The following is a 68,696-nucleotide window of genomic DNA, read 5'->3' as shown; positions in this document are numbered from 1 at the left end:
TACTTCCTAGTTCACTTTGCTGGAGCTCATGTAAATGAGAGGAAACACCATTTTCGGGTATGTTTGTAGAGGCTGAACCAAGGCATCTAACAATAAACCAAAAGAGTTAGAAACAAAATAAAAACAAATATACAAAGCAGATAGGGACTAAATCCTGAAGTATATGTACAACAGAATATAACCACACGTCACCTCTATCTATTATGTGTGTATAAGTAAAGAAAATTGTGTACCAATAATTATATTATGGGACGGAGGGAGTAGTACATATGATTACTTTCAGGTTATAATTTTTCTTCACCTACAGTCTACTCCTATATTTAGGGAACCTTAGTCAGGTATCACTAGTGAGCACAGAACAAAACAAAACAAAATAAAGGTGTTGGCTATATAAGTGAAGACTATTCACGGCTTTTTAGAACGTACAATAAACCAACAAGGACATACAAGTTGCAAATAATCAAAACTTAGTAGCCACTGAACCTTGCAAAACACATATTGTGGCATAGTTCATCGAAAAGAAAGATGATCGCAATAACAATTAACAAGATTGTGGTGGCCAGAAGACCACCACCACAGATGCATCTTAACAAGATTGTGATCGCAATAACAATAACAATTAACAAGATTGTGATGTACGCTATCAGGGAAGAGGGGGAGGGAGATGGAGGAGCTACCTGCCGCGGTCGCAATGGAAGCAGAGGAGCAGACCCCTCCTACCCCTCCCCCACGAGCAGGACAGGGCTGTTGGCTGGGCACGCCCCTACTCCTCCACCTCCTTGATCAGGAGACCCCCTTCCCCTACCGCTGCTTGGCGCGCCGCATCACTAGTCACCTCCTCATGCAAGAAGTACTCAATAAATAGACAGACGGTCAGTGAGGTACATTTTCACAGCAATAGAAGCTTAAAATTAACAGAAATACACACATCAAATGAAGTCACTAAGATACTTAAGTGCACCACATGGTGTAGAATTATGTGGTATATAATTGCAACACATGAACCAAAAGAGGAATAACATCATCACCAAGAATTTCTGATGATAAGCATAGCTCCCTACAAAAAAAGAACTAAGGGCACAATGACTAAAGCATGCAGACCACAATATTCAAAGCAGAAGCAAGCGGGAAGTATGAGCTACCTACTGGCAAAGTATAAAACCTGAATCATATAGTATAAATGAATAAAGAAAACAAGAGAAACCCTGAACCTGAAAGCTCAGGCTGTTGCTTATTTTGTTACTGTGTGGTAAGTACTACTAAGATCAAAATGCATTCAAGGGAGCATAAAAGCCATCCCCATTTGAAGCATGTACAGTCTACAGAGATACTAATAGGTGAACAGACAGCCCCTAGAAATTGGCTAACTACTTCTACTTTATAATATGCAGTCTACAGAGATACTAACTACTTCTAGTGTATAATCACAGTCTGCAGTCACTAAATCAATCAAAGGTGTATGATGGAAATACAGCAAAATAGTCCAGTTAACTTGTCGATTAAGAGACTAATGAAACCATTCACTCTAAGCATACTAGAGCTTCAAACCAGTTCATTTAGTTGACTAAAGAGGGTCACAGAATACCCTAAAGGGTGCCCATTTGCACTCCTACACTCGAACACACACACACACACACACACACACACACACACACACACACTATGGATACTTTTGAGATTCACATGCACATTCAGTAAATTCGGTGAAATTCAGTAAACATGGAGTACAGAAGAGAGGTTCGGACTTCAAACCAATTCATTTAGTTGAACTAAAGAGGGTCACAGAATACCCTAAAGGGTGCCCATTTGTCCATGTTTCAGACACATGCTACAGCAACACAATGAACCTAATACCGTCAGCACTCAGCAGGCAACACAAGTTAGTACATCAAATTACAGGGAGGACACGTATGTGGTGCCCAAGTTTAGCTATTCAAGGCTTCAAGAAATAATAGCAACATGAAGTATAGTCTGCAGTTTCAGACTTGCTGCAGTCCAGTCACATGTGTGACACTATCTCGACCCTAAATATCCCCTGAACAAGCAAGCGGGGTCTAATACACACACGACAAGTCTCACAACTCCATAAATAGTGGCACGGAACTAGATATCACAGAAGGTATATAGCTCAATTTAGTTTTTTTAAATCTTATGCATGCCACCGAAACAGACAACCGGAGAAGTTCGACCCAACAACTCACCATGGCCTCAGCGGGGGTGAACTTGGCGCGGATGACACCGGTGTTTCCATGGGAGAGGGAGACCTTGCCCCAGATGTAGTGGTAGTTGGTGTCGTTGCTTGGTCTTGGCCTTGTAGACGCAGGCCATCCTCTTATCGCCGTACCAGGCCACGTCCTCCCTGGTGTTCACTTGGATCTGCCTGGATCTGCGCGCCCAACCAAGACCAGGAATTCAGATACCCACGCAAGGGAGAAGGAGTAGAGCCGCGCCAACGGAGGGAGCTTCTCACCCCTTGTATCCGAGGATGGTGCCGCGAACGTAGAGCCTCACGCGCTGGCCGATGCGTCCCTTCACCATCTTGCTGCTGCGGCGCCGCCGGGGAGGGGAGTTGAGGTTCACCATCTTCCTGACAACCGCCGCCGCCTCCGTCCCCACAGACAAGGCGAACATGGCCCCGCCGTCTTGGATGGCCTGCACAAACCCGCACAAACGCAATGAGATTCGAGCAAGTTGAAGAAATCTAGAAGGAGGAGGAGAAGAAAGGGGGGGGAGCAATACCAGATCTCACCTGCACGCGCCGCCTGCGAGGTGGCCATAGCGTCGATCTAGGGTTTCGACATGGAGAGAAGGAGAGGGTGGAGTCGAAGGAGAGTGTGGAGTCGAAGGAGGAGGCGAACGGCGGGACGGACCGAGCGAGGCGGGGACGCGAGGTTGGTCGAGGACGAGGGAGACGAGGGGAGAGTGAGGGTGGCGGCGGAGGTGGGTGGCGGGGAGGTTCTGAGGGGTGGGTGGCGGCAACGAGGGGGGTCTGCATCGGGGGAGAGGAAGGAGGGAGAGAAAGAAAGAAAGAAAGGAGGCGGGGGGTGGATGGAAAACGGGGAAGAAGAGAGCTAGGGTTTCGCCTCACGTGGGGTTGGTGGGGAAGGCGAGGGGTGAGGGCTGCCGTTGGATCTGGGAGAATCCAACGGTGTTTCATGCATGATCCGCGTGTCTGGTCCATGGACCAATCAAAACGCAATACAACATTATGACCAACTAAATTGGTCGTGATAGATTTAAAAATAAGATGTTAAAATCATGTAAGCTATTTTATGATCACAGAAATTCAAAAAAATAAAAGACCTTCTCATTGTGTCACCAATTGTGGACTACCTTTCAGGAAAATAACAAACATGGAATGGCAAACAATGTTGCCTAAGAAAGTTTTCATTTTTTTTGCACGAAAAAATCATTTTTCATTTTCCGAGTGCCCAAAATGGGTTTTTTTATGAAGGACCTACCAAAAGTGTTGCAAAATTGGACCAAATCAATTTTCTAAAATACTAGGACATATTTAATGCACAATTGACAAAATGGTTGGGTGTAAAAGTCTTGATCCACCTCTCGTGAAAAAGACAAATTTTCGCCGATTCAGCTGGAAGCGGGTCAAATTTGAACTGCAGCTGCCTCATAGTTTGCTATTTATTTTTTCCAAAAATCATTTCTAGGTACATAAATATCTATTTAATCAGAGAAACACCAAAAAAATTCCAAGATTCAACCACTAGCTAGGAACGGTCATTCCCGCCGTTTTGACCGCATTTTGAAATGGCATAAAAAATTCAAAAAAATCAAAAAATTGGGAAACCTTCGCATTGTGTCATCATATGTGGCCAAGTTCCTAGGAAAAATAACAAACTTGTAATACGGCAATTATTTTAAAAAATTGTTCTCAGAAATGAGCTATCATCTGTGAAGATTCATGGCTTTCAAGCCAAATGATCAATCTAATGGCCACATTCGTGGCATAGTTTGTTAAAATGATCTCATATTGTGCACAAGGGTGCATATTGGAATGGCAAACAATGTTTCCTAAGGAAGTTTTCGTTTTCTTTGGATGAAAAAACCATTTTCCATCTTTCGATTGCCCCAAATGAGGTTTTTTTGTGAAGGACCTACCAAATAATTGTTGCAAAATTGGACCTAATCAATTTTATAAAATACTAGGACATATTTAATGCACAATTGACAAAATGGTTGGGTGTCAAAAGTTTTGATCCACCTATGGTGAAAAAGACAAATTTCCGCCGATTTAGTAGGAAGCGGGTCAAATTTGAACTGTAGCTACCTCGTAGTTTGCTCTTCATTTTTTCCAAAAATCATTTCTAGGTACATAAGTATCTATTTAATCATAGAAACACCAAAAAAATTCCAAGATTCAACCACTAGCTAGGGTCATTCCCGCTGTTTTGACCGCATTTTAAAACGAGCATAAAAAATTCAAAAAAATCAAATAATTGGGAAACCTTCGCATTGTGTCATTATATGTGGCCAAGTTCCGAGGAAAAATAAAAAACTTGCAATACGGCAATTATTTTAAAAAAGTGTTCTCAGAAACGAGCTATCACGTGTGAAGATTCATGGCTATCAAGCCAAATGATCAATCTTATGGCCACATTCTTGGCATAGTTTGTTCAAATGATCTCATATTGTGTAAAAGGGTGCATCTTGGAATGGCAAACAATGTTTCCTAAGGAAGTTTTCATTTTCTGTGCACGGAAAAACCATTTTCCATTTTTCGATTGCCCCAAATGAGGTTTTTTTGTGAAGGACCTACCAAATAATTGTTGCAAAATTGGACCAAATCATTTATCTAAAATACTAGGCCATATTTAATGCACAATTGACCAAATGGTTGGGTGTAAAAAGTTTTGATCCACCTTTCGTGAAAAAGACAAATTTCCGTCTATTCAGTTGGATGCGGGTCAAATTTGAACTGTAGATGCCTTGTAGTTTGCTATTTATTTTTCCAAAAATCATTTCTAGGTACATAAGTATCTATTTAATCATAGAAACACCAAAAAAATTCCAAGATTCAACCACTAGCTAGGAACGGTCAAGCCCACCGTTTTGACCGCATTTTGAAACGGGCATAAAAAATTCAAAAAAAATCAAAAAATTGGAAAACCTTCTCATTGTGTCATTATATGTGACCAAGTTTCCAGGAAAAATAATAAACTTGTAATACGGTAATTATTTTTAAAAAGTGTTCTCAGAAATGAGCTATCATGCGTGAAGATTCATGGCTTTCAAGCCAAATGATCAATCTTATGGCCACATTCATGGCATAGTTTGTTCAAATGATCTCATATTGTGCACAATGGTACATCTTGGAATTCCAAACAATGTTGCCTAAGGAAGTTTTCATTTTCTTTGCATGGAAAATTCATTTTTCATTTTCCGAGTGCCCAAAAGGAGGTTATTTTGTGAAGGACCTACCAAATAATTGTTGCAAAAATGGACCAAATCAATTTTATAAAATACTAGGACATATATAATGCACAATTGACAAAATGGTTGGGTGAAAAAAGTTTTGATCCACCTCTGTTGAAAAAGACAAATTGTCGTCGATTCAGGTGGAAACGTGTCAAATTTGAACTGCAGCTGCCTCATAGTTTGCTCTTTATTTTTTCCAAAAATCATTTCTAGGTAAATAAGTATCTATTTAATCAGAAATACATGGTTTGATGGCGAGACATCGAGGTTTGGATGGTGGCCGAGGGCCCCAACTCTAGAGCGCGTAAGCTCGCATGCCCGCCGCGTGGTCACCGCGTGACCGTGGTTTTGCCATGTGTTCTGGGCGGCCTAGGCATGTCTAGTGGGTTGGGCACTCCCCAGGTAGGTGCTAGGAAGAAAATCACAACATAAGATTCTCACGAGGAGACCGATCGATGCTCAAACATGAATAAGCAGCCAACTGTTTGATTTGTGGTACGGGAAATGCGCATGGCTAATGGGCGTGAGTTTTGGCTGAGGATGACCAGTTACTAAGAAAACCGTCTTCACAAATTTTCACCTCAAAAGGAGGAGCCTAGGTGATACTTGCTTTACAAAGTACCACACTGGACATAAATACGAATGTTGAAGCTGGGCTCAAAATAATGAATGGATTGAGCTGGCATTTGGTGGAGGATGGTTATTTGGGCATAGGAAAGCACTGTAGAAAATCGATACCATTTGGACATGCCAAAGTGATACTTCCTTCACAAAGTGCTGCTCTGAACAGAATAGGAAAATGAATATTTTCGAATTACTTTTGAACTAGGCAAGGAATGTTTTTGACATATTTTATGAAGATATGATCCAAAACATGTATGAGATTTTTTTGGGAATTTTTGGAATAACAGAAATATAGGTTGCTTCACAACCTAGGGCAAAAACTGCCACATGGACATGACACGTAGACAAAACTGATGAGATGGCGCCTAGTCATCACAACCCACCACAATCTACAAGGCTATGACCATCTATATTGGTCATTAACAACTAGAAATAAGGCAGCGGACTAGCACTGTTTGCTTTGTGACCATTTCGTGTAAGGAAATTACGACCTTTCTGACCAAAATGGTCACAATGGTTTAGGGTTTGGAGCCCCCCGAACAGCTTTTGACCAATTGGTCTGAAATGGCATAGATCTATGACCAATTCTTCCAGGGTCACTGACAAAAGGTCACTAGTTGACATATTTCTTGTAGTGCTCGGAAGCGGGAGGGTGCGAGGAGCAGCCTAAATAGCTGCCTCCACCCCCCACATCGAACTCCTCTATTACTACCCCACTGCCCTGTTGGACCCCAATGCTGGGTCCGTCCATCAGCTCGATCAGCCGCCCGAGTCGCCATTGCGCTTGATTTGGGTACGCCCTGTAAGCTAGTACGGACCCAGTAGTGGTGGTCGGGCATATTTTTTTCATAACTTTCTACACCACGAGGTGCAAATAACACAAAATTTTTTTTTGTAACTTTGTACACCACAACGTATAACTGACGGAAGCACACACATGCACGATTACCACATACACAAGATTATCATGTAGACTAAAAAAACGGCAAGATACCATGGATTATAGAAGGCAAAGAGGCAGCAACACCAATAACATCAGACCCAGACACCTCTGACCCGCAAAAAGATACATCTGTATATACAAAGTGAACCACATTGTTAAATAACGATAAACAACAGGGAAAATGAAAATTCATCGGGCCAAAAACACAAACCAAGGCCACAATCAACACGACGCTTGCCCAAACGGACCTCCTCCCTGCGAGAAGCATCAAAGGCACAACTACCTGCTTGCAACAACAAATCACAACATTTAGTCCACAATAGCAGCAAAAACCAAACGAACGAAAAAGAAAGGACACAAACCAGATGGTATATCAATATCAACCGAAGCAAAAGACGGCACAATATCCACCGAAGCAAAAGATGGCACAAAGCAAGCAGACAAAGAAGGCGACCCACGCGCCCGGCGACCAAGCCGAGAAGACGGACGATGATGAGCAAGCGCAGGCCTACCCGGGGAATCAGTAGAAGCACCACGCCGACCGAAACAACCACGACGCACAACCATAAGACCACGCGAGCCACGAGGCCGGCCAGGATGTCGCAAACCATCACGACAAGATGAAGGAGCAACCATCGAACACTAAGAAAGAAATGAAACCACACACAACGGCACAAGAGGAAAACCAGCATATTTATAGCCCCATATCACGCGGCAGAACTCCAGAAGACACGCAAAAATCAGAACCGACGGACAGGGACGCACACACTCTGGAAAGAATGACCAAAGCGGCAGCGGCAAGTTATACGGTGAAAACAACAGGTTGAACGGCGCGCGAGAAATCCGGGCGGCGCAAGCAAACCGTCTCACCCGATCGCCGCTATCCACTCATAACACCAACCCGCTGCATGGCTCCATCCCCATTCTCTTGTCGTTTTGCTCCTGGAAGCAAGTACACTTCTGCTAATCAGTTCTGATTGGCCGACCGCCTGCATGATGCCGCTCATGCATATTGTCGTGTTGCTTCTGGATGCAAATACAACACCCATGGTCAGCTCTAATTGGTCCACTCGCTCATTGGCCACTGACGACACCGATCCCATTGCATGATGAAACTGGTCCACCACGCGGCGGCACACAATTAGTGTGCATGCATGCAAGGCAAACACGTACGTATAACCCCTCCATACTACAACGGTGCAAACAACAAAAATCAAAATTTTTGTTTAGAGTAGAACAAGAGACAAAGCAAAATGATTCAAGTGTAATCTTTATTTATCATGTTTACGTATATATACAATCAGGAAGGATGCATCCAAGAGAAGCGTCCATTGCAAAAGGTGTCGATCGGGAGGAGACGAGCAACTGTTGGGCAGTTGCCAAAGTGGCAACCGCACGCATGGTGCGGGAATGTGGGGATTCCCCTAACTAACTGTTGGGGTTAATTAGTTTTAACACTCCCCCTAATCACCTCTTAACCGTGTGTTTGATCATCATCTTGATTAAGTCTCCTCAAAAACCCTGTGGGAAAAATGTGAGGAGTATAGTATTTGATATTTGCCAAAACTCCTTCAAACCCAGTTGGAAAAATAAGGAGAAAATTATGCAACATATAATGGTTATTGTCTCTTTCAACTCAATACGAGAAAACTCATAGAATCAAGAGGACAATAAATATGTCGTTTATACTTTCCTAAAAAACCCAGTGGGGGAAAACATAAAGTATGACATATGATCTCATGTTGATATTACCTCATTAAAAACCTTTATGACAATTTGTAAAGTAAACTCGTGAAGGGAAAAAGAGTATAATATGATGCTTTGAACATGAACAATTCAGGAAGATACTCCCCTTGATTCTTGCAAATTCCAAAGCCGTCAGATACCAATTCCATGAACATGTTTCTGGAATGTAAAAGTTGGTAGAGACTTGGTGAACAAATCAGTTGCATGATTTGACTTGCAAGATATGCAATATAAAGATATTGCTTATTAGTAACCTGTTTGCATCTGGACAACACAAGAAACATTATCATTGAGATAATGGTTGATGGATGTAGACATGAGGTCTGTTTCGAAGACTCTCCAGAGAGGGCTACCACACCTAGTAGGAACACTAAGCTTGTCTACGATCCGACATAGTGGGATCTGATCGATGTATCCAATGATATCGGAGTTCACATTCCTGTGAAACTGAAAAACCAGGACAAGATGTTTGATGCCTTGGAGATATCGAAAGATATTCTTGAGTACCAATCAATTGTGTTTGGTGGATCCAATGGCATTATGGAATATTGAGTCTCAATATCTCATTTCCATCATCTCTTGGTCTAAATAGATCTTTCTCTACATCTAGAGAATGAACTACCATGAGAGTTATGGATGGATAAGATTTGTCCATAATGAGTTTCTCCAATATGTTTTGGATATAGACAACATGGTGTACCATAATGTATGAATAAAGGTGCTCAAGTTGTAGTAACGAGCAGTCTTTTGGTTTACCCAGATCCTTCATTTTAAAATCCATCATTTAGATGATTACATGTGTCGTCATTGCAGACACACAAACATGGATAATCATCATCGTAGGAGTAATCCTTGTGGAAAGAAACTCACTAAGTCGGTTGTACCAAATGTACCGACAACAATAAGTCGTATGGTGACTTACTGATTTTACACAATGTATGTTGCATTTTGTATTTCGATTCAGAATTGAGATTCCATCGGGAATCAATCATATATGTCTGAATCTAGTGATGCACATGGATATGTAATCACTACATCTATCAACTACAGAGATAGATGATTTTGTACTGCCAATGATATAAGTTATCGAAAAGAGATTCCACCTCTGGAGAATAGTTGGGTATCTGCGTGAACTCTTATGCTACAATACTTGCTCTTTGTTTTCATCACCTCGTTGTTCTCAATTCTGTTCCCAGAAGAAAACTGGTGCAGGTATTGCCATTATTGAGAAAGATCATTTCTACCTAGATTATACCCTTTGCTTGAGCTCAGTCCGAGTGTTGTTCACACTTTGCCATGGCCATGGTCTTTGAATCTGAATCATTCGAAAGGTTTTTGCAATCTAGTTGAGAAATGTATGTCGACAATTTGTAGACTTCCGGTTATATGATTCTCCAGAATCTATATATCAATATATAGTTGATGGAAATATCATTACCCATGGTGACTGCTCGCGATTTCCCAATGCGATTGAGTCGAGTACTCCGATGTCCCGGTCATTGTGTGCACTATGACCTGGGTTGGTGGAGGTTTCCCGTCCATTGGGTGTATACTACCCATTAGGTGTCTCTCAACGTGAAGTTGACTTGCATTTACTGATTCACAGGCCTTGATATCCTTACTTGCGAGAAGCTGAATCCTGATATATTTCTGCCATACATCTCCCCCTGTTCCTTTGAACGGGGAGTGGAGTAGATTTTGCTGGTACCTCCACTCTTTCAGGCGTACTTTTACAAGATTGTAGGACTGTATAACACCTTTAGAGTCAGTAAATGAATCTGGCAGGTTATTTGCAATGTGTTGCAAATCTTCTGAACGCATGGTTCAGATCTTTGAGTATGTGGATTTGAGGCAGAAATGTGTTGAACATTTCACTAATTTCCCGGCATTCGTTAGGAGAAGGCCGATAAGATGACGGCGGGCGCCGGAGCGTGGCGCAGGCGGAGGAGTGGCGGGCGTCGGGGACGGCAGGCACGACGGCCGGCAGTGTCCGCGTCGACAACCACATCGCTGGCTTCAGCTTCCACAACCGCAGGGGTTGGAGACGGCAGCGCCGCGGTTTCGTCATCGTCGTCGATTATGACAACGTCGTCCGGCTGGATGGTGCTCAAGTCCCGGCGCAGCAGTCGATGGCGGCCATGGTGCGGCCGTAAAGCCTCTCCGCGAGCCTGCTCCAGCCCGCACTGGCGTCAACGTGTTCTGCGAACGCCACGGGCACGAAGCTAGGGGCCGCGGCTGAGCGCGGGAGCGCGGCGCGGCCGGGCAGCGGCCATGGGCAGGAGGGCGCGCAGCCGGGCAGCCGGGCGCGGGGGCGCTTCGCAGCGCGGAGGCCGTGGTCTGGGGCGCGGCGCGGAAGGCGCAAGTCCGGCAGTGCGGACGGGCGCGTGAGCGCGGCCGACGCGGTCAGACGACGATGGCGCAAGGCACGGCGTGGCCGGGCGGAGCCGGCCACGGCCTAGCGCGAGCGGCACGCGGAGGCCGGGGAGCGGCGCTGACGCGGCCAGGAACGGCCACGGCGCGGGAGAATGTGGCCACGGCCGGCGACGAGGGCGCGAGGTGCGGCCATGCAGCAAGTTTTGAGGCCTAGTGCTCTCGGTTACGAGCGTGCTGATAACGTGTTTAGAGTAGAACGAGAGACAAAGCAAAATGATTCAAGTGTAATCTTTATTGATCATGTTTACGTATATATACAATCGAGAAGGATGCATCCAAGAGAAACGTCCGTTGCAAAAAGCGTCGATCGGGAGGAGACGAGCAACCGTTGGGCAGTTGCCAAAGTGGCAACCGCACGCATGGTGCGGGAATGCGGGGATTCCCCTAACTAACTGCTGGGGTTAATTAGTTTTAACAATTTTAACACTCACGTCCAAACAACCGAAAGCGACTGGACGTTCAAAAACAGAGACACAAACTGATTGAGATGACCCATACAAGAAAAATAAGCACACCACCCTGCCACACACTGAATGAAAAAACGCTAAACCAACCAAACCGAACGCCACACCAGTTCAAAAAATTTGAAACGAAACCTTAAATCTACAAAGCAGTTGTACACCACCACCAGGTACCAAACAAATAGCACGTGTACATGCGGTATTCACCATACATCATTTTCACACAAGTGGCTAAACCTTCGAGCAAAATCTTTGCCTGAAATAGAGGCTTGGGTATTTGGAGAAATAATGAGCTTCATTTTGGGACTAGAATGACAGTAGCTACATGTCAATCGCCTGACTTCGAATTTGGGGTCAATCAATTTTTGGTTGAACGAAAAAACAACCGAGAGGGGAGGAAGAATCTCACTTGGCAGGCTACTCCATCATCTATCTTAGGGTGGGGGAGGCAGCAGGGCGATTGTGGGGGCGACAGCAATGCGGAGCCAAAGGTTTGCGAGAAAAAAAAATGGCGATGCCCAGGCCTAGAGGGATGGCGGGGACGACAACATCACAGCAATGGGAGGAGGTTTCGGGGAGGGCGGGGCAGCAAGGCAGCTCGGTAGCACCACCAGCCGCAGGCAGTGGTGGTCAGCAGTTCAACTAGTGGTCCATGGGCTGTTGGAAGAAGATGCATCGGGAGGTTGAAGACGACTTTGCAGCCATTAGATCAGAGATCAAGGGTGAAGAACAATCGCCTGACCGAAATTGGGAATTCAGCACCCAACCAGTCCCTATTATAAATGCTTGCAAAATTCAGAGCACCGAAGCTTCCAGTTCCACCTTGCATACCAATCTGTTCATATGAAATTTGATCACATAGATCATAGCTAATTTGTGAAAACCCATCTACAAAAGTAGGAGGTATGTATCTAAATCCATAGTATGTATTTAAAACCAAAGTACATTATAAGCCAAGACTGTACATCACATTTACAAAGAATCAAATACAAAACCAGCCTAAAAATTTACTGGAGTAAAATTCTCTGGTTTTTATACCACGACACAACAACTTCACATTGTTATTTGCTTTCAGACCACCCTCGTCCCATATGGCGAACCATCTAATGCCTGAAAAATACACACTTTAAAAACACAATGAATTAACATAAGTAGTCAGCAACAATGTTTGGTAGAGGTACAAAAGGATATCTCATCGAGCACACACAGCAACACAGGCAAAAAACACGACAGTGACAACTGCAAGAGCACCAATATTCGCTTGCTCAAGAAGATAACCAAAAAAAAACATAAATCACGCCCCAAAAGGACCAATGAACATCCAGCAATCAATTTTGCCAAAACAACACATAGAAATACAATAGGGAGTAAATCAACATAGCAGAAAGACCAATGACCATTCAGCAGCAGAGTTGCAAAAAAATGTTAAAGCATTGGCGGATGGCAAGTTGGAGCATTCTTTCAATCTGCAAGCCTTCATACTTCTTGCTTCAGCATATTTCTTCCCTGGAGTCCACTTAGCCAGCTCGGCAGAAGAGTTCAGAAAGATTTGAGAAGTACTCCCTCCGTAAAGAAATATAAGAGCCGATGGTGTTGGTGGTGAGTGGCAGTAGTGGTACAATGTACTCCCTCCGTCACGAAATACTTGTCATCGAAATGGATAAAAAGGGTAGTAGTTACCCAGCAGCAGGCAGAGCAAGCTAATAGTAGAGCCAATCCACCAGAGTGGCCAAGCAGACTTCCACAGGCTTGGCATTCTTAGTGCACACAATGGAAATCATCAGGCAGCTAGATCAGAATGCTCGAATGACAAAGCCAATATTTTCAACTGCAAATCTCAACATAAAACGAGAACATAGCAACTATTTCCAAGTTGTGTGTTTGAGATAAGTTGATAGTCCAAACAACTTCATCAACTAGGATTGTCACGGACCTGGGCATTCTGTGCATTTACCAGAGCCCGCCTAACAAGGCTGGTGTCTGATCTGAGATGTATGTACATATCAATATATGTATGTACAAGGCTGGTGTCTGATCTGAGATGTCTGATCTGAGATGTATGTACATGTCTGATCTGAGTTGCATGATCCAATTTATTCCTAAGAGAAAAATGCTTGGAAGTAGGATCCACCACAGCAGGCAAAGCCAAGCTAAGCTTCAACGGAGCAGCCTTAATTTTTTGTGCAAAGGTTAATCACCAGGCTGGCCATGCACATATTGTTCCTTGGGCTGGCCATAGTGGGACTAACTAAGATAGTAACATAACGCTCCCCAAGACAAGTTTGCTTATGTGGCAAGTAGTTAATGAGAGGTGTTTGTGGTAACATAATATGTCACCATAACATAACACACCCAAAGGCAAAATGAGTCATCTAAACAAATAAAGGCTTGCATGATACTACCCATAGTCTATGAAGGCAGTAACATAAACTAGTGTCATATGCATAACAGCAAGTTACTCCCCACTATGACTAACCTTATTAGATACACAAACACAGTACTATACAGATATTATTAACTTGATTCTCGTATCTGCTAATCCTGCTAATGTCCAAAGGAAAGTACTTTTAATACACACAGAAGTTATGTCTTAACTGTGAGAAGAGTTTGCAGCGACTACAGAAACCAACAAATATTTCCATGATGCTAAACAAATCTAGTGGGGGCATTAATCGATCTGCAAAGCCTTCATAACATTTGCTTCTACAGTCTACGCATCCATTCCCGGAGCCCATTTAGCCTGCCTTGTACGTATATGTGTGCATGTTGGGGTTTCAACTTACTCCTGAGAGAAACCCAGCGAAGAAACAATGGATGGGATGAATCAAAGCCAAGCAGGCTTCAACAGGAGAAATGGATTCAGATCTCCATTCTTAGGTTAATCGTCAGGCTGGCAGTTTACTGACCCCCGCCCCCTGATATATATAGAGAGAGTGTGTGCATACACGTTCCAAATTACTCCCTGAAAGCAAGTTGCTACATTATTTAGGAATGGAGGGAGTAGGATCCACCACGGCAGCCTAAGCTCCGCTGAGGTACAAAGGAGCTGAGAAAGCCTAGGTATTCTGGCCTTTATCAGGCTGGCCATTTAGCCCATTCTACACACACATTCTCAGAGCCCATTTGCTTTGTGCATATCCAATCTGCTACATTATTTAGGAATGGAGGGGGTAGGATCCACCACAGCAGCATGAGCTAGGTGTGCTTCGAAAGGCACTCAGATCTCCATTCTTTATGCATAGGTAATCATAAGGCTGGCCAAGGACAAACCCAAACATAAAATTCAGATCCAAACAAATCTTTCCATGATAACCACAGCAAAATACAGGCACTAAAGCATGCAAGGAGGGCAGCAACTGTTCAGAACCCAACAAATATCTCCATGATGATTTCTACAGCAAGACATCAAGCAATAAACCATGGAAGCAAAGCAGGCAGCCACAAACTAAGCTAAAATGCTCCTTAAACAAGCATAACATGAATCTAGTGGGGGCATTGAACGATCTGCCAAAACTTTTTGTGCGTACATGTGTGCATGCATGCATGTTGGGGTTTTTGCAATTTACTACTGAGAAACCCAGGCAAGAAACAAAGGATGGGATGAACCAAGCACGAGGCGAAGCGACAGAGACATGGATTCACATCTCCATTTTTAGGCTAATCATCAGGTTCGCAATTCATTTGACAACCCCCACCCAACAACACCCAACAACAAGTGCCTCAGACTAAGACCAGGCGGAGGAAACACACACGAAATCAGCAAATATGTCTGAGGTACAAGGAAATTTCAAGGTGCACAAACCAAAAAAGACAATACCAAACAGAAAAAGGAACAACATTCAGTTGCCAGAAAGATCGGAATAATAGAGCTTTGCAGAAACACCCTAATCCAAAAAACACCCTAATGACCAATTAAGCAAACAGAGTTGCAAAACGCTATAAAAACATACAGGAGCACTCTTTTGATCAGCCAAGCCTTCATTCGTACTTCTTGCATCAACATACTTATTCCCTGGAGTCCACTTAACCAGCTCGGTCAAAGGCAATTAAGAGTTTAGGAGGGTTGAGTAGTTCCAAGCATGCAAGGAACTGAAGTGATGGTAGTAGTATAGTAGTAGTAGAAGAAGCAGCAGCAGCAGCAGCAGCAGGTTAAGAGCAACTCCAACGGACCCCAAAAACCCCTTGGAATTGCCAATCCACCAAAGCGGCCAAGCGAGCTTCAACAGGGAAGTGCATTCAGATCTCCATTCTTAGTGGTAATCATCAGGCAGCTAGACCAGAATGCTCAAAGGACAAAGCAAATATATTAACTGCAAACATCAACACAAGACAAGAAAAGAAAAATCAAAGTGGTGCATTTGAGAAAACTAATACAGAGCCCAAACAACGTTCTCAACTAGAATAATACTATTACAGAACTGAGCATTCTGTGCATTTGCCAAAAGCCATCAAACTTTTTGTATCTCCAAACACCGTCACGGGAGCCCAGAGTGTGCATACATGTTCCAATTTACTCCTAAGAGCAAATTGCTACATTATTTACGAACAGAAGGAGTAGGATCCATCACCGCAGCGGCCTAAGCTACATGAGCTTCAACGGAACTGAGAAACAAATACTATCAGATATTCTGGCCTTGATTGTCATATCTGCTAATCTTGCTTGAGTCCAAGTACTACAATTCACACAGAAGTTACATTCTGATCCAGTCAAATCTTTCAATCATGATTTCTACAGCAGAACACCTGGCACTAAACCATGTAAGGGGGGCAGCCTCGAACTAATATGGTGGGGGGCATACCATGAATCTAGTGGGGGGCATTCATCCAATCTGCCAAAGCCTTTTAGCTTTTGCTACTACACATCCATTCCCAGAGCTCATTTAGCCTGCTTTTGCGTACATGTGTGTGTGTGTGTGTGTGTGTGTGGGGGGGGGGGGGGGGGGGGGGGGTTACTCCAAGAGAAACCCAGCCAAGAAACAAAGGAGGGGGAAGGGATCAATCAAGCACAGCGGCCAAGTGGGATTCACTGAACCACCTACCTCAATCAACAACAAAACAACAAATACCTCCGACTAAGAACTTTTCAATGAAAAAACCAGGCAGAACTACTGCAGAAGAAATTAACACAGGAAATCAGCAACCATGTGCAGACGTTCACAAGGAAATCTCAACATGCACAAACCAATGAGAGCAACAATATTCAGTTGCCAGAAAAGATCACAAGAATAGATATTTAAGGGCACTGCAGAAACACCTAATGACCCTCCAAAAAGACCTAATGATCATTAGGCAATCAGAGTTGCAAAACGCTATAGAAACATATAGGAGCATTCTTTTGATGAGACAAGCCTTCATTCATACTTCTTGTTTCAACATATTTATTACCTGGAGTCCACTTAGCCAGCTCAGTCAAAGGAAATTAAGAGCATCTCCAGCCGGACCGCCCACCCCCACTCCCCCCTAGACGTCCAAAGTAACACCAGTGCTGGAGGTAGCAGCAACAGCAACAGCAGGTTAAGAGCATCTCTAGCAGAACCCTACAAAAACCTGGAATTGTCAATGTACCAGAGTGGTCAAGCAGGCTTCAACAAGGAAGTGCATTTAGATCTCCATTCTTAGTACAATGCACACTATGGTAATCATAGGCAGCTAGATCGGAATGCTCCAATGACAAAGCCAATAGATATATGCAAACATCAACGTGAAACGAGAAAAAAGCAACTATTTCAAAGAAGTTGTGCAAGAATTCTATGTATTAGCAAAGCCAAGAATAATACAAAACCAAGAATTCTATGCATTAGCAAGCCTTCATACTTTTTGTGTCTCCAAGCACTCTCATCGGAGCCCAGCTAGCCAGGTTGGTGGAAGATAATATATATATATATATGCATGTGTGCATGCATGTTCCAATTCAGCAAAAAGTTAGAACATCTTATATTTGTGGACGGAGGGAGTACATTATTTTGGGAAGGAGGGAGTAGGATCCACCACAGCAACCTAAGCTAGGCGAGCTTCAACGGAACTGAGAAGAGCATTCAGACCTTAGAACTTCATTCTTTATGAACAGGTGTAATCATCAGGCTGGCCAAGCACACAAGGTTCCATATTTGATAAACAGACACTATTACATATTCTGGCCTTGATTCCCATATCTGCTAATCTTGCTATGCCCAAACATAAGTACTACAATTCACACACAAGTTATGTTCAGAACCCAACAATATTGCCATAATGATTTCTACAGCAAAACACCAGGGCATTAAACCATTGAAGGTAAGTTATGTTCAGAACCCAACAAATATTGGCACGATGATTTCTACAGCAAAACACCAGGGCATTAAACCATTGAAGGTGGGCAGCCTCAAACTAACATCTAGTACTTCTCCAAGCATACCATGAATCTAGTGGGGACATTCATCTGATCTGCCAAAGCCTTCATAACTTTTGCTTCTACACATCCACTCCCGGAGCCCATTTGGCCTGCTTCATGCGTACATGTGTGTGTGTGTGAGAGAGATGCATCAATGGATGGGTGCACTTTGGGGGTTTTGCATTTTACTCCTGGAGGAACCCAGCCAAGAAACCAGGATATTCAACAAGCACAGCGGCCAAGCGGGCTTCCACGGAGAAGTGGATTCAGATCTCCATTCTCGAGGATAATCATCAGGCTGGCAGTTCAGTGCACCCCACTTATCTGAACAAGGAAGTGCCTACGGCTAAAAGAATTCATTGTGAAAATGCTCACACTGTATTTACCACAGTTAATAGCACCTAAATCAAGATAAAAAATGCAAGGAGAAAAAAGCTAAAAGGAAATTAGCATCAGAGATTCCCCTAGACGGATGCATCATTCGCGGCCCCAATCTGAAATCGGGAGCACTGCAGAGTCCCTGTCTTGCTTACCGTCATTTGCTAATTATGTTTGTACCGGATTTGTTGCAACACAAATTTAGCAAACGTCAGATTAAAATCCATACAAAAACAGCTACAAATAGCAAACACCAGTGGTATTCATGTCCATTCAGGCAAAGACTGAAGATTCTGTGAATTTAGATTAGCATCAGAGATTCCCCTAGACGAATGCATCATTCGCGGCCCTGATCTGAGCCGGAGCCGCTGCAGAGTCCCTGTCTTGCTTATCATCATATGCTAATTTTTTTGTTCACAAGGCGAAACACTCCACCCAATTGATGCAGAAACAAAGCAAAGATGGTGCAGGAGTTAAGTGAGAATAGCATCAGAGATTCCCATAGAAACCCCGCCAAGAAAGAAAGGCAACAAGCACAGCGGCCAAGCAGGCTTCGATGGAGAATTAGATTCAGATCTTCATTCTTCAGTTCTTAGGCTAATCACCAGGCTGGCAGTTCGGTCAACCACATACCTCAACAACAAAATGCCTCAAGACTAAGCATTTTCCATTCCAAAATGCTTAAACTGTAGTCAATGAAAAATGCAGGCAGAAGGAAGTACTACAGAAGAAATTAACACAAGAAACCAGCAACCACCTCTGAGACATATACAAGATAATCTCAAGGTGCACATACCAATGAGAGCAACAATATTCAGTTGGCAGAAAAGATCACAAGAATAGAAACTTCAGGGCACTGCAGAAACACCCTACTGACCCTCCAAAAGTACAGCCAAATGGCAGTTAAGCAATCAGAGTTGGAAAACGCTATATAAACACATGGAGAGCATTCTTTTGATCAGCCAGCTGGGTCAAAGGAATTTAAGGCCTCCTTTGGTTCATAGTTTAGGAAAATCATGTGAAGTGAGATGACATGCATCTCAATTCCTATAAAACCTTGGTATTGCCAATGCACCAGAGTGGCCAAGCAGGCTTCAACAGGGAAGTGCATTTAAATTAACAGGCAGCTAGATCATAATGCTCCAATGTCAAAGACAATATATCTAACTGCAAACATCAATATGAAACAAGGAAAAAAGCAACAATTTAAAAGAAGCTGTGCATTTGAGATTAGCTAATGCAGAGTCCAAACAACTCAACTAGAATAATTTTACAGAACCAAGAACTATTGATTTGCAAAGCCTTCATACTTTTTGTGGCTTCATACACTCACCGGAGCCCAGCCAGCCAAGTTGGTGGAAGATCAGAGATACATATATATATATATATATATATATATATATATATATATATATATATATATACATATGTGTGTGTTGTGCATGTATGTTCCAATTTACTCCTAAGAGTAAATTGCTACATTATTTATGGAAGGAGGGAGTAGGATCCACCACAGCAGCCTAAGCTAGGCAAGCTTCAACGGAGATGAGATCTCAGAACTTTATTCTTTATCCAAAGGTAATGTAATCATCAGGCTAGCCAGAGGTTCCATATTTGATATACAAATACTCCTTAAGCACTCAGGCCTTGGTTCTGGTTTCTTCTAATCTTGCGATGTCCAAACATAAGCACTACAATTCACACATAAGTTATGTTCAGATCCAAATAAATATTCGCATGATGATGTCTACAGCAAACCACCAGGCATTAAAGGTGGGCAGCCTCAAACTGATACCAAACACTACTTAAACAAGTATACCATGAATCTAGTGGGGGCATTCACCCGATCTGCCAAAGCCTTCATAACTTTTGCTTCTACACATCCATTCCCGGAGCCCATTCAGCCTGCTTCGTGCGTATGTATGTGTGTGTGTGTGCGCGAGATGCATGCATGCATGCATCTTGCATGTTGGGGGTTTTGCAATTTACTCCTGAGAGAAACCCAGCCAAGAAACAAACGCCATGACAGGTCAAGCACGGCGACCAAGCGGGCTTCAACGGAGAAATGGATTCAGATCTCCGTTCTCAAGGATAATCATCAGGCTGGCAGTTCAGTGCAACAACGAGGTGCCAAGTTAAAAGGAATTCATTGTGAAATGGTCATACTGTATTGAACGCTGCTACAGGCAGCTAAATCAAAACAACAAAAGGGCAAACCAAAAATGCAAGAACAAGCAAGTGAAGTGAAAATAGCATCGGAGATTCCCCTAGACGGATGCATCATCCGCGCCCCCGATTTGAAATCAGGAGCGCTGCAGAGTCCCTGTCTTGCTTATCGTCATATGCTAAAAAAAATTATGCTGATTTTTTCTGTTCACGAGGCGAAACACTCCACCCAACTTATGCAGAAACAAAGATGGCGCGGATAGCATCGGAGATTTCCCATAGACGGATGCATCATTCGCGACCCGCGATATGAAATCGGGGGCGCTGCAGAGTCCCTGTCTTGCTTGTCGTCATCTGCCAACTCTGCTGGCGCGGCGAAACCCTAGTCCTCTTTTACAAATGAAGACCCAGCAACACCAAAGGAAGGAAAGCGAAGAAGGCATTGAAGCAGAAAGAGAAGAAGCTGAGAAATGCAGGGAGAAGGAGATGGATCGAAGAACCATGGGGGATTCGAGGTCAGATGGCTAATGGCTGGTGTGATTTCGCATGGAGGGGGGGATTACGGCTGGAGACGAGTGAGGGCTGAGGATTTAGGGTTTGGAGGGGAGGGGGCATATAAAGGGACAAAGCTGAATGGTAACTGGGCTGGGCCTCGCTGTGTAAGAAGGCCGGAGTGATTTCCCCCGTTTTCTTTCTTTCGTTCTCTTCTTCTCCTTTTCGGCTTACAAAGAAACAATTCGGCCCCCTCAAAATGAAACATACAAATATCTCAAAGACTGCCGGCGCTGCCAACTTAGGGCATGTACAACGGTTGATAAAATAGTTTTATCTTAAGTCTTGCATGTGATTTAGAGATGACAACAAATTTTGTCTATAATGGGTCATCTCTTAGCCTTATCTTCAATAACTAGCAATTCCTAAAAATGTGGTGAGACATATTGTGCTAAGAGATCACCTCTTGTCTTCTCTTAAATAAGAGAAGACAAGCCTTTTCTTATAAGTTCTCTCTCCTCCACTTCATCATCTATCCTACGTGACACTCCTAAGTTAGCACCATTGTACATGCCCTTAATCGCCGCTGAAAAAAACTCTTATCCATAATCATCCGGGTCCGGGAGGCAGCAGCTGCCTTGGCAAGGGCAACGCAGCGGTGGAAAGATGGAAAAGAAGAAGTGGCTTCAGCGACGATTATCGAGGGAAAAAGGCCCCATCAGCATCATTGGGGCGAAAACCACTTTGAATTCACCTCAAAATCACCTAGTGTGACATTTTTATCAATTTTTTAAATGTTTAGGGTATAACTAATTTGGTTTTAGAGTTCGGGGGATATGGAACCATCAAGGAGGAGAATTTTAGGGGGAAAACTAATACTTCTCCCTTAAAAAAAATAGATACCCCCTATTACAGGGACGAGACTTGCCTGCTCCCTCGGTGTGTGCCCATCCATGCTCCCGTGTACGTGACTTGTTTTGATTGGAACAAAATAAAGCCCGGCCCCACCCTCTTAAAATCAGGGGGGAGATGATTAGATTAAAAAAGAAAAGGAAAAAAAAAACAGCCGTAGGATGAAGTGGGAGCACGGATGGGAGTATGGAAAGGGAGCAGGCAAGCCGGATCCCTATTACAGCTCAATTTTTTTCCTAATGTTTTTGAAAAATAAGTTTTTTTGATAGAAAATGAACACATGTTGAAGTGAATTGATTTTCTCATGAATTAGGTAAAAAAAAATGTTCCTAATCATTTGTGTATGTGTGTGTCATTGCGTTTTTTTTCTCAAAAAAGGTAATATATTAATATCATGACAATATCAATTACACCTGACTTTGCAACAACACGATATCAAGAGCTACTCAAGACATCAAGAATGTAAAAAAAAAGTTAATAAAAAATGACTTCTCTTGGGGCGAACAATGTACAAAAAATCTGGATTACCAAAGGTAGTCTTGAGTTAAGGCTTCTAGCACAAGAAGATATAACAAGTCACAGTTCACACATCCTACGGGGAAAATGAAGACGTGATCAAACGAAAGTGACACAGAAAACAATCTACGACAGACCAATGTCTGTCACCGAACCAGCAGATGAGCTCTAAAATTCACACAGCAAAGAATCATTAGCTGCAGATCAATTTTGTATACTGCTATACACAGGGATTAGTACAAAGGTTGCACATAATGTGTATGACTGAATAGCAAAGGGAAAATGTTTCCTATTACACCGCTCTTGCAAACTCACCTCAAAAGTGCTCTAAAACTACACAAGGGTCTACGGAATGAACGAATCTCAGCTGAATCTGCTAAAACTTTCTGTCTAGCCGAATGGAACTATTGTCACCACTTTGTTCTTAAGAAGAATAAATGGAAGGAAATGAGTAGAGCAACAAAATAAAGAATCTGTGGCACTGAGGTGAAACTACTTTTGAGGTGAGCTCAGGTAATGCACATCTGCCATCAACTTCCTAGCTTCTACCAGGAAAGAACACCAAAGTTCAGACAAGGATGCCAGGTGTTGCATTTCACTGGTCACTGGTAAATAGGAAAACTCAATCTGCATAGACTGCCCAATTATCCGTCCGGGCCAGTGCATCCCATGCCTTAGGCTTCGTTCTGGCCAACACACGCTTTATTCAGGGGGCGGCAACAAGAATACAAAGCCCGAGTTCTCCCGGATGAGTGGGGGCGGTTCGATGTCAGATATGTCAATCTGCTGCATTGATTTGGATATGTCATCGACGGAGAACGGTATGCTGCATTTCAAAGTGCAGAAAGGTTAAGTAGGAGGCATTTGAGATGAGTTGTCATAGTATATGCAACTGATAGGAGTAGAGAGGTAGCAACCTTGAGTCATCATCCAGTAGAAACGAATTGCTTACAGGATTGTTGGAGTCTTCTGTCATCAATACTCTCATGTTTGATATGACCTAATTTTAAAAAATCATCTGTGATCAATTCTTATCAGGTTAGATGGAGCACAAGTATGAATACTGTGAAACATACCTCTGGGGACACGCTATGTGTTCCGTACTTGTCATCCCAGTACATAGTACTGATCCTGTATAGCTGTTGTATACTAAGTACCTGAACAGGATACTCAGGGTTGTTATAAAATTCCAAGGAAATCCAACTTTTCAAACAAAGGGACGTAATGAAAGACTTAATGTATTTCTCCACTTACTGGACAGAGGTCATGACTTATTTCATCCAACGTTTTCTTTGGCTTTTGATGAATCACCTGGAAAAATGATATATGTGAGAGACATGTGCATGCAATTTGGCAAATGCGCAGTACTGCAATTATTTGTATCAATTCTTGTATCTCAAGTGTTGAGGTCCGCAGTATGTCCCCAAAGTCGAAATTCCGGCTTGTGGTTTTTTCTCGGTAGGAAAACTTTTAAAGGAAAAATAATAACTAAAAGGGTGTCCATTCTTCTAACACAATATTACACGCATTTTGGTGTGTGTGAGAGAAAATCAAAGGGGTGTTCCAGTCCAAACTCCAGAGTCATGTTGCAATCATTTTCTCATATCTTATCAGCAATAGCCTAGATACTTATTCTACCGAACAAATATTTGTGGAAGTCATGTTCTAAGAGCACATGAAAAGTCATACCAGGAAACCAATAGCTTGTCTAATATGTTTAAGCTCATCCCAGGCTGAACCTGCATACTGCAAGTACGAAAACACTAGATGAGTTTATCTCTAAAAAAACACTAGATGAGAAATCAATATTTGAGGCAGCTTTTTTACAACTATTAATCAACTCAGAAACTTCTTGGGGTAATGAACATGACAAAAATATCTTATTTGTACTTCGTTTTGCTGTTGATCACTGTAAATAACATAACAGGATTTAGGCACAGCTATATGGTCTAGAACAATATGCAGGACTAAAACCCATTCAGAAAAATAGATGCTACCATAGCTCTACTGCCCCTTATTTACTTACCTCGTCAGTAGCTCTATAGCACCAATGCTCAAGTTCAGCTAATCCTGCTTTTACGTACTCGCCGTTACTGAATGAGCAGCACTCCCTTCTTAATAGAAGACTGAAGATAGATAATAATCATATGAAGCTCAGTCAACCAATTCTGGTGTTTACAGGCAATCAAATAGGTGTAGTTCATTATTACGTAAATATATTTTACCTGTTAAATAGCTGTACATTGATGAAGGAGAATATCTGAGTGAATACTTTCCGCACCAAGAATGGAGGAACCTGGTGCAGTGATACAAACAAGTAGGATTTTATTAGATACATCTTTAATCATGTTAAATAAACATACACATAATTATGAGTGATGGTATTACAATTTACAACTGCTGAAGATATTGCCCTAGTTATGCATGAAATAAAAGGAAACAACAAACTAACATTGTTCACTTTAAGTATGTTCAAGAAATTTCCGAGGCTTTTCACAATCCCTTGCCAGTGAGCAATCAAAGCTTGCTGTGCAGCTGTATTTGTGTTTGAACGAGAAGATCCTTTCATCATGCTTGCTCTTGATGTTCTTGGGGCCTGAATTGATGACGACAATAGCAAATATGATGCCAATTAAGCAGAAATAATGTACCCATATTTGTTATTCCACAAATAAAAGTCAAGCTAGTAAAATGACTATCATTCTCTGAACTTAGAAAGTATAGGCACCTGAATGCACAATCCAAGCAAAGGAGAGATCTCTTTCTTCAAATTATCCCGGATCATTCCATATATCTTCTCTACATATGCCGTAAGTTGCTGTTTAAACAGTAAAGCGGGATACTTGGCTTCCACTTGTCTCAGTGTCTCTACTCCACTAACCATGCTTCCATTTATTAGAGCAAGATTTACACCTTGTGGAGTCCCTCTGAAGCTCTGGAAAGAGAAAAACAGAATCACTCAGTAACTATTATGAAGCTTCTGTTAAAGAAGCAAAACTTGTGTACCTGTGTCATCCTTCCAAAAAGAGTAGCAGAGGACGACCGTCGACGCTGTGGAGCCATTCCTGTTGATCCACTCGCTTTCAGCGTCCGCTGAAGCAAAAGCAACAGCGTTGAAGCATTTGAGAGCCAATATGCTAAGACTTCGTTATTGTCCTGTGTCTATAAAACACAGAAAATAGTAGTTCAGCATTACTGTAGATAATGATAAATTGATAGTAAGGTTGAATCTCATGGTTAGAACCTCAATTGCATGTCCAATGGTCTGAATAATCCGATCAAAAACACTTGTCCGCTCTACTTCAAATGATCTCCAATGAAGAAGGCACTTGTATATAATACAAGCAGCAACTGGCCGATTCCCAGCAAATCCCAAATGCTGGGCTATGCACCTAATTAATAGATCTCCATTCTTAGTGGTAATCATCAGGCAGCTAGACCAGAATGCTCAAAGGACAAAGCAAATATATTAACTGCAAACATCAACACAAGACAAGAAAAGAAAAATCAAAGTGGTGCATTTGAGAAAACTAATACAGAGCCCAAACAACGTTCTCAACTAGAATAATACTATTACAGAACTGAGCATTCTGTGCATTTGCCAAAAGCCATCAAACTTTTTGTATCTCCAAACACCGTCACGGGAGCCCAGAGTGTGCATACATGTTCCAATTTACTCCTAAGAGCAAATTGCTACATTATTTACGAACAGAAGGAGTAGGATCCATCACCGCAGCGGCCTAAGCTACATGAGCTTCAACGGAACTGAGAAACAAATACTATCAGATATTCTGGCCTTGATTGTCATATCTGCTAATCTTGCTTGAGTCCAAGTACTACAATTCACACAGAAGTTACATTCTGATCCAGTCAAATCTTTCAATCATGATTTCTACAGCAGAACACCTGGCACTAAACCATGTAAGGGGGGCAGCCTCGAACTAATATGGTGGGGGGCATACCATGAATCTAGTGGGGGGCATTCATCCAATCTGCCAAAGCCTTTTAGCTTTTGCTACTACACATCCATTCCCAGAGCTCATTTAGCCTGCTTTTGCGTACATGTGTGTGTGTGTGTGTGTGTGTGTGGGGGGGGGGGGGGGGGGGGGGTTACTCCCAAGAGAAACCCAGCCAAGAAACAAAGGAGGGGGAAGGGATCAATCAAGCACAGCGGCCCAAGTTGGGATTCACTGAACCACCTACCTCAATCAACAACAAAACAACAAATACCTCCGACTAAGAACTTTTCAATGAAAAACCAGGCAGAACTACTGCAGAAGAAATTAACACAGGAAATCAGCAACCATGTGCAGACGTTCACAAGGAAATCTCAACATGCACAAACCAATGAGAGCAACAATATTCAGTTGCCAGAAAAGATCACAAGAATAGATATTTAAGGGCACTGCAGAAACACCTAATGACCCTCCAAAAAGACCTAATGATCATTAGGCAATCAGAGTTGCAAAACGCTATAGAAACATATAGGAGCATTCTTTTGATGAGACAAGCCTTCATTCATACTTCTTGTTTCAACATATTTATTACCTGGAGTCCACTTAGCCAGCTCAGTCAAAGGAAATTAAGAGCATCTCCAGCCGGACCGCCCACCCCCACTCCCCCCTAGACGTCCAAAGTAACACCAGTGCTGGAGGTAGCAGCAACAGCAACAGCAGGTTAAGAGCATCTCTAGCAGAACCCTACAAAAACCTGGAATTGTCAATGTACCAGAGTGGTCAAGCAGGCTTCAACAAGGAAGTGCATTTAGATCTCCATTCTTAGTACAATGCACACTATGGTAATCATAGGCAGCTAGATCGGAATGCTCCAATGACAAAGCCAATAGATATATGCAAACATCAACGTGAAACGAGAAAAAAAGCAACTATTTCAAAGAAGTTGTGCAAGAATTCTATGTATTAGCAAAGCCAAGAATAATACAAAACCAAGAATTCTATGCATTAGCAAGCCTTCATACTTTTTGTGTCTCCAAGCACTCTCATCGGAGCCCAGCTAGCCAGGTTGGTGGAAGATAATATATATATATATATGCATGTGTGCATGCATGTTCCAATTCAGCAAAAAGTTAGAACATCTTATATTTGTGGACGGAGGGAGTACATTATTTTGGGAAGGAGGGAGTAGGATCCACCACAGCAACCTAAGCTAGGCGAGCTTCAACGGAACTGAGAAGAGCATTCAGACCTTAGAACTTCATTCTTTATGAACAGGTGTAATCATCAGGCTGGCCAAGCACACAAGGTTCCATATTTGATAAACAGACACTATTACATATTCTGGCCTTGATTCCCATATCTGCTAATCTTGCTATGCCCAAACATAAGTACTACAATTCACACACAAGTTATGTTCAGAACCCAACAAATATTGCCATAATGATTTCTACAGCAAAACACCAGGGCATTAAACCATTGAAGGTAAGTTATGTTCAGAACCCAACAAATATTGGCACGATGATTTCTACAGCAAAACACCAGGGCATTAAACCATTGAAGGTGGGCAGCCTCAAACTAACATCTAGTACTTCTCCAAGCATACCATGAATCTAGTGGGGACATTCATCTGATCTGCCAAAGCCTTCATAACTTTTGCTTCTACACATCCACTCCCGGAGCCCATTTGGCCTGCTTCATGCGTACATGTGTGTGTGTGTGAGAGAGATGCATCAATGGATGGGTGCACTTTGGGGGTTTTGCATTTTACTCCTGGAGGAACCCAGCCAAGAAACCAGGATATTCAACAAGCACAGCGGCCAAGCGGGCTTCCACGGAGAAGTGGATTCAGATCTCCATTCTCGAGGATAATCATCAGGCTGGCAGTTCAGTGCACCCCACTTATCTGAACAAGGAAGTGCCTACGGCTAAAAGAATTCATTGTGAAAATGCTCACACTGTATTTACCACAGTTAATAGCACCTAAATCAAGATAAAAAATGCAAGGAGAAAAAAGCTAAAAGGAAATTAGCATCAGAGATTCCCCTAGACGGATGCATCATTCGCGGCCCCAATCTGAAATCGGGAGCACTGCAGAGTCCCTGTCTTGCTTACCGTCATTTGCTAATTATGTTTGTACCGGATTTGTTGCAACACAAATTTAGCAAACGTCAGATTAAATCCATACAAAAACAGCTACAAATAGCAAACACCAGTGGTATTCATGTCCATTCAGGCAAAGACTGAAGATTCTGTGAATTTAGATTAGCATCAGAGATTCCCCTAGACGAATGCATCATTCGCGGCCCTGATCTGAGCCGGAGCCGCTGCAGAGTCCCTGTCTTGCTTATCATCATATGCTAATTTTTTTGTTCACAAGGCGAAACACTCCACCCAATTGATGCAGAAACAAAGCAAAGATGGTGCAGGAGTTAAGTGAGAATAGCATCAGAGATTCCCATAGAAACCCCGCCAAGAAAGAAAGGCAACAAGCACAGCGGCCAAGCAGGCTTCGATGGAGAATTAGATTCAGATCTTCATTCTTCAGTTCTTAGGCTAATCACCAGGCTGGCAGTTCGGTCAACCACATACCTCAACAACAAAATGCCTCAAGACTAAGCATTTTCCATTCCAAAATGCTTAAACTGTAGTCAATGAAAAATGCAGGCAGAAGGAAGTACTACAGAAGAAATTAACACAAGAAACCAGCAACCACCTCTGAGACATATACAAGATAATCTCAAGGTGCACATACCAATGAGAGCAACAATATTCAGTTGGCAGAAAAGATCACAAGAATAGAAACTTCAGGGCACTGCAGAAACACCCTACTGACCCTCCAAAAGTACAGCCAAATGGCAGTTAAGCAATCAGAGTTGGAAAACGCTATATAAACACATGGAGAGCATTCTTTTGATCAGCCAGCTGGGTCAAAGGAATTTAAGGCCTCCTTTGGTTCATAGTTTAGGAAAATCATGTGAAGTGAGATGACATGCATCTCAATTCCTATAAAACCTTGGTATTGCCAATGCACCAGAGTGGCCAAGCAGGCTTCAACAGGGAAGTGCATTTAAATTAACAGGCAGCTAGATCATAATGCTCCAATGTCAAAGACAATATATCTAACTGCAAACATCAATATGAAACAAGGAAAAAGCAACAAATTAAAAGAAGCTGTGCATTTGAGATTAGCTAATGCAGAGTCCAAACAACTCAACTAGAATAATTTTACAGAACCAAGAACTATTGATTTGCAAAGCCTTCATACTTTTTGTGGCTTCATACACTCACCGGAGCCCAGCCAGCCAAGTTGGTGGAAGATCAGAGATACATATATATATATATATATATATATATATATATATATATATATATATATATACATATGTGTGTGTTGTGCATGTATGTTCCAATTTACTCCTAAGAGTAAATTGCTACATTATTTATGGAAGGAGGGAGTAGGATCCACCACAGCAGCCTAAGCTAGGCAAGCTTCAACGGAGATGAGATCTCAGAACTTTATTCTTTATCCAAAGGTAATGTAATCATCAGGCTAGCCAGAGGTTCCATATTTGATATACAAATACTCCTTAAGCACTCAGGCCTTGGTTCTGGTTTCTTCTAATCTTGCGATGTCCAAACATAAGCACTACAATTCACACATAAGTTATGTTCAGATCCAAATAAATATTCGCATGATGATGTCTACAGCAAACCACCAGGCATTAAAGGTGGGCAGCCTCAAACTGATACCAAACACTACTTAAACAAGTATACCATGAATCTAGTGGGGGCATTCACCCGATCTGCCAAAGCCTTCATAACTTTTGCTTCTACACATCCATTCCCGGAGCCCATTCAGCCTGCTTCGTGCGTATGTATGTGTGTGTGTGTGCGCGAGATGCATGCATGCATGCATCTTGCATGTTGGGGGTTTTGCAATTTACTCCTGAGAGAAACCCAGCCAAGAAACAAACGCCATGACAGGTCAAGCACGGCGACCAAGCGGGCTTCAACGGAGAAATGGATTCAGATCTCCGTTCTCAAGGATAATCATCAGGCTGGCAGTTCAGTGCAACAACGAGGTGCCAAGTTAAAAGGAATTCATTGTGAAATGGTCATACTGTATTGAACGCTGCTACAGGCAGCTAAATCAAAACAACAAAAGGGCAAACCAAAAATGCAAGAACAAGCAAGTGAAGTGAAAATAGCATCGGAGATTCCCCTAGACGGATGCATCATCCGCGCCCCCGATTTGAAATCAGGAGCGCTGCAGAGTCCCTGTCTTGCTTATCGTCATATGCTAAAAAAAATTATGCTGATTTTTTCTGTTCACGAGGCGAAACACTCCACCCAACTTATGCAGAAACAAAGATGGCGCGGATAGCATCGGAGATTTCCCATAGACGGATGCATCATTCGCGACCCGCGATATGAAATCGGGGGCGCTGCAGAGTCCCTGTCTTGCTTGTCGTCATCTGCCAACTCTGCTGGCGCGGCGAAACCCTAGTCCTCTTTTACAAATGAAGACCCAGCAACACCAAAGGAAGGAAAGCGAAGAAGGCATTGAAGCAGAAAGAGAAGAAGCTGAGAAATGCAGGGAGAAGGAGATGGATCGAAGAACCATGGGGGATTCGAGGTCAGATGGCTAATGGCTGGTGTGATTTCGCATGGAGGGGGGGATTACGGCTGGAGACGAGTGAGGGCTGAGGATTTAGGGTTTGGAGGGGAGGGGGCATATAAAGGGACAAAGCTGAATGGTAACTGGGCTGGGCCTCGCTGTGTAAGAAGGCCGGAGTGATTTCCCCCGTTTTCTTTCTTTCGTTCTCTTCTTCTCCTTTTCGGCTTACAAAGAAACAATTCGGCCCCCTCAAAATGAAACATACAAATATCTCAAAGACTGCCGGCGCTGCCAACTTAGGGCATGTACAACGGTTGATAAAATAGTTTTATCTTAAGTCTTGCATGTGATTTAGAGATGACAACAAATTTTGTCTATAATGGGTCATCTCTTAGCCTTATCTTCAATAACTAGCAATTCCTAAAAATGTGGTGAGACATATTGTGCTAAGAGATCACCTCTTGTCTTCTCTTAAATAAGAGAAGACAAGCCTTTTCTTATAAGTTCTCTCTCCTCCACTTCATCATCTATCCTACGTGACACTCCTAAGTTAGCACCATTGTACATGCCCTTAATCGCCGCTGAAAAAAACTCTTATCCATAATCATCCGGGTCCGGGAGGCAGCAGCTGCCTTGGCAAGGGCAACGCAGCGGTGGAAAGATGGAAAAGAAGAAGTGGCTTCAGCGACGATTATCGAGGGAAAAAGGCCCCATCAGCATCATTGGGGCGAAAACCACTTTGAATTCACCTCAAAATCACCTAGTGTGACATTTTTATCAATTTTTAAATGTTTAGGGTATAACTAATTTGGTTTTAGAGTTCGGGGGATATGGAACCATCAAGGAGGAGAATTTTAGGGGGAAAACTAATACTTCTCCCTTAAAAAAAATAGATACCCCCTATTACAGGGACGAGACTTGCCTGCTCCCTCGGTGTGTGCCCATCCATGCTCCCGTGTACGTGACTTGTTTTGATTGGAACAAAATAAAGCCCGGCCCCACCCTCTTAAAATCAGGGGGAGATGATTAGATTAAAAAAGAAAAGGAAAAAAAAAACAGCCGTAGGATGAAGTGGGAGCACGGATGGGAGTATGGAAAGGGAGCAGGCAAGCCGGATCCCTATTACAGCTCAATTTTTTTCCTAATGTTTTTGAAAAATAAGTTTTTTTGATAGAAAATGAACACATGTTGAAGTGAATTGATTTTCTCATGAATTAGGTAAAAAAAATGTTCCTAATCATTTGTGTATGTGTGTGTCATTGCGTTTTTTTTCTCAAAAAAGGTAATATATTAATATCATGACAATATCAATTACACCTGACTTTGCAACAACACGATATCAAGAGCTACTCAAGACATCAAGAATGTAAAAAAAAGTTAATAAAAAATGACTTCTCTTGGGGCGAACAATGTACAAAAAATCTGGATTACCAAAGGTAGTCTTGAGTTAAGGCTTCTAGCACAAGAAGATATAACAAGTCACAGTTCACACATCCTACGGGGAAAATGAAGACGTGATCAAACGAAAGTGACACAGAAAACAATCTACGACAGACCAATGTCTGTCACCGAACCAGCAGATGAGCTCTAAAATTCACACAGCAAAGAATCATTAGCTGCAGATCAATTTTGTATACTGCTATACACAGGGATTAGTACAAAGGTTGCACATAATGTGTATGACTGAATAGCAAAGGGAAAATGTTTCCTATTACACCGCTCTTGCAAACTCACCTCAAAAGTGCTCTAAAACTACACAAGGGTCTACGGAATGAACGAATCTCAGCTGAATCTGCTAAAACTTTCTGTCTAGCCGAATGGAACTATTGTCACCACTTTGTTCTTAAGAAGAATAAATGGAAGGAAATGAGTAGAGCAACAAAATAAAGAATCTGTGGCACTGAGGTGAAACTACTTTTGAGGTGAGCTCAGGTAATGCACATCTGCCATCAACTTCCTAGCTTCTACCAGGAAAGAACACCAAAGTTCAGACAAGGATGCCAGGTGTTGCATTTCACTGGTCACTGGTAAATAGGAAAACTCAATCTGCATAGACTGCCCAATTATCCGTCCGGGCCAGTGCATCCCATGCCTTAGGCTTCGTTCTGGCCAACACACGCTTTATTCAGGGGGCGGCAACAAGAATACAAAGCCCGAGTTCTCCCGGATGAGTGGGGGCGGTTCGATGTCAGATATGTCAATCTGCTGCATTGATTTGGATATGTCATCGACGGAGAACGGTATGCTGCATTTCAAAGTGCAGAAAGGTTAAGTAGGAGGCATTTGAGATGAGTTGTCATAGTATATGCAACTGATAGGAGTAGAGAGGTAGCAACCTTGAGTCATCATCCAGTAGAAACGAATTGCTTACAGGATTGTTGGAGTCTTCTGTCATCAATACTCTCATGTTTGATATGACCTAATTTTAAAAAATCATCTGTGATCAATTCTTATCAGGTTAGATGGAGCACAAGTATGAATACTGTGAAACATACCTCTGGGGACACGCTATGTGTTCCGTACTTGTCATCCCAGTACATAGTACTGATCCTGTATAGCTGTTGTATACTAAGTACCTGAACAGGATACTCAGGGTTGTTATAAAATTCCAAGGAAATCCAACTTTTCAAACAAAGGGACGTAATGAAAGACTTAATGTATTTCTCCACTTACTGGACAGAGGTCATGACTTATTTCATCCAACGTTTCTTTGGCTTTTGATGAATCACCTGGAAAAATGATATATGTGAGAGACATGTGCATGCAATTTGGCAAATGCGCAGTACTGCAATTATTTGTATCAATTCTTGTATCTCAAGTGTTGAGGTCCGCAGTATGTCCCCAAAGTCGAAATTCCGGCTTGTGGTTTTTTCTCGGTAGGAAAACTTTTAAAGGAAAAATAATAACTAAAAGGGTGTCCATTCTTCTAACACAATATTACACGCATTTTGGTGTGTGTGAGAGAAAATCAAAGGGGTGTTCCAGTCCAAACTCCAGAGTCATGTTGCAATCATTTTCTCATATCTTATCAGCAATAGCCTAGATACTTATTCTACCGAACAAATATTTGTGGAAGTCATGTTCTAAGAGCACATGAAAAGTCATACCAGGAAACCAATAGCTTGTCTAATATGTTTAAGCTCATCCCAGGCTGAACCTGCATACTGCAAGTACGAAAACACTAGATGAGTTTATCTCTAAAAAAACACTAGATGAGAAATCAATATTTGAGGCAGCTTTTTTACAACTATTAATCAACTCAGAAACTTCTTGGGGTAATGAACATGACAAAAATATCTTATTTGTACTTCGTTTTGCTGTTGATCACTGTAAATAACATAACAGGATTTAGGCACAGCTATATGGTCTAGAACAATATGCAGGACTAAAACCCATTCAGAAAAATAGATGCTACCATAGCTCTACTGCCCCTTATTTACTTACCTCGTCAGTAGCTCTATAGCACCAATGCTCAAGTTCAGCTAATCCTGCTTTTACGTACTCGCCGTTACTGAATGAGCAGCACTCCCTTCTTAATAGAAGACTGAAGATAGATAATAATCATATGAAGCTCAGTCAACCAATTCTGGTGTTTACAGGCAATCAAATAGGTGTAGTTCATTATTACGTAAATATATTTTACCTGTTAAATAGCTGTACATTGATGAAGGAGAATATCTGAGTGAATACTTTCCGCACCAAGAATGGAGGAACCTGGTGCAGTGATACAAACAAGTAGGATTTTATTAGATACATCTTTAATCATGTTAAATAAACATACACATAATTATGAGTGATGGTATTACAATTTACAACTGCTGAAGATATTGCCCTAGTTATGCATGAAATAAAAGGAAACAACAAACTAACATTGTTCACTTTAAGTATGTTCAAGAAATTTCCGAGGCTTTTCACAATCCCTTGCCAGTGAGCAATCAAAGCTTGCTGTGCAGCTGTATTTGTGTTTGAACGAGAAGATCCTTTCATCATGCTTGCTCTTGATGTTCTTGGGGCCTGAATTGATGACGACAATAGCAAATATGATGCCAATTAAGCAGAAATAATGTACCCATATTTGTTATTCCACAAATAAAAGTCAAGCTAGTAAAATGACTATCATTCTCTGAACTTAGAAAGTATAGGCACCTGAATGCACAATCCAAGCAAAGGAGAGATCTCTTTCTTCAAATTATCCCGGATCATTCCATATATCTTCTCTACATATGCCGTAAGTTGCTGTTTAAACAGTAAAGCGGGATACTTGGCTTCCACTTGTCTCAGTGTCTCTACTCCACTAACCATGCTTCCATTTATTAGAGCAAGATTTACACCTTGTGGAGTCCCTCTGAAGCTCTGGAAAGAGAAAAACAGAATCACTCAGTAACTATTATGAAGCTTCTGTTAAAGAAGCAAAACTTGTGTACCTGTGTCATCCTTCCAAAAAGAGTAGCAGAGGACGACCGTCGACGCTGTGGAGCCATTCCTGTTGATCCACTCGCTTTCAGCGTCCGCTGAAGCAAAAGCAACAGCGTTGAAGCATTTGAGAGCCAATATGCTAAGACTTCGTTATTGTCCTGTGTCTATAAAACACAGAAAATAGTAGTTCAGCATTACTGTAGATAATGATAAATTGATAGTAAGGTTGAATCTCATGGTTAGAACCTCAATTGCATGTCCAATGGTCTGAATAATCCGATCAAAAACACTTGTCCGCTCTACTTCAAATGATCTCCAATGAAGAAGGCACTTGTATATAATACAAGCAGCAACTGGCCGATTCCCAGCAAATCCCAAATGCTGGGCTATGCACCTAATTAATAGATCTCCATTCTTAGTGGTAATCATCAGGCAGCTAGACCAGAATGCTCAAAGGACAAAGCAAATATATTAACTGCAAACATCAACACAAGACAAGAAAAGAAAAATCAAAGTGGTGCATTTGAGAAAACTAATACAGAGCCCAAACAACGTTCTCAACTAGAATAATACTATTACAGAACTGAGCATTCTGTGCATTTGCCAAAAGCCATCAAACTTTTTGTATCTCCAAACACCGTCACGGGAGCCCAGAGTGTGCATACATGTTCCAATTTACTCCTAAGAGCAAATTGCTACATTATTTACGAACAGAAGGAGTAGGATCCATCACCGCAGCGGCCTAAGCTACATGAGCTTCAACGGAACTGAGAAACAAATACTATCAGATATTCTGGCCTTGATTGTCATATCTGCTAATCTTGCTTGAGTCCAAGTACTACAATTCACACAGAAGTTACATTCTGATCCAGTCAAATCTTTCAATCATGATTTCTACAGCAGAACACCTGGCACTAAACCATGTAAGGGGGGCAGCCTCGAACTAATATGGTGGGGGGCATACCATGAATCTAGTGGGGGGCATTCATCCAATCTGCCAAAGCCTTTTAGCTTTTGCTACTACACATCCATTCCCAGAGCTCATTTAGCCTGCTTTTGCGTACATGTGTGTGTGTGTGTGTGTGGGGGGGGGGGGGGGTTACTCCCAAGAGAAACCCACCCAAGAAACAAAGGAGGGGGAAGGGATCAATCAAGCACAGCGGCCAAGTGGGATTCACTGAACCACCTACCTCAATCAACAACAAAACAACAAATACCTCCGACTAAGAACTTTTCAATGAAAAACCAGGCAGAACTACTGCAGAAGAAATTAACACAGGAAATCAGCAACCATGTGCAGACGTTCACAAGGAAATCTCAACATGCACAAACCAATGAGAGCAACAATATTCAGTTGCCAGAAAAGATCACAAGAATAGATATTTAAGGGCACTGCAGAAACACCTAATGACCCTCCAAAAAGACCTAATGATCATTAGGCAATCAGAGTTGCAAAACGCTATAGAAACATATAGGAGCATTCTTTTGATGAGACAAGCCTTCATTCATACTTCTTGTTTCAACATATTTATTACCTGGAGTCCACTTAGCCAGCTCAGTCAAAGGAAATTAAGAGCATCTCCAGCCGGACCGCCCACCCCCACTCCCCCCTAGACGTCCAAAGTAACACCAGTGCTGGAGGTAGCAGCAACAGCAACAGCAGGTTAAGAGCATCTCTAGCAGAACCCTACAAAAACCTGGAATTGTCAATGTACCAGAGTGGTCAAGCAGGCTTCAACAAGGAAGTGCATTTAGATCTCCATTCTTAGTACAATGCACACTATGGTAATCATAGGCAGCTAGATCGGAATGCTCCAATGACAAAGCCAATAGATATATGCAAACATCAACGTGAAACGAGAAAAAAGCAACTATTTCAAAGAAGTTGTGCAAGAATTCTATGTATTAGCAAAGCCAAGAATAATACAAAACCAAGAATTCTATGCATTAGCAAGCCTTCATACTTTTTGTGTCTCCAAGCACTCTCATCGGAGCCCAGCTAGCCAGGTTGGTGGAAGATAATATATATATATATATGCATGTGTGCATGCATGTTCCAATTCAGCAAAAAGTTAGAACATCTTATATTTGTGGACGGAGGGAGTACATTATTTTGGGAAGGAGGGAGTAGGATCCACCACAGCAACCTAAGCTAGGCGAGCTTCAACGGAACTGAGAAGAGCATTCAGACCTTAGAACTTCATTCTTTATGAACAGGTGTAATCATCAGGCTGGCCAAGCACACAAGGTTCCATATTTGATAAACAGACACTATTACATATTCTGGCCTTGATTCCCATATCTGCTAATCTTGCTATGCCCAACATAAGTACTACAATTCACACACAAGTTATGTTCAGAACCCAACAAATATTGCCATAATGATTTCTACAGCAAAACACCAGGGCATTAAACCATTGAAGGTAAGTTATGTTCAGAACCCAACAAATATTGGCACGATGATTTCTACAGCAAAACACCAGGGCATTAAACCATTGAAGGTGGGCAGCCTCAAACTAACATCTAGTACTTCTCCAAGCATACCATGAATCTAGTGGGGACATTCATCTGATCTGCCAAAGCCTTCATAACTTTTGCTTCTACACATCCACTCCCGGAGCCCATTTGGCCTGCTTCATGCGTACATGTGTGTGTGTGTGAGAGAGATGCATCAATGGATGGGTGCACTTTGGGGGTTTTGCATTTTACTCCTGGAGGAACCCAGCCAAGAAACCAGGATATTCAACAAGCACAGCGGCCAAGCGGGCTTCCACGGAGAAGTGGATTCAGATCTCCATTCTCGAGGATAATCATCAGGCTGGCAGTTCAGTGCACCCCACTTATCTGAACAAGGAAGTGCCTACGGCTAAAAGAATTCATTGTGAAAATGCTCACACTGTATTTACCACAGTTATTGCCATTATTGAGAAAGATCATTTCTACCTAGATTATACCCTTTGCTTGAGCTCAGTCCGAGTGTTGTTCACACTTTGCCATGGCCATGGTCTTTGAATCTGAATCATTCGAAAGGTTTTTGCAATCTAGTTGAGAAATGTATGTCGACAATTTGTAGACTTCCGGTTATATGATTCTCCAGAATCTATATATCAATATATAGTTGATGGAAATATCATTACCCATGGTGACTGCTCGCGATTTCCCAATGCGATTGAGTCGAGTACTCCGATGTCCCGGTCATTGTGTGCACTATGACCTGGGTTGGTGGAGGTTTCCCGTCCATTGGGTGTATACTACCCATTAGGTGTCTCTCAACGTGAAGTTGACTTGCATTTACTGATTCACAGGCCTTGATATCCTTACTTGCGAGAAGCTGAATCCTGATATATTTCTGCCATACATCTCCCCCTGTTCCTTTGAACGGGGAGTGGAGTAGATTTTGCTGGTACCTCCACTCTTTCAGGCGTACTTTTACAAGATTGTAGGACTGTATAACACCTTTAGAGTCAGTAAATGAATCTGGCAGGTTATTTGCAATGTGTTGCAAATCTTCTGAACGCATGGTTCAGATCTTTGAGTATGTGGATTTGAGGCAGAAATGTGTTGAACATTTCACTAATTTCCCGGCATTCGTTAGGAGAAGGCCGATAAGATGACGGCGGGCGCCGGAGCGTGGCGCAGGCGGAGGAGTGGCGGGCGTCGGGGACGGCAGGCACGACGGCCGGCAGTGTCCGCGTCGACAACCACATCGCTGGCTTCAGCTTCCACAACCGCAGGGGTTGGAGACGGCAGCGCCGCGGTTTCGTCATCGTCGTCGATTATGACAACGTCGTCCGGCTGGATGGTGCTCAAGTCCCGGCGCAGCAGTCGATGGCGGCCATGGTGCGGCCGTAAAGCCTCTCCGCGAGCCTGCTCCAGCCCGCACTGGCGTCAACGTGTTCTGCGAACGCCACGGGCACGAAGCTAGGGGCCGCGGCTGAGCGCGGGAGCGCGGCGCGGCCGGGCAGCGGCCATGGGCAGGAGGGCGCGCAGCCGGGCAGCCGGGCGCGGGGGCGCTTCGCAGCGCGGAGGCCGTGGTCTGGGGCGCGGCGCGGAAGGCGCAAGTCCGGCAGTGCGGACGGGCGCGTGAGCGCGGCCGACGCGGTCAGACGACGATGGCGCAAGGCACGGCGTGGCCGGGCGGAGCCGGCCACGGCCTAGCGCGAGCGGCACGCGGAGGCCGGGGAGCGGCGCTGACGCGGCCAGGAACGGCCACGGCGCGGGAGAATGTGGCCACGGCCGGCGACGAGGGCGCGAGGTGCGGCCATGCAGCAAGTTTTGAGGCCTAGTGCTCTCGGTTACGAGCGTGCTGATAACGTGTTTAGAGTAGAACGAGAGACAAAGCAAAATGATTCAAGTGTAATCTTTATTGATCATGTTTACATATATATACAATCGAGAAGGATGCATCCAAGAGAAACGTCCGTTGCAAAAAGCGTCGATCGGGAGGAGACGAGCAACCGTTGGGCAGTTGCCAAAGTGGCAACCGCACGCATGGTGCGGGAATGCGGGGATTCCCCTAACTAACTGCTGGGGTTAATTAGTTTTAACAATTTTAACACTCACGTCCAAACAACCGAAAGCGACTGGACGTTCAAAAACAGAGACACAAACTGATTGAGATGACCCATACAAGAAAAATAAGCACACCACCCTGCCACACACTGAATGAAAAAACGCTAAACCAACCAAACCGAACGCCACACCAGTTCAAAAAATTTGAAACGAAACCTTAAATCTACAAAGCAGTTGTACACCACCACCAGGTACCAAACAAATAGCACGTGTACATGCGGTATTCACCATACATCATTTTCACACAAGTGGCTAAACCTTCGAGCAAAATCTTTGCCTGAAATAGAGGCTTGGGTATTTGGAGAAATAATGAGCTTCATTTTGGGACTAGAATGACAGTAGCTACATGTCAATCGCCTGACTTCGAATTTGGGGTCAATCAATTTTTGGTTGAACGAAAAAACAACCGAGAGGGGAGGAAGAATCTCACTTGGCAGGCTACTCCATCATCTATCTTAGGGTGGGGGAGGCAGCAGGGCGATTGTGGGGGGCGACAGCAATGCGGAGCCAAAGGTTTGCGAGAAAAAAAATGGCGATGCCCAGGCCTAGAGGGATGGCGGGGACGACAACATCACAGCAATGGGAGGAGGTTTCGGGGAGGGCGGGGCAGCAAGGCAGCTCGGTAGCACCACCAGCCGCAGGCAGTGGTGGTCAGCAGTTCAACTAGTGGTCCATGGGCTGTTGGAAGAAGATGCATCGGGAGGTTGAAGACGACTTTGCAGCCATTAGATCAGAGATCAAGGGTGAAGAACAATCGCCTGACCGAAATTGGGAATTCAGCACCCAACCAGTCCCTATTATAAATGCTTGCAAAATTCAGAGCACCGAAGCTTCCAGTTCCACCTTGCATACCAATCTGTTCATATGAAATTTGATCACATAGATCATAGCTAATTTGTGAAAACCCATCTACAAAAGTAGGAGGTATGTATCTAAATCCATAGTATGTATTTAAAACCAAAGTACATTATAAGCCAAGACTGTACATCACATTTACAAAGAATCAAATACAAAACCAGCCTAAAAATTTACTGGAGTAAAATTCTCTGGTTTTTATACCACGACACAACAACTTCACATTGTTATTTGCTTTCAGACCACCCTCGTCCCATATGGCGAACCATCTAATGCCTGAAAAATACACACTTTAAAAACACAATGAATTAACATAAGTAGTCAGCAACAATGTTTGGTAGAGGTACAAAAGGATATCTCATCGAGCACACACAGCAACACAGGCAAAAAACACGACAGTGACAACTGCAAGAGCACCAATATTCGCTTGCTCAAGAAGATAACCAAAAAAAAACATAAATCACGCCCCAAAAGGACCAATGAACATCCAGCAATCAATTTTGCCAAAACAACACATAGAAATACAATAGGGAGTAAATCAACATAGCAGAAAGACCAATGACCATTCAGCAGCAGAGTTGCAAAAAAATGTTAAAGCATTGGCGGATGGCAAGTTGGAGCATTCTTTCAATCTGCAAGCCTTCATACTTCTTGCTTCAGCATATTTCTTCCCTGGAGTCCACTTAGCCAGCTCGGCAGAAGAGTTCAGAAAGATTTGAGAAGTACTCCCTCCGTAAAGAAATATAAGAGCCGATGGTGTTGGTGGTGAGTGGCAGTAGTGGTACAATGTACTCCCTCCGTCACGAAATACTTGTCATCGAAATGGATAAAAAGGGTAGTAGTTACCCAGCAGCAGGCAGAGCAAGCTAATAGTAGAGCCAATCCACCAGAGTGGCCAAGCAGACTTCCACAGGCTTGGCATTCTTAGTGCACACAATGGAAATCATCAGGCAGCTAGATCAGAATGCTCGAATGACAAAGCCAATATTTTCAACTGCAAATCTCAACATAAAACGAGAACATAGCAACTATTTCCAAGTTGTGTGTTTGAGATAAGTTGATAGTCCAAACAACTTCATCAACTAGGATTGTCACGGACCTGGGCATTCTGTGCATTTACCAGAGCCCGCCTAACAAGGCTGGTGTCTGATCTGAGATGTATGTACATATCAATATATGTATGTACAAGGCTGGTGTCTGATCTGAGATGTCTGATCTGAGATGTATGTACATGTCTGATCTGAGTTGCATGATCCAATTTATTCCTAAGAGAAAAATGCTTGGAAGTAGGATCCACCACAGCAGGCAAAGCCAAGCTAAGCTTCAACGGAGCAGCCTTAATTTTTTGTGCAAAGGTTAATCACCAGGCTGGCCATGCACATATTGTTCCTTGGGCTGGCCATAGTGGGACTAACTAAGATAGTAACATAACGCTCCCCAAGACAAGTTTGCTTATGTGGCAAGTAGTTAATGAGAGGTGTTTGTGGTAACATAATATGTCACCATAACATAACACACCCAAAGGCAAAATGAGTCATCTAAACAAATAAAGGCTTGCATGATACTACCCATAGTCTATGAAGGCAGTAACATAAACTAGTGTCATATGCATAACAGCAAGTTACTCCCCACTATGACTAACCTTATTAGATACACAAACACAGTACTATACAGATATTATTAACTTGATTCTCGTATCTGCTAATCCTGCTAATGTCCAAAGGAAAGTACTTTTAATACACACAGAAGTTATGTCTTAACTGTGAGAAGAGTTTGCAGCGACTACAGAAACCAACAAATATTTCCATGATGCTAAACAAATCTAGTGGGGGCATTAATCGATCTGCAAAGCCTTCATAACATTTGCTTCTACAGTCTACGCATCCATTCCCGGAGCCCATTTAGCCTGCCTTGTACGTATATGTGTGCATGTTGGGGTTTCAACTTACTCCTGAGAGAAACCCAGCGAAGAAACAATGGATGGGATGAATCAAAGCCAAGCAGGCTTCAACAGGAGAAATGGATTCAGATCTCCATTCTTAGGTTAATCGTCAGGCTGGCAGTTTACTGACCCCCGCCCCCTGATATATATAGAGAGAGTGTGTGCATACACGTTCCAAATTACTCCCTGAAAGCAAGTTGCTACATTATTTAGGAATGGAGGGAGTAGGATCCACCACGGCAGCCTAAGCTCCGCTGAGGTACAAAGGAGCTGAGAAAGCCTAGGTATTCTGGCCTTTATCAGGCTGGCCATTTAGCCCATTCTACACACACATTCTCAGAGCCCATTTGCTTTGTGCATATCCAATCTGCTACATTATTTAGGAATGGAGGGGGTAGGATCCACCACAGCAGCATGAGCTAGGTGTGCTTCGAAAGGCACTCAGATCTCCATTCTTTATGCATAGGTAATCATAAGGCTGGCCAAGGACAAACCCAAACATAAAATTCAGATCCAAACAAATCTTTCCATGATAACCACAGCAAAATACAGGCACTAAAGCATGCAAGGAGGGCAGCAACTGTTCAGAACCCAACAAATATCTCCATGATGATTTCTACAGCAAGACATCAAGCAATAAACCATGGAAGCAAAGCAGGCAGCCACAAACTAAGCTAAAATGCTCCTTAAACAAGCATAACATGAATCTAGTGGGGGCATTGAACGATCTGCCAAAACTTTTTGTGCGTACATGTGTGCATGCATGCATGTTGGGGTTTTTGCAATTTACTACTGAGAAACCCAGGCAAGAAACAAAGGATGGGATGAACCAAGCACGAGGCGAAGCGACAGAGACATGGATTCACATCTCCATTTTTAGGCTAATCATCAGGTTCGCAATTCATTTGACAACCCCCACCCAACAACACCCAACAACAAGTGCCTCAGACTAAGACCAGGCGGAGGAAACACACACGAAATCAGCAAATATGTCTGAGGTACAAGGAAATTTCAAGGTGCACAAACCAAAAAAGACAATACCAAACAGAAAAAGGAACAACATTCAGTTGCCAGAAAGATCGGAATAATAGAGCTTTGCAGAAACACCCTAATCCAAAAACACCCTAATGACCAATTAAGCAAACAGAGTTGCAAAACGCTATAAAAACATACAGGAGCACTCTTTTGATCAGCCAAGCCTTCATTCGTACTTCTTGCATCAACATACTTATTCCCTGGAGTCCACTTAACCAGCTCGGTCAAAGGCAATTAAGAGTTTAGGAGGGTTGAGTAGTTCCAAGCATGCAAGGAACTGAAGTGATGGTAGTAGTATAGTAGTAGTAGAAGAAGCAGCAGCAGCAGCAGCAGCAGGTTAAGAGCAACTCCAACGGACCCCAAAAACCCCTTGGAATTGCCAATCCACCAAAGCGGCCAAGCGAGCTTCAACAGGGAAGTGCATTCAGATCTCCATTCTTAGTGGTAATCATCAGGCAGCTAGACCAGAATGCTCAAAGGACAAAGCAAATATATTAACTGCAAACATCAACACAAGACAAGAAAAGAAAAATCAAAGTGGTGCATTTGAGAAAACTAATACAGAGCCCAAACAACGTTCTCAACTAGAATAATACTATTACAGAACTGAGCATTCTGTGCATTTGCCAAAAGCCATCAAACTTTTTGTATCTCCAAACACCGTCACGGGAGCCCAGAGTGTGCATACATGTTCCAATTTACTCCTAAGAGCAAATTGCTACATTATTTACGAACAGAAGGAGTAGGATCCATCACCGCAGCGGCCTAAGCTACATGAGCTTCAACGGAACTGAGAAACAAATACTATCAGATATTCTGGCCTTGATTGTCATATCTGCTAATCTTGCTTGAGTCCAAGTACTACAATTCACACAGAAGTTACATTCTGATCCAGTCAAATCTTTCAATCATGATTTCTACAGCAGAACACCTGGCACTAAACCATGTAAGGGGGGCAGCCTCGAACTAATATGGTGGGGGGCATACCATGAATCTAGTGGGGGGCATTCATCCAATCTGCCAAAGCCTTTTAGCTTTTGCTACTACACATCCATTCCCAGAGCTCATTTAGCCTGCTTTTGCGTACATGTGTGTGTGTGTGTGTGTGTGTGGGGGGGGGGGGGGGGGGGGGGGGTTACTCCCAAGAGAAACCCAGCCAAGAAACAAAGGAGGGGGAAGGGATCAATCAAGCACAGCGGCCAAGTGGGATTCACTGAACCACCTACCTCAATCAACAACAAAACAACAAATACCTCCGACTAAGAACTTTTCAATGAAAAACCAGGCAGAACTACTGCAGAAGAAATTAACACAGGAAATCAGCAACCATGTGCAGACGTTCACAAGGAAATCTCAACATGCACAAACCAATGAGAGCAACAATATTCAGTTGCCAGAAAAGATCACAAGAATAGATATTTAAGGGCACTGCAGAAACACCTAATGACCCTCCAAAAAGACCTAATGATCATTAGGCAATCAGAGTTGCAAAACGCTATAGAAACATATAGGAGCATTCTTTTGATGAGACAAGCCTTCATTCATACTTCTTGTTTCAACATATTTATTACCTGGAGTCCACTTAGCCAGCTCAGTCAAAGGAAATTAAGAGCATCTCCAGCCGGACCGCCCACCCCCACTCCCCCCTAGACGTCCAAAGTAACACCAGTGCTGGAGGTAGCAGCAACAGCAACAGCAGGTTAAGAGCATCTCTAGCAGAACCCTACAAAAACCTGGAATTGTCAATGTACCAGAGTGGTCAAGCAGGCTTCAACAAGGAAGTGCATTTAGATCTCCATTCTTAGTACAATGCACACTATGGTAATCATAGGCAGCTAGATCGGAATGCTCCAATGACAAAGCCAATAGATATATGCAAACATCAACGTGAAACGAGAAAAAAGCAACTATTTCAAAGAAGTTGTGCAAGAATTCTATGTATTAGCAAAGCCAAGAATAATACAAAACCAAGAATTCTATGCATTAGCAAGCCTTCATACTTTTTGTGTCTCCAAGCACTCTCATCGGAGCCCAGCTAGCCAGGTTGGTGGAAGATAATATATATATATATATGCATGTGTGCATGCATGTTCCAATTCAGCAAAAAGTTAGAACATCTTATATTTGTGGACGGAGGGAGTACATTATTTTGGGAAGGAGGGAGTAGGATCCACCACAGCAACCTAAGCTAGGCGAGCTTCAACGGAACTGAGAAGAGCATTCAGACCTTAGAACTTCATTCTTTATGAACAGGTGTAATCATCAGGCTGGCCAAGCACACAAGGTTCCATATTTGATAAACAGACACTATTACATATTCTGGCCTTGATTCCCATATCTGCTAATCTTGCTATGCCCAAACATAAGTACTACAATTCACACACAAGTTATGTTCAGAACCCAACAAATATTGCCATAATGATTTCTACAGCAAAACACCAGGGCATTAAACCATTGAAGGTAAGTTATGTTCAGAACCCAACAAATATTGGCACGATGATTTCTACAGCAAAACACCAGGGCATTAAACCATTGAAGGTGGGCAGCCTCAAACTAACATCTAGTACTTCTCCAAGCATACCATGAATCTAGTGGGGACATTCATCTGATCTGCCAAAGCCTTCATAACTTTTGCTTCTACACATCCACTCCCGGAGCCCATTTGGCCTGCTTCATGCGTACATGTGTGTGTGTGTGAGAGAGATGCATCAATGGATGGGTGCACTTTGGGGGTTTTGCATTTTACTCCTGGAGGAACCCAGCCAAGAAACCAGGATATTCAACAAGCACAGCGGCCAAGCGGGCTTCCACGGAGAAGTGGATTCAGATCTCCATTCTCGAGGATAATCATCAGGCTGGCAGTTCAGTGCACCCCACTTATCTGAACAAGGAAGTGCCTACGGCTAAAAGAATTCATTGTGAAAATGCTCACACTGTATTTACCACAGTTAATAGCACCTAAATCAAGATAAAAAATGCAAGGAGAAAAAAGCTAAAAGGAAATTAGCATCAGAGATTCCCCTAGACGGATGCATCATTCGCGGCCCCAATCTGAAATCGGGAGCACTGCAGAGTCCCTGTCTTGCTTACCGTCATTTGCTAATTATGTTTGTACCGGATTTGTTGCAACACAAATTTAGCAAACGTCAGATTAAAATCCATACAAAAACAGCTACAAATAGCAAACACCAGTGGTATTCATGTCCATTCAGGCAAAGACTGAAGATTCTGTGAATTTAGATTAGCATCAGAGATTCCCCTAGACGAATGCATCATTCGCGGCCCTGATCTGAGCCGGAGCCGCTGCAGAGTCCCTGTCTTGCTTATCATCATATGCTAATTTTTTTGTTCACAAGGCGAAACACTCCACCCAATTGATGCAGAAACAAAGCAAAGATGGTGCAGGAGTTAAGTGAGAATAGCATCAGAGATTCCCATAGAAACCCCGCCAAGAAAGAAAGGCAACAAGCACAGCGGCCAAGCAGGCTTCGATGGAGAATTAGATTCAGATCTTCATTCTTCAGTTCTTAGGCTAATCACCAGGCTGGCAGTTCGGTCAACCACATACCTCAACAACAAAATGCCTCAAGACTAAGCATTTTCCATTCCAAAATGCTTAAACTGTAGTCAATGAAAAATGCAGGCAGAAGGAAGTACTACAGAAGAAATTAACACAAGAAACCAGCAACCACCTCTGAGACATATACAAGATAATCTCAAGGTGCACATACCAATGAGAGCAACAATATTCAGTTGGCAGAAAAGATCACAAGAATAGAAACTTCAGGGCACTGCAGAAACACCCTACTGACCCTCCAAAAGTACAGCCAAATGGCAGTTAAGCAATCAGAGTTGGAAAACGCTATATAAACACATGGAGAGCATTCTTTTGATCAGCCAGCTGGGTCAAAGGAATTTAAGGCCTCCTTTGGTTCATAGTTTAGGAAAATCATGTGAAGTGAGATGACATGCATCTCAATTCCTATAAAACCTTGGTATTGCCAATGCACCAGAGTGGCCAAGCAGGCTTCAACAGGGAAGTGCATTTAAATTAACAGGCAGCTAGATCATAATGCTCCAATGTCAAAGACAATATATCTAACTGCAAACATCAATATGAAACAAGGAAAAAGCAACAATTTAAAAGAAGCTGTGCATTTGAGATTAGCTAATGCAGAGTCCAAACAACTCAACTAGAATAATTTTACAGAACCAAGAACTATTGATTTGCAAAGCCTTCATACTTTTTGTGGCTTCATACACTCACCGGAGCCCAGCCAGCCAAGTTGGTGGAAGATCAGAGATACATATATATATATATATATATATATATATATATATATATATATATATATATATACATATGTGTGTGTTGTGCATGTATGTTCCAATTTACTCCTAAGAGTAAATTGCTACATTATTTATGGAAGGAGGGAGTAGGATCCACCACAGCAGCCTAAGCTAGGCAAGCTTCAACGGAGATGAGATCTCAGAACTTTATTCTTTATCCAAAGGTAATGTAATCATCAGGCTAGCCAGAGGTTCCATATTTGATATACAAATACTCCTTAAGCACTCAGGCCTTGGTTCTGGTTTCTTCTAATCTTGCGATGTCCAAACATAAGCACTACAATTCACACATAAGTTATGTTCAGATCCAAATAAATATTCGCATGATGATGTCTACAGCAAACCACCAGGCATTAAAGGTGGGCAGCCTCAAACTGATACCAAACACTACTTAAACAAGTATACCATGAATCTAGTGGGGGCATTCACCCGATCTGCCAAAGCCTTCATAACTTTTGCTTCTACACATCCATTCCCGGAGCCCATTCAGCCTGCTTCGTGCGTATGTATGTGTGTGTGTGTGCGCGAGATGCATGCATGCATGCATCTTGCATGTTGGGGGTTTTGCAATTTACTCCTGAGAGAAACCCAGCCAAGAAACAAACGCCATGACAGGTCAAGCACGGCGACCAAGCGGGCTTCAACGGAGAAATGGATTCAGATCTCCGTTCTCAAGGATAATCATCAGGCTGGCAGTTCAGTGCAACAACGAGGTGCCAAGTTAAAAGGAATTCATTGTGAAATGGTCATACTGTATTGAACGCTGCTACAGGCAGCTAAATCAAAACAACAAAAGGGCAAACCAAAAATGCAAGAACAAGCAAGTGAAGTGAAAATAGCATCGGAGATTCCCCTAGACGGATGCATCATCCGCGCCCCCGATTTGAAATCAGGAGCGCTGCAGAGTCCCTGTCTTGCTTATCGTCATATGCTAAAAAAAATTATGCTGATTTTTTCTGTTCACGAGGCGAAACACTCCACCCAACTTATGCAGAAACAAAGATGGCGCGGATAGCATCGGAGATTTCCCATAGACGGATGCATCATTCGCGACCCGCGATATGAAATCGGGGGCGCTGCAGAGTCCCTGTCTTGCTTGTCGTCATCTGCCAACTCTGCTGGCGCGGCGAAACCCTAGTCCTCTTTTACAAATGAAGACCCAGCAACACCAAAGGAAGGAAAGCGAAGAAGGCATTGAAGCAGAAAGAGAAGAAGCTGAGAAATGCAGGGAGAAGGAGATGGATCGAAGAACCATGGGGGATTCGAGGTCAGATGGCTAATGGCTGGTGTGATTTCGCATGGAGGGGGGGATTACGGCTGGAGACGAGTGAGGGCTGAGGATTTAGGGTTTGGAGGGGAGGGGGCATATAAAGGGACAAAGCTGAATGGTAACTGGGCTGGGCCTCGCTGTGTAAGAAGGCCGGAGTGATTTCCCCCGTTTTCTTTCTTTCGTTCTCTTCTTCTCCTTTTCGGCTTACAAAGAAACAATTCGGCCCCCTCAAAATGAAACATACAAATATCTCAAAGACTGCCGGCGCTGCCAACTTAGGGCATGTACAACGGTTGATAAAATAGTTTTATCTTAAGTCTTGCATGTGATTTAGAGATGACAACAAATTTTGTCTATAATGGGTCATCTCTTAGCCTTATCTTCAATAACTAGCAATTCCTAAAAATGTGGTGAGACATATTGTGCTAAGAGATCACCTCTTGTCTTCTCTTAAATAAGAGAAGACAAGCCTTTTCTTATAAGTTCTCTCTCCTCCACTTCATCATCTATCCTACGTGACACTCCTAAGTTAGCACCATTGTACATGCCCTTAATCGCCGCTGAAAAAAACTCTTATCCATAATCATCCGGGTCCGGGAGGCAGCAGCTGCCTTGGCAAGGGCAACGCAGCGGTGGAAAGATGGAAAAGAAGAAGTGGCTTCAGCGACGATTATCGAGGGAAAAAGGCCCCATCAGCATCATTGGGGCGAAAACCACTTTGAATTCACCTCAAAATCACCTAGTGTGACATTTTTATCAATTTTTTAAATGTTTAGGGTATAACTAATTTGGTTTTAGAGTTCGGGGGATATGGAACCATCAAGGAGGAGAATTTTAGGGGGAAAACTAATACTTCTCCCTTAAAAAAAATAGATACCCCCTATTACAGGGACGAGACTTGCCTGCTCCCTCGGTGTGTGCCCATCCATGCTCCCGTGTACGTGACTTGTTTTGATTGGAACAAAATAAAGCCCGGCCCCACCCTCTTAAAATCAGGGGGGAGATGATTAGATTAAAAAAGAAAAGGAAAAAAAAAACAGCCGTAGGATGAAGTGGGAGCACGGATGGGAGTATGGAAAGGGAGCAGGCAAGCCGGATCCCTATTACAGCTCAATTTTTTTCCTAATGTTTTTGAAAAATAAGTTTTTTGATAGAAAATGAACACATGTTGAAGTGAATTGATTTTCTCATGAATTAGGTAAAAAAAATGTTCCTAATCATTTGTGTATGTGTGTGTCATTGCGTTTTTTTTCTCAAAAAAGGTAATATATTAATATCATGACAATATCAATTACACCTGACTTTGCAACAACACGATATCAAGAGCTACTCAAGACATCAAGAATGTAAAAAAGTTATAAAAAATGACTTCTCTTGGGGCGAACAATGTACAAAAAATCTGGATTAACAAAGGTAGTCTTGAGTTAAGGCTTCTAGCACAAGAAGATATAACAAGTCACAGTTCACACATCCTACGGGGAAAATGAAGACGCGATCAAACGAAAGTGACACAGAAAACAATCTACGACAGACCAATGTCTGTCACTGAACCAGCAGATGAGCCCTAAAATTCACACAGCAAAGAATCATTAGCTGCAGATCAATTTTGTATACTGCTATACACAGGATTAGTACAAAGGTTGCACATAATGTGTATGACTGAATAGCAAAGGGAAAATGTTTCCTATTACACCGCTCTTGCAAACTCACCTCAAAAGTGCTCTAAAACTACACAAGGGTCTACGGAATGAACGAATCTCAGCTGAATCTGCTAAAACTTTCTGTCTAGCTGAATGGAACTATTGTCACCACTCTGTTCTTAAGAAGAATAAATGGAAGGAAATGAGTAGAGAAACAAAATAAAGAATCTGTGGCACTGAGGTGAAACTACTTTTGAGGTGAGCTCAGGCAATGCACATCTGCCATCAACTTCCTAGCTTCTACCAGGAAAGAACACCAAAGTTCAGACAAGGATGCCAGGTGTTGCATTTCACTGGTCACTGGTAAATAGGAAAACTCAATCTGCATAGACTGCCCAATTATCCGTCCGGGCCAGTGCATCCCATGCCTTAGGCTTCGTTCTGGCCAACACACGCTTTATTCAGGGGGCGGCAACAAGAATACAAAGCCCGAGTTCTCCCGGATGAGTGGGGGCGGTTCGATGTCAGATATGTCAATCTGCTGCATTGATTTGGATATGTCATCGACGGAGAACGGTATGCTGCATTTCAAAGTGCAGAAAGGTTAAGTAGGAGGCATTTGAGATGAGTTGTCATAGTATATGCAACTGATAGGAGTAGAGAGGTAGCAACCTTGAGTCATCATCCAGTAGAAACGAATTGCTTACAGGATTGTTGGAGTCTTCTGTCATCAATACTCTCATGTTTGATATGACCTAATTTTAAAAAATCATCTGTGATCAATTCTTATCAGGTTAGATGGAGCACAAGTATGAATACTGTGAAACATACCTCTGGGGACACGCTATGTGTTCCGTACTTGTCATCCCAGTACATAGTACTGATCCTGTATAGCTGTTGTATACTAAGTACCTGAACAGGATATTCAGGGTTGTTATAAAATTCCAAGGAAATCCAACTTTTCAAACAAAGGGACGTAATGAAAGACTTAATGTATTTCTCCACTCACTGGACAGAGGTCATGACTTATTTCATCCAACGTTTTCTTTGGCTTTTGATGAATCACCTGGAAAAATGATATATGTGAGAGACATGTGCATGCAATTTGGCAAATGCACAATACTGCAATTATTTGTATCAATTCTTGTATCTCAAGTGTTGAGGTCCGCAGTATGTCCGCAAAGTCGAAATTCCGGCTTGTGGTTTTTTCTCGGTAGGAAAACTTTTAAAGGAAAAATAATAACTAAAAGGGTGTCCATTCTTCTAACACAATATTACACGCATTTTGGTGTGTGTGAGAGAAAATCAAAGGGGTGTTCCAGTCCGAACTCCAGAGTCATGTTGCAATCATTTTCTCATATCTTATCAGCAATAGCCTAGATACTTATTCTACCGAACAAATATTTGTGGAAGTCATGTTCTAAGAGCACATGAAAAGTCATACCAGGAAACCAATAGCTTGTCTAATATGTTTAAGCTCATCCCAGGCTGAACCTGCATACTGCAAGTACGAAAACACTAGATGAGTTAATCTCTAAAAAAACACTAGATGAGAAATCAATATTTGAGGCAGCTTTTTTACAACTATTAATCAACTCAGAAACTTCTTGGGGTAATGAACATGACAAAAATATCTTATTTGTACTTCGTTTTGCTGTTGATCACTGTAAATAACATAACAGGATTTAGGCACAGCTATATGGTCTAGAACAATATGCAGGACTAAAACCCATTCAGAAAAATAGATGCTACCATAGCTCTACTGCCCCTTATTTATTTACCTCGTCAGTAGCTCTATAGCACCAATGCTCAAGTTCAGCTAATCCTGCTTTTACGTACTCGCCGTTACTGAATGAGCAGCACTCCCTTCTTAATAGAAGACTGAAGATAGATAATAATCATATGAAGCTCAGTCAACCAATTCTGGTGTTTACAGGCAATCAAATATGTGTAGTTCATTATTACGTAAATATATTTTACCTGTTAAATAGCTGTACATTGATGAAGGAGAATATCTGAGTGAATACTTTCCGCACCAAGAATGGAGGAACCTGGGGCAGTGATACAAACAAGTAGGATTTTATTAGATACATCTTTAATCATGTTAAATAAACATACACATAATTATGAGTGATGGTATTACAATTTACAACTGCTGAAGATATTGCCCTAGTTATACATGAAATAAAAGGAAACAACAAACTAACATTGTTCACTTTAAGTATGTTCAAGAAATTTCCGAGGCTTTTCACAATCCCTTGCCAGTGAGCAATCAAAGCTTGCTGTGCAGCTGTATTTGTGTTTGAACGAGAAGATCCTTTCATCATGCTTGCTCTTGATGTTCTTGGGGCCTGAATTGATGACGACAATAGCAAATATGATGCCAATTAAGCAGAAATAATGTACCCATATTTGTTATTCCACAAATAAAAGTCAAGCTAGTAAAATGACTATCATTCTCTGAACTTAGAAAGCATAGGCACCTGAATGCACAATCCGAGCAAAGGAGAGATCTCTTTCTTCAAATTATCCCGGATCATTCCATATATCTTCTCTACATATGCCGTAAGTTGCTGTTTAAACAGTAAAGCGGGATACTTGGCTTCCACTTGTCTCAGTGTCTCTACTCCACTAACCATGCTTCCATTTATTAGAGCAAGATTTACACCTTGTGGAGTCCCTCTGAAGCTCTGGAAAGAGAAAAACAGAATCACTCAGTAACTATTATGAAGCTTCTGTTAAAGAAGCAAAACTTGTGTACCTGTGTCATCCTTCCAAAAAGAGTAGCAGAGGACGACCGTCGACGCTGTGGAGCCATTCCTGTTGATCCACTCGCTTTCAGCGTCCGCTGAAGCAAAAGCAACAGCGTTGAAGCATTTGAGAGCCAATATGCTAAGACTTCGTTATTGTCCTGTGTCTATAAAACACAGAAAATAGTAGTTCAGCATTACTGTAGATAATGATAAATTGATAGTAAGGTTGAATCTCATGGTTAGAACCTCAATTGCATGTCCAATGGTCTGAATAATCCGATCAAAAACACTTGTCCGCTCTACTTCAAATGATCTCCAATGAAGAAGGCACTTGTATATAATACAAGCAGCAACTGGCCGATTCCCAGCAAATCCCAAATGCTGGGCTATGCACCTAATTAATAGATCTTGATTTTCCTGCTGCTTTTCATTTAGAGATTTCTGTGGCTTATCGTCTATGTCATATTCCTTTTTAGGAGAGGCTACAACAGCGGACTCCTGAAACACCAAAAGATTAAAAAAAAGATGGATATCAGTTTGATGCGCCGTCCAGGAACTCAAACATCCCCCCCCCCCCCCCCCCCCAATATATAGAGCATGCCCACTTACAGGAGTTAGTTTTGAATCGCTAACTGATACATGACCACTTTCCGCATTCCTCTGCAAAAATTAAAAAGCAATGTATATTATCGATGTATTCTCCAAGATGGAACAAAGGATAAAACATAACTACTAACTGGCCCACCTGTAAATTCGACTTGGAACGTCCCGACAAAATTTTAGCTGGAGCCACTGAAACAGCTTGCTGACGAAGGACTTTATTTTCAGATTCTACATTAGATAACTTCTCCTCTAGCCTGAAGGAGAATATGCAGATAGTATGCGCTATGAGATGGAGACTCAATGTCGCATAACATGATGACAATGTACTTAGATATTAACATGGCTGAAATTCGGAGTCTGCTATAGAGAAGAAAGAGAAGGGATTACAGTATGCATAACAAGCAACATGTGAAAAGCTTAACCTTCTCAGATAGTCCTGAAATTGGCGTATTTTTACTTCAGTCTCTTCTATCTTCTTTTGCTTTTCTTCATTTGCTTGTGCTTCCTCGGAGCGTTTCTTTTCTAATTCATCTGCTCTTTGTTTTTCTGATTGAAGCGAGGTCTACAGGCAAATGAGTTGGGGTACATCACAAAATTATTGAAAGTGAATCATCAAATGAAAGTGCTTAGTTATCTGATAGTATTTATTTGTGCAAAATTAATGGACGAACCAAACATTAGGAAATTCTGGTCAACAACTGCAATGGTGATAGTCTAGTAGATTGCGTACCTTAAGTTCATCTACCTCTGCTTTCAAGGTATGAACCTTCTCAGTGTCTTGGACTATAACCTCAGTTTCCTTTACCACAGGAGGTGCTTCCGCGATAGCCTTTTTAGCAGCTTCTCGTTCCTTTAGAAGCACTGCATTTGTCTCGTCCAATTTAGCTTGCAGGGCATCCATGGAACTCTGAAATTTTGATAACTCCTGGGCTTTTGCTTCTTCCAAATCTGTCTGTATGCATATGAATTGATTTGTGTGAAATGATTGAAACAACAGATCCATTGCACATCAAAAGTACTTCTGTGAAGCAACAGGTCAAAATTATAGAAAATCAAGTCATGATTGTAACACATTTTTCTTATTTTAAGTGTTTATATGAAGCGGAAGATATATAAAACAACAAAATAAGTAACATTGTACCCGCATTCGCTTCTCTAACTGCACACGCCATGTAAGCTCTTCCACTGTCTTTTCAAGTTTATCCTTTGCTTGCTTGAGTGCACCCGTTTCCCTTGCTTCCTGATAAGAAGATAATAGCAATGCATTAGAATAGAAGTGATAATTTTGTGCGTTGGTGCAACCTTATTACTGATTTCGTGAACTTAACAATACATAACTCTTGCTTCCTAAAGAAGATAATAGTAATGAACTATAAATGGTTTTGTGCTTTGAATGCACAGAAATTATGATTTTGCATGTCCCTTCATTAAGGGAGAATTGAAAACCAAAATCAGTACGTTGCAAACTTAAGTAACGCAAACAGCATGTTAATAGATCCAAAGGCAAAGGTATAGTGGCCTAAAACAAAAGAAAAATAGTTCACAAGTAGGATGACAACTGAAACCCAAAATTCAGGACTGCAAGAGGCTATTAAGCATTGTTTAACCGAAGCTATCTATGCATTTCACTCTGGCCAGCCTCTATTATGTGCTTTTTTTCTTGATTGCTTGGACTAAACAATGAACCTAAGTAAATTCATTCTTTCTTCCTTCCAATTCATCAAAACACTCTCCTGTGGTGTTGAAGAACACACTTTTAAGATTGATTCCGTCAAGATTAAAAGGACTCCGCAATCTGAGGTGTGCAGCCAGCGAGCTTCTCCATGCTATGATGTGTGCCCATATTTGGTGAACAACTAACGCTGGAAAAGATGAAGGTTAAACTATGAGGGGGAAGAAACCCCCTAGCCTTCATCCTAAAGAAGATGGGAGACTCAAACCCAGGTGGGCTGAGTGGAACCATGTCTCACCAGCCATTTTCTGTAGGAAACCTCCCAAGATGATGGGTTGACTATGATGTTGATGGCGCACCCCACAGTGGCCTGATTTGGTAGTCCTCGTCTTTTAAAACTATCCGCTGCCCAACATCTACCCAGATTGCTTACCGCATTAAGTACTTGCAGTGCAAGGAGGCACAAGGGCCATGGCAAGCGGAAGGGGCCATTCATTGAAAGCGATGTAGTCTACAGTGTTATAGCACTTCCACAAATTTCAACTTCAAATATAACAAACAAAAAGGGGCAAGTTTGTTTGAATAGCGGTATTTATCTTTTCCATCTTTTTCCTTCTGATTTAATTTAGCACTTAACTTTTTTTTGTCAATTTGATTACTCTTAATGCATAATGGATCTGAACTCACAATTTTATACGTAGGTACATAGCATCAAGAACACAAATAGAATTTTCTTGGAAAAGTTTTATTTTGATTTGATGCCCAAAAAGAAGAAGGCAGTTGCATGAGTACGCCACATAGGGATAATCACATAGGATTAGCATGAGTTGGCTTATATAACAATGTTATAAAACCGTAAAAACAGCAGGTATAAATAGGACTAGGGAACTTAAAAAATCTGATGATAGGCGCTCTGCCCAGCCATTAAAGGAATCAAATTCACAGCACCAGTCCCAGGTGGACATGCCAGTAAGGCTGGTCATAGTGGGGAGTAACTTATACTAGTGTCATGCATATGACACTAGTCTAAGTTACTACCTTCATAGTGCAAAGTAACATAGTAGTAGTGTCGTAGATGGCTTCATTTATTAGCTTGTAGACTCGTCCTTTCTCGGGAAGCGCTATATTACAGTAACATATTATGTTACTCTAAACACCTCTCTCCTCATTAACTACATGCCACATAAGCAAAATTTTCTTGGAGTGCGCTATGTTACTACCTAAGTTACTCCCACTATGACTAGCCTAAGGATTGGCTATTCATGTTGTATCATGACTAATATCTATGTAACAATAGTGCATGGACCTGGATATCCAGCGAAAGCCAAATTTTTAGGCATGGCAAAACAAATGTTTTTCATGGCAAGTTGTGTTCGCCGAGGATGGCAAGTTTAGTTGGCGAGCATGGCAAATCCGCCTCAGTTCATTTTTTGCTAGGAAACTGCCGTGCTTGCAAACTGAGGGAATGTTTGGTTGCCATCCACACTTTGCCACACTTGTGTGCCACAAATGTGGCATGCCACAGTTTTTGTGGTGGCCAAATTGGTCGCCACACTTGTGGCAAAAGTTGGCTAGCAACTGAGTCTATGACAAGTGGGATATGTGACTGAAAAGGTATGGCATGCCACAACTGTGGCTGCAACCAAACATTTGCCTCAATTTGCCACACTTGTGGCACAAAAGTGTGGCAAAGTGTGGATGGCAACCAAACATGCCCTGAGAATTTGCCATCCTCGCACCAATACAAATTGCCATGAAAAGAAAAGCGTTCGATTTGCCATGTCTAAAATTCTGAAGTCAGATTTTTAGTCTTTCTGTAGTTCAATTTACTGTGGTAATACACATACCATTTTAAGTTTCCTGAGTTCTTTCCTTGCAATCCTTCCCCGCCATCTGCATTGTGCAACAATGGCTGCAGCCTTTAACTTCTTATGGTATGAATGAGCTCGATGGCACCTATAACGAGCCTGTAACAGAGAATCAGGACTTTAGGAATATATCATGTGTTGAGCCAGTAACAAGCTGCATAGCAGTTCTCCTAGGATTTTACCGAACCCAGATAAAAACAAGAGCTGCATAATTGTGTAGTCTTATTATTTTGGAAGAACTGAAGGGCACCTGAATTGTAACCGCTGCCTTAGATCGCCTTTTATGTCTGAACTCATTCCTTGCTGCCATTGCACGCAATGCTGCTTGTATTACGAGAACTGAAGAAACTTGCAGTTTGTAGGACCTCCTAGCCTGATGCCCACGTTGGTTTTTCTGAATTTTGACAGAAGCTGCTTGCCTCCGCATGCGATCATAGAGTTTACAAGCCAATGTTCCTAAAACACAAAGTGTGGTTTTAGCATTATTGGTAAAATGAAAATTCACCTGGTCTACAGTTAAGTACAAGCCAAACAGACCTCTCCAAACTGCCTGAAAACATACAGATGCCTTCCTCAAAGAAACAAACTTCTTCCGCATGATATGTGTTCGTATTTTCCCTTGAATTGTTTTTGCAGCAACACTGAGAACTTCAGTTCTTCTAGCATCTAATTCAGCCATCTGTCCGGCTCTCATAAAAACTTTTGTTTTACCTATCTGAAAAGTACAAACAAGTGTCAGTGTAAGCTAAATAATTAAATTCTGACGATATTGTATTTGCCCATTTTTTTCTGCTAGCACTGTAAGGCCACCCTGCATGCGATAGTCTGACAGTTCAAACCTATATAAGCTACAAATTAGTCTGATAGTTCAAACCTATATAAGCTACAAATTAAGCAAGTAAACCAGTTTTGTTACAGTATTTCCTTTACCAGATCATTAATATTTATCCAATGTATGCTAGGCATTCAAAGAAGATTGAACATTTTCAGTTCAAAAAACGAAACAGAAGATTGAACATTTAATAGAAAGAAATGTGTCAAGGCAGAGATGAACAGCTAAGGTTAGTTACCTGAAAGCCTATAAGACCCTTCTTTTCCAGAATCCTCTTGCATGCAGCCTTTTCATCACAACTATTGAGATACAAAAAAGAAAATCTTAGCTATTATCACTTCTATATGCAAATAAAAACTCTTGATGATGATTCAGTGATGTTAACTACAAATCTGCATGACTAATAAGAACTTACTTTCCTTCAATGGCATCTGGAGCGAGTATTCCAAAACGATGCAAAAACTCATAAAATGTGCGACGTGTAGGATAACCGGCACAACTGATCCTGATTGCCTCAAGTACACCCTGATGATACATGGCATGCAATTAAATGGAACTTTGTGAGATAGATCAAGCCTCCATTAAATTGCAGTACAGTAAAAAAACAGATAATAGGTCAGAGGCACTTACACCACAACGCAACTGTTGCATAACATTGACATTCTCAAAAATTGCCGGTTTTAGGACATTGTTTGGCTTAACACATCTGATATAATGAGGTTCGGTAGAATTTAATGTGTCCATAAGAGCTTGAAGTTGTTGCTGCCACATAAAAAATCAGCGGTTGGTAAAAATTAGTCATGCATAATAGTATTACTGAAGAAGAAATAGAGATGCTGATAGGTAGATATAGAACTGGCAGAAAATTCTTCATGCAGAACCGAAAGAGGGAGGAAACCTTGAAGCGTGCACCAATCGAAGAAAACTTCGAGGATTTTGATGTTTCCTCTGGCGGAGGAGGAAATAATCCTGCGATAAAGGAGCATCTAGAAGCACTCAGTAGCTCCTGGTGCTCTGCCACAACGTAGTCTTTGTTTTTGTCAAGGAATTGGGCAGACTGATACATCACCTGCATACCGCAAGTATAAGTATTAGTTAAAACCGGACATTATCCCGGGGCAATTGAATTTGATGAATAAAAGCTAACCTCTCCAGCGTAGTGAGCGATTGCAAAATCTGTGCGAGATAGCTTAGGTTTGACAAACCGTTTATGCTTTTGAAAAGTCTGGTACAGCTTCTGGGCAAAGGTCTCGTGTGTTGACTTGGGAAACATACTGAAGAACAGTTAAATAGACAACAATTATAACATAGTTTTGCATCTTAACGACGGCCATTAATTCAAATATTCAACAGAACATACACAGTGGAATAGAATTGATTAAATGAACAAAGCAAAGATATGGTAAGCATACCATGCCTCATCTAGAAGTGCAATAACGCCACCAGGTTTCTGCCGAGGGATATTTCAGTAATACATGTAAAAGAAATAAGTGAGCATCAATTGCAAAACTGATTTTAAAAGATGTAAAATAAGCACAAGAAAAAGACGTGTATTTGCCTGCCTAAAATAAGGCTTCTCTGGTTACGCAAACTTGTGGAGGCTAGTCGGCACTAAAGCTCTACGAGCCCTGCTGCTGCATGCATGACCTCCAGACAATGTGGGGTCTTTTTCGAGAAAACGCAAAGATCTTTGCGTTTCATTGCATTGAAGAGAAGGGATAGTACAATCCTCCTAGGAGGCTGGGGTTACAAGGGTTGCGCTCTCGATCAGTGAACATCCCAGGATGTGGGCAGGACTACCCTGAGCCCCTTTGCCCCGGCTTGTGCCCAACATTTGGCTTCCATTTTAATCCTATCCACTAATGCTTCTATCGATGGTCGGGCGTTTTCGAAGACGCATTCATTCCGCTGCTTCCAGATCATCCAAGGGACTAGCATGGCTGTGGACTGCAGTCCTTTGCGCAGCGCGTGTGGTGTCTCACCCTTCGTTCGCTGCCACCAGTCTGTAAGTGAGGGCTCATTGTGTGGTGGCTGTGCTGGAATGCGCGTCCAGTCCAGGATGGCATGCCAGGCTTGCTGTGCGAAAGGGCAGGTCAGGAACAGGTGCTGGATGGTCTCCGGCGCCTGGTCGCAGAGGAGGCATCTGGGGTGGTGCTGCAGGCCGCGACGGGCCAGCCGTTCTGCTGTCCAGCACCGGTCCTGGCTGGCCAGCCAATGCTGGCCAGCCAATGGAAGAATCGGACTCTGGGTGGTGCCCAGCTCTTCCATGTCAGCTTCCATGAGGGGCATCTGGTGGATCCATGAAAGGTTGCAGCATAGCAGGACTGCGCCGTGTAAGTGCCGTCGGCCGTCCACCTCCAAAGCATTTGGTCAGGTACATTTGTGAGAGTGATGCGCTGCACGGCCTGTCAAAGCATCAGGTATTGCCCAATTTCATGTATCCCGAGAACTCCCTGGATGTCGCGTGCCCAGGCATTGGCAGTTAGGGCCTCCGCTACCGTTCTCGCTTTGCGCCTCCGTTTGGGTATGCACTGGTAAAGCGCAGGGGCGATCTCGCGGATGGATTGCCCCTGGAGCCAGCGGTCGTCCCAGAACAGGGCCGTCAATCCGTCACCAAGGATCATGGTGGTGGAGGCAAAGAACAACGCGCGCTCCTCTGGAGTGAACTGCAAGTCAAGCCCTTGCCATGCGCGGTTGTCGTCTGTGCAAGTGTACCATAGCCATCGCAACCTTAGTGCCAGGCCAGCTCGCTCCAGGTCCCGTATTCCCAAGCCGCCATATTCCAGTGGACGCCAAGCATGGCGCCAGTTGACGTGGCAGTGCCCGCCGTTGGCAGTTGCACGCCCAGCCCATAGGAAGCCCCGTTGTATCTTCTCCAGCTGCCTCAGGGTCTTCTTGGGGGGTGCGAATGCGAGCAGTTGGTGAACCGGGATGGCCTCGAGCACCGCCTTGACCAATGCGAGCCGTCCAGCCTTGTTCATAAGCCATGCTTTCCAAGTTGGAAGCATGGCTGCCACTGTATCTACGAGGGGCTGCAGTTGGGCGGCGGTGGGACGGCGCAACGTGAGCGGGATGCCGAGGTAAGTGATGGGCAGGTCGGCCGTCCTGCATCCGACATGGGCGATCGTCGCGGCCGCGTCGGGGTCGCCATGTAGGATGGTGGCCGAGCTCTTGGTGTAGTTCACCCGGAGGCCGCTAGCTTCACCGAAGAGTGTTAGGATGCCCTTGACGGCCTCCATGTCTCCGGGTGTGGCGTGGCAGAAGAGCATCACGTCGTCGGCGTATAAGGAGATGGCCGGAATGGCTCGTCGGGGGTGCAGCTGTTGCAGGATGTCGGACTCATGTGCGCGGTGGATGAGGCGTCCGAGGGTGTCCACGGCGAGCACGAAGAGTTGCGGCGACACGGGGTCGCCCTGTCGCAGTCCGCATCGGTGCCAAATCGGCGGCCCCGGTTCGCCGTTCAGCATGATCTTGGTGCTCGAGGTCGATAACAGTATCGCAAGCCACTCCCGGAACCGAGGCCCAAACCCATACTGGTCTAGCACCTCGAAGAGGAAGGGCCAGGAAAGGGAGTCAAAGGCTCGTGTGAGATCAAGTTTGAGCATGACTCTTGGGGCCCCAAGTTGATGCAGCAGCTTCATGGATTGTCTGACCAGGACAAAATTGTCGTGGAGGCTCCGACCTGGGATGAATGCATTCTGGTTGCAACTAACCAGGTCGCCCAACCTTGGCGCGAGGCGTAGCGAGAGCACCTTTGCGAAGATTTTTCCCACAAGGTGTATCAGGCATATCGGACGGTAGTCGCGAAGCTGGCAGGCATCGGCGCGCTTCGAGAGCAGGGTCAGCAGGGCCTGGTTAAGTTTGCTGAAGCCGCGACCGCGTAGCTGAAAGAGTTGTTGGAAGACGTCCAGGAAGTCATGTTTGACCGTGCTCCAGCAAGCCCGCAGGAACTCAGCCGTAAATCCGTCGGGCCCAGGCGCCTTGCGTGCCGGGAGGCGTTTGACGGCGTCCCATATCTCCTCCGAGCTGAATGGGGCGTCGAGGCATGTCAGGTCGCGAGGCTCGATGAGCTGCGATAAGTCCAGCGAGTGGCCACGGGTAAGGGCCGAGCCCAGCAGCTCGTCGAAATGAGAGAAAGCCGCCTGCGCCATCCCCTCCTGATCCACGATCACATGTCCATCCACGGTGAGGCTGTGGATGTGGTTCTTCTGCCGGCGGAAGGAACACTGCCGATGGAAGAATGTCGTGTTGGCGTCTCCTTCCTTGAGTGAGGTGATGCATGCCCGCTGCCTCGCAATAGTGCGCTCCAACGACGCTAGCCCAAGGTATGATATTTTGAGATGCCTCCGCAACCAGTCCTCGGGGGGGCGAGAGCACCCGATCCTCCTGGGCCTTGTCAAATCGCGAGATTAGCTCACGGGATATGGCCATCTTGTCGCGAATAATTCCCTCTTGACCTCGCGCTCCAGCTGGTCAGCCTGCGGGCAGTGGCCTGGAGGCGGAGAACCAACCGTCGGAAAGGATCCGGGTCCTGTACCGATCCCCAGGTCGCGGCCACCGTTTCGTGGAACCCATCCAGCCGTAGCCAAAAATCCTCGAAGTGGAAGCGTCGGTGCGCTGCGTGCGTGGGCGAGCACTCGAGGAGTAGGGGGCAGTGGTCAGAGACAACTGAGGCAAGGCAGCGCAGGTGGCAATCGCCGTGCGCGTCTTCCCAGTCTGATGTGCAAACACACGATCCAGGTGCACGAGGGTGGGCGGGGACTGCTCGTTGGACCAAGTGAATCGTCGTCCATTGAGGTACATCTCCTTCAGCGCGAGGTCGTTGACGAGGCGACGGAATCTGCCCATCATGCGGCGGCACAGGTTGCCATTGTTCGTCTTCGTCGCGCAGAATTAAGTTGAAGTCGCCGCATAGCATCCAGGGCCCGGGGCAGTCTCTGCGTATCTCGCGCAGTTCTTGCATGAAGGTGATCTTGTCAGCGTCTTCTTGGGGGCCATATACCACCGTTAGCCACCACGGCGCTTCGGTGGCCGCGGCCACTTTGGCCTTTATGGCGTTCGTGGTGAACATTGGGCTTGTGATGGTCACGGCCTGCTCTTCCACGCGAGCAGTATGCCACCCCGCGTGCCCTGGGCCGGTAAGTACGTGTAGTCATCGAATTCTGAGCCAAGGGTGTCGAGGACAACGGACGAGCAGACCAAAGCCATTTTAGTTTCTTGTAGGCACACAATGGAGGCCGCGGTGGTATCAAGCAGCGATCGGATAGCAGAGCGTCGAGCTCGCGCGTTAAGGCCGGGACATTCCAGATTGCGATCCTGAGGTTGTGATCCATGGGTATACATGGTCGACGGTGCATGCGGCTTGTGCGGCCTAGGGCAGGTACTTTTGCTTATTCTAGGCTTGCTTAGTTTAGCCTCAATTGTTTCTTTCTTAACTTCTATTCATTTTTGGTCTTTTGGTCGAAGACAGCATGTCTGGTTTGTAAATGGAGTGCTTCATTTGATCGAGAAAAAAAATGATTGATCTTGTTTTAACCTTGCCAGCCTTGCCCATTAGGTGAAGCTTAACTTTGGCCAAATAGGCACTAACTGAGAAGTATTGGAATGCACTCTACAGCAGCACGACCATATCAGCATGACTGATGCCTACCAAGATAAACTATGATATACTTGAGATTTCCCATTAATATACTGGATGCATTAAACTGATTAAGATCTTACAAATCCTTTATCCATTCATGTACAATGGTTACACATACCTTCTCAATAAGATCAAGAACATCTTGATTATCGACAAACTCAATATAGCTCCAATCAATTTGTTCTTTAGTGTATTCCTCTTGCTCCATCTTAAAAACGTGCTGAAAAAGATCATAGAGGCACCTTTCAAGTAAACATATGTTCTTTAGTTGTCAAACGGCTATGGGTGTTTGGTGTACATGAACCATTTCTTGTGAGCAATACCTGATTGAAATGTTGCTGTAATTTCTCATTTGTATAATTAATACAGAACTGTTCAAAACTGCAGAAAACATTATTTGCCAATTTGTGAGAACAATCTAGTGGATTATAAATACAATGGACCGCAGTAAATATGTAAATTTTACCTGTTTGACTTAAAGCTCTCAAAACCATAGATATCCAGGACACCAATAAGACATTTAGAGTTAGCATCTTGCCCGATGGAACTATTAATTTTATCAACAAGCCTGCAATATAATGATGGGTTGAAACAATGAATGCAATCTTTCTCCCGTATTGCAATGGAATTTGGACACTTGTAACATATATATGTAATAAAGAACAAAAGGACACTATTCTATACCAATCGAACAAGCGGGAATATATTGTCTTTGCAAAACCATCCCTGCTGATAGTTGCGCTGTAAGGATCAAGACTCCTTTTTATAACCTCCTCTGGTGTTACCATGACACGCTTACAGAGAGCATCTGTAAAAGCTCCCGGATCACACCTGACATAGAATACAAGGCAATCATTGGAGCTTGCACGTAGTAATACCATACATTAGAGAAAGAACTAAACAAAGGTAGTTACATAAGGAGTTCAGCAGCTGTTTCAAGATGGAACTTAGATTTGTCATCTTTCAAAACTGAGGAATCAACTTCTTTCCCCTTGGCAAATTCAATGTTGCCAATATGAAGAATAGCTGCAACCACCCTGAAAATAGCATCCTGAAGACAAATTAAGTGCAAGCAAGTGAGAAACAAAATCAGTTCAGGCAGCCACCAATCATATCAAAGAACATATAGGATTGAGTTACCTGTTCCTGGGTACTGATACCAACAATATCCATTGCTCTTCTGGTAGCCAAATATTCACGAGCATCACTGACCCCAACCAAATCGTAGCAATTTGATTTATTAAGATAATGATAAGTCCTAGGATTTTCTAATTTGTACTTATCAAGTTCCTGAAAATTGAATGCCAATGCAGATTATTTGCGTTAGGTACCAAATCTCAAGTTAGTGTAAGAAAACACCAACAGTGAGTTCATTGAGACCCACAAGAAGTACCGAAGGAGAATATTGATCGTTACCTCCTGTGGTGCCGCACAAAGGAGATAAAAGCAGTGGTAGTTGCGTTCAGGATCAGAAATTTGGCATACTCGTGACCTTTCAAGCAGGTATGTTCTGACAGCAGCACCTGAGATCCTCCCATGCTTATCAAATTGAATCTCAACAAACTTACCAAATCGACTGCACCAAACATTGGGACAAATAATGAGATCGGAACATATATATACACCTCCATGATTTGGAACCATGCAAGTAAACTTATACACGCAGTTTTTTTTTTCTAATCTGGCCTACCTAGAATTGTTATTTCTGACAGTCTTGGCATTGCCAAAAGCTTCAAGGACTGGATTTGACTGTAGATATAAGAATTTAAAATAGAAAAGTTCAATTGATGCATTAATAACTTTAACATTACAACTGTCTTGCATGGCTAAGTACTGGCTGCCTTACTTCAAGAACTTGTTGTTCTACTGTTCTTCCTTCTGTTGCAGCGCGGCCACCCAAATAGGCAAGATACTGCATAAGCATTTTTGTTGTTTCTGTTTTACCAGCACCACTCTCACCACTCACGAGAATAGAGTTGCTCCTTCCTTCATGAATCATAGCCCTATTACATGTAAAATATAACAGTGAGATCAACCAGTCCTCTGAGGAAATACTAAAGCAGTTTTCGGCTATGTTTACTTACCTGTATGCAACATCTGCGACAGCAAAAACATGCGGACTTAACTCACCAAATGGTGCACCCTTGTACTGTTGCATCATATGTGAGTCATATAAATGTTGCAATCTTTGGAAAGGATTCACAGCAATGAGAATATTTCCAGTGTATGTCTGCCCAGACGAAGACATATCAGTCATAAGAAACATCACCTGAGTTCCAAAAATTAAACTCAAGACAGTACAGCTAACATAACGGCATATCAAGAGCAAGTGGCCAAGCAGCAAGCAGTAATAAAGATGAACATACATAGATTTCATTAAGTTCATATCTGGTGGCCAAATTTTGCAAAACTCCTGGCTCATGGAGATAGGAGAGCTTTGTCATGTCATCAACTCCACCAGCAGCTGCTTCCATATCTTTGGGATATAATTTCGACAATTTTGAAACGATCTAAAATTGTGACAGTAAACATAAGTATCGGTATTTTATCAAACTGAATGCCCATAAGTACCAGTATTATACAACACAAATTACCTTTTTTCCATTGGCTGCTTGGATCTCAGCCTCGTCGCCATTGATCTTAACAACTTCTCCATCGACCCAAGCAACATCAGGTTCTTCAGCCCACACATGTGAGCCTACTATAATATTAACTTTCGTCCCCTAGAAATGAAAATATACGTATCTCAATTATGCTAGCCTCTGAATAAACGATGACAATGCATTTGCATTTCACAATGCCGAAAGGTTGCAACTCTGAAAATAATAATAAGAAGAAGAAAGAATTCGCTTGGATCCGAAATATATTGCCTAATCAGTAATCTAGTCTCAATCCATGCAATGCAATGCTAGGCATAACTCTACCGAATCTTTGGGTAAAAACTATGCAATCAATCACCACGATTCAGACCGGGGAAAAAGGGGGAACAATCGCGACCCTGGCTAAACACCGCTTTGCCACTGCATTTTACTCGAGCGGTCGCAAAGCGCGCGAGGCGAGTTTACCATTTCGCCGGCCGGTGGAGGATGATCAGTTGGACGCTGTGGGCGACGGGGCGGACGAACTCATATCCCTCTTCCCCGCGCTCGTGCTCGCCGGACCCCCTCCGCACGCCGTCGTCTTCGTCGTCCCGTCGTCGCCGCCGCGCGCCTCGGAGGAGGGAGAGGTGGTGGTGCGGTGCAAAAGCGGGGGAGTGGGGAGGGGGAAGGGGATGTGTAGAAGGCAGGCGGTGTGGGGTGGAGAGGGTGCAGTTCGTGGAGCGGCCATGGCTGGCCTCGCCTCGATCTCTGCGGGGCGCCATGGATTAGGGGCGGAGCTGGACATGCGGCATGGGTTGAGGTTGAACCCCCGAATTCCGGGAAAACAATCCGCTATTAGCAGCGTGAGTGAAACACAGGCACCCCAGCCAAATACATTGCCCTATGGCTTTTTTTTTAGGTCAAGCAAAGCTTTCATTACCGCAAATCGCCAACGACACAAGCAGACACTTGGGCTGGTACATCAGATTCCCACTCCATACTGACGGCCTATACTGACCAGCTCATGTGCTACAGAATTTACACTACGACGACAAACACTCATTACATGTTCAGCGAACCACATCTTGAGCTGGTATTTCGTGTCTTCAATGACAGCCGCATACGGCGACGAATCAACTTTCCTGAAGTTCATGCCTTCCGCTAGCAGCTGTGAATCCATCTGAAACTCCACCCGCATGAGGCCAAGGTCAGTCGCAAGCGAGACTGCATTCGATGCCGCATAAACCTCAGCAACAAACGCATCAGCCACATACTCCTGTCTCCCGGCTCGTGCGGCGATGACTGCTCCTGCAGAGTCCCTCGCCACAACGTCCCATCCAGCATGGTGCTCACCTGGAACGAAAGACCCGTCAGTGTTTATTTTCACCATCTCTTCCGTTGGTGGTGCCCACCTGTCTGGGCTCGGTTTCTTGGCCGCCGGGAAATAAACCTGCATGTAATCAAGTACTGCAGTACGAGTCCTCCTCGCCACAGTTCCAGCCTTCCCACCAAGCTCCCCTTTTCTTAGTTTGTTCCTATCACTCCACCAGAGCCACCAAAAGATAAGGATATGCATGTGTTTACTCTCATCCAGCCCCCACAGATAGTCCATCATTC

At 43.2% G+C, this 68,696-nt stretch overlaps 2 protein-coding genes, 2 long non-coding RNA genes and 13 pseudogenes across 6 annotated transcripts; all 17 read right to left on the bottom strand.

Annotated features, from left to right (window-relative positions):
* Positions 1-12,547: 12,547 nt before the first annotated feature.
* Positions 12,548-19,581, bottom strand: LOC123159708 (uncharacterized). The gene is made up of 2 exons (XR_006479854.1): positions 17,029-19,581; positions 12,548-15,953 (listed from the first exon to the last, which is right to left on the bottom strand). It is a non-coding gene; the product is annotated as an uncharacterized lncRNA (long non-coding RNA).
* Positions 18,460-18,559, bottom strand: LOC123163425 (uncharacterized; annotated as a pseudogene).
* LOC123163422 (uncharacterized) lies at positions 18,698-18,796 on the bottom strand (annotated as a pseudogene).
* Positions 19,582-20,640: 1,059 nt separating the features above from the next.
* On the bottom strand, positions 20,641-20,740 carry LOC123163428 (uncharacterized; annotated as a pseudogene).
* A 76-nt stretch (positions 20,741-20,816) lies between these two features.
* On the bottom strand, positions 20,817-20,918 carry LOC123163432 (uncharacterized; annotated as a pseudogene).
* A 1,721-nt stretch (positions 20,919-22,639) lies between these two features.
* On the bottom strand, positions 22,640-28,605 carry LOC123162718 (myosin-11). 3 transcript variants are annotated; one of them, XM_044580487.1, is made up of 12 exons: positions 27,026-28,605; positions 25,722-25,950; positions 25,484-25,639; positions 25,206-25,412; positions 24,930-25,073; positions 24,703-24,773; positions 24,504-24,603; positions 24,167-24,223; positions 23,732-23,788; positions 23,554-23,634; positions 23,395-23,477; positions 22,640-23,303 (listed from the first exon to the last, which is right to left on the bottom strand). In XM_044580487.1, exons 2-12 carry the CDS (start codon positions 25,902-25,904, stop codon positions 23,180-23,182), a joined length of 1,263 nt encoding a protein of 420 aa, XP_044436422.1. In that variant the 5' UTR covers positions 25,905-25,950; positions 27,026-28,605; the 3' UTR covers positions 22,640-23,179. The 3 variants fall into 3 exon arrangements, with proteins under 3 accessions (XP_044436422.1, XP_044436423.1, XP_044436421.1); XM_044580488.1 differs by having other exon boundaries at positions 25,722-25,869; XM_044580486.1 differs by lacking the exon at positions 27,026-28,605 and having other exon boundaries at positions 25,722-26,553.
* Positions 28,459-28,558, bottom strand: LOC123163424 (uncharacterized; annotated as a pseudogene).
* Positions 28,606-28,695: 90 nt separating the features above from the next.
* On the bottom strand, positions 28,696-28,794 carry LOC123163421 (uncharacterized; annotated as a pseudogene).
* Positions 28,795-30,637: 1,843 nt separating this feature from the next.
* On the bottom strand, positions 30,638-30,737 carry LOC123163427 (uncharacterized; annotated as a pseudogene).
* Positions 30,738-30,813: 76 nt separating this feature from the next.
* Positions 30,814-30,915, bottom strand: LOC123163431 (uncharacterized; annotated as a pseudogene).
* A 1,717-nt stretch (positions 30,916-32,632) lies between these two features.
* On the bottom strand, positions 32,633-38,373 carry LOC123162719 (myosin-11-like; annotated as a pseudogene).
* A 2,591-nt stretch (positions 38,374-40,964) lies between these two features.
* LOC123162720 (uncharacterized) lies at positions 40,965-49,647 on the bottom strand. The gene is made up of 2 exons (XR_006481442.1): positions 45,443-49,647; positions 40,965-44,369 (listed from the first exon to the last, which is right to left on the bottom strand). It is a non-coding gene; the product is annotated as an uncharacterized lncRNA (long non-coding RNA).
* On the bottom strand, positions 46,875-46,974 carry LOC123163423 (uncharacterized; annotated as a pseudogene).
* LOC123163420 (uncharacterized) lies at positions 47,113-47,211 on the bottom strand (annotated as a pseudogene).
* On the bottom strand, positions 49,057-49,156 carry LOC123163426 (uncharacterized; annotated as a pseudogene).
* Positions 49,233-49,334, bottom strand: LOC123163430 (uncharacterized; annotated as a pseudogene).
* Positions 49,648-51,061: 1,414 nt separating the features above from the next.
* Positions 51,062-67,885, bottom strand: LOC123162717 (myosin-11). The gene is made up of 38 exons (XM_044580485.1): positions 67,566-67,885; positions 67,095-67,223; positions 66,867-67,010; positions 66,585-66,730; positions 66,347-66,503; positions 66,191-66,249; positions 65,917-66,076; positions 65,641-65,790; positions 65,415-65,551; positions 65,185-65,331; positions 64,967-65,068; positions 64,824-64,881; positions 64,619-64,720; positions 60,272-60,309; positions 60,007-60,133; positions 59,758-59,928; positions 59,490-59,621; positions 59,275-59,384; positions 59,098-59,158; positions 58,565-58,742; positions 58,278-58,483; positions 58,007-58,126; positions 55,629-55,727; positions 55,218-55,439; positions 54,910-55,049; positions 54,630-54,741; positions 54,494-54,544; positions 54,131-54,382; positions 53,893-54,048; positions 53,615-53,821; positions 53,339-53,482; positions 53,112-53,182; positions 52,913-53,012; positions 52,576-52,632; positions 52,141-52,197; positions 51,963-52,043; positions 51,804-51,886; positions 51,062-51,712 (listed from the first exon to the last, which is right to left on the bottom strand). The coding sequence occupies exons 1-38, from the start codon at positions 67,566-67,568 to the stop codon at positions 51,589-51,591; spliced, it is 4,593 nt and encodes a 1,530-aa protein (XP_044436420.1). The 5' UTR covers positions 67,569-67,885; the 3' UTR covers positions 51,062-51,588.
* Positions 67,886-68,696: the final 811 nt, after the last annotated feature.

The sequence above is a fragment of the Triticum aestivum genome, chromosome 7B, assembly GCF_018294505.1.
Source record: "Triticum aestivum cultivar Chinese Spring chromosome 7B, IWGSC CS RefSeq v2.1, whole genome shotgun sequence".
NCBI lineage: Eukaryota > Viridiplantae > Streptophyta > Magnoliopsida > Poales > Poaceae > Triticum > Triticum aestivum.
This window is presented reverse-complemented; position numbering and strand designations above follow the sequence as displayed.

Coding starts and splice junctions, on each gene's coding strand:
- LOC123162718 (XM_044580487.1), bottom strand. CDS start 25,904: ATGATTACCACTAAGAATGGAGATCTATTAATTAGGTGCATAGCCCAG. Junction 24,604..24,702: donor AATGTACAGCTATTTAACAG/GTAAAATATATT, acceptor ATCTATCTTCAG/TCTTCTATTAAGAAGGGAGT. Junction 24,224..24,503: donor GCTATAGAGCTACTGACGAG/GTAAGTAAATAA, acceptor TCGTACTTGCAG/TATGCAGGTTCAGCCTGGGA.
- LOC123162717 (XM_044580485.1), bottom strand. Junction 66,731..66,866: donor ATGAACTTAATGAAATCTAT/GTATGTTCATCT, acceptor TCGTCTGGGCAG/ACATACACTGGAAATATTCT. Junction 54,383..54,493: donor GCGATTCAAAACTAACTCCT/GTAAGTGGGCAT, acceptor TTGGTGTTTCAG/GAGTCCGCTGTTGTAGCCTC.